The sequence below is a fragment of the Phocoena phocoena genome, chromosome 18, assembly GCF_963924675.1.
Source record: "Phocoena phocoena chromosome 18, mPhoPho1.1, whole genome shotgun sequence".
Lineage (NCBI taxonomy): Eukaryota > Metazoa > Chordata > Mammalia > Artiodactyla > Phocoenidae > Phocoena > Phocoena phocoena.
In genome coordinates, this window is record NC_089236.1 from 14,618,665 (window position 1) to 14,690,753 (window position 72,089).

Genomic DNA, 72,089 nt, shown 5'->3' on the forward strand with positions numbered 1-72,089 from the left:
CCAGTGGGTTTTAAAAAGATTTTGGTAAAGAGATTCCTCTGAACAAAAAGTAGCTCTTGGGTTGTCAACTAGCAACTGCGACACATTTGGAATATCTTGAATTGTTGTCCAGTAACAGCCAATTCAGTTTTAAGAGCATTTGTACCCTTAGCTATGTTATTACGTTTTAATGTTTTCAAAGTTTGTCTGTCTAAAAATATAGCTCCAGTTATTAATTTCTGGCTCATGGAGAGCATGGGTTTATTAGCTAACTGAACTGTATGTTACCCATACTTTCTGAGTTTCGATTTCCTCATCTCTGAAGTGGAAAGAGTAACACCCACTTTATAGAACTGCCATGAGATTTCAACGATGTAATCCAGGTAAAATAATAATTCCCCATCACACAGTAAGTGCTCTGTAAAAGGTAGCTTGAAAATAGCATCTAAAGAGTGAAGTTTAAAATTAATAACTGAGGGACTTCCCTGGTGGTCCAGCAGTTAAGACTCCACGCTTCCACTGCAGGGGGCACAGGTTCAATTCCTGGTCTGGGAACTAAGATCCTGCATGCCACATGGCATGGCCAAAATAAATAAATAAAATAAAATAAAACAAAATAATTGGGTTACAAAATTTGTGCCCACCTTCTATCCCCACAAGCCTGCGTGCTCAGGAAGGTAGTAGCCTCCTTTGACCTCCAACCTTCCCCAGCTTTCGGCTCAGTTCTGACACAGAGCAGTCTCTCAATGGATATTGGTGGAATGAAATGCACCTGAGTATCAACCTGCCATGCCCTCCATTGCATTGATTAGTAGTTGTCTATGTTTATCTTCAGAATCGATTTCTTTTTTCTAAGTACATTAAAAAAAATTTTAATCTCTGATTTTTAAAGATACTGTTTTTGTTTCACTCTTCTGTTTAAGAAACTGACATTGAAATTCTAATGCAAATTCAGTACAATGGTGTTAAGAGGTTTACACCTAAAAAGAGTCAGCAGATAAATGATGTAACTGGCTTTTCCAAGGAGAGGTAAATGGAGACAACTTGGGAGAACAGCAAGAATTTGTCATTTGCTTTGGGGCTTGTCTCAAAAACAATCAGCTACAGTCTGGAGAGCTGACCTACAACTATGGACAAATTTGACCTCACATGTGAATGCGTTGGCCACTCTGCTGCGAGAAGACCAAGGTCATCAGGGCCATTGCGTGAAAGAGGCAATTCAAAGCACACTGGGCTTGAACATAGAGCTTTTCCTCTATAAGGAATATATTTCCCAACTAGTCATCTAATAGACCTTTTCTACTCTTTAACTATATACAAAGAAATGTATGGGCAAATGCTCCAAGCTAATTTATAAATATTTCTGGTGCTACTGCAATATTCTAAACATATTTGGCTCAGATTTAAATGTTAGGGGTGTGTGTGTGTTTAGAGAACTTTATTTCCGAAGACTGTATCAACGTTAGCCTAACGAATATTTCAAGCACCCAGTATGTGCTATGAAAGGTGCAAAAGGCTAAATGCATGGCACAAAAGAGCAAGAGGAAACGTGCCGAGATGCTAGAGTGGAAGATTGCGGCCAGATTGTGTTATGCTATGCTTTTGAATTTGGAACATATTTTATCTTATAGGACAAGGTTGGAACATATGCTTACCCTGAAGGAAAAGCAGTGTCAGTACTGGCTACCTGGAGAGCTGTGACGGAAACCAGTCTATGACTGAAAGCCACTTTCCTGATAAATCATGCCACGGGAGGTGAGAGTGAGGGTGACCGCCCACATGGTAAGTGTTTGTCATTCTTTGTTTTGTAGTCAAAGGCAGCCACTGGAAGTGTCTGGCAAAGGAAATGGGTCTCATCAGGTCTCTGCTTAAGAAGACTGTCAACAGGTCAACAGTGAGGGAGATGAATTAGAGAAGGAGCAATTAACATAGTTGATCTCACTTCATAGGCAGCTCTTTTCTAGACGCAGGAGACACTAGCTATCTCCCTGGGCACCCATCTTCTCAGTTTATGGGAAGGCAGGTTACTGTGGGACAGGTTACTGCAATGGACGGAGGATTGCTGCCCCACTCTGCCCACCCATGAAAGGAGGGCAATCTTCATTCACTCGTCTGGTGGGAATTGAGCTGTACATTTGTTCACCACTCAGATTACACGACCAAGTTTCATGTTACACGAGAGACATTCTCTGAACTCCAAGCTGAGTATCATCCTGATAAATATTACAGACTCATTCAGGAACGTGAATTCCTATCTTTTCACCCAAAGTAGCCTCCTGAATATGCTGGTATCTGAGTACATTTCACCAAAATGAGAAGCATTTCTCAGAAAGAGAAATTAGCAGCCAACAGTACAATGTGTTAGAGTTCCAGCAGGAAACAGATGGCACTCTCAAACTCAGTGAGGAGTGTTAACAAAAGAGTGATTTACAAAGATCTGGAAAGATTTAGGGACGTGTACAAAGGATGTTGAAGGACCCTGGGGCTGAAGTAGCAGAAGGTGATGGTGATTGGTAAGCTCTTTGTTACCACCAGGTCTAAAGGAAAATGTGCCAGTTCCAGATCTCAGGGTGGGCAGCTCTAAGGAAAGGGTCACTGGAGAAGAGCCGTGACATTTGATGGAAAGATGTGGCCAACCTGTGTATACGGCAGGCAAACAGTTAAATGCACAGCCTCCTTCTCACCCCACTGGGGCTGAGAACCCATTGATGTGGCCTGTACAGATCAGCCTGCAGGGCACAGACTAGAACAGAGGAGGGTGGAGTGTGGGTCTGGAAGGCAAAGAGAAAATAACAAGCTCAGTGCAATTTTTGGTATGTGATGAATTCACATGAAATAATAACGATAAGAAATCAGCAAAATGTGGGCTAGGAAACCCCAAGCTCCATGTTCCTCCATAAAATCATCAAGAAACAAACAAACAAACAAACCCAAACCCACCCTTGCCTGAATGGAAACAGTCTTGGTCTTGAGTGTGGCAACTCAGCTCCCAGTTTCACTCTTTAAACCACAGGGAGGGAGCAGACCTTATTTACAAATTATTGTGTATATCTGTTCTAACGTGGCTGGGGATACCGGAGGATCTGACTCGCTGTCTCTTGCTCTCATAACGCAGAACACATGCAGGAAAAGCTGTAGGCTCTGCTCACAAAAGCTACAAGGAGATTACACACCCACGGAAACCTGGGGCAATAGATGCTCACTGGAGACATACAGTAGACCATCTGAGGACCAGAGGAGAAAGTGAGATGAGACTTTTTGGGAAATGAGGAGATTCAAAATCAGCCATTTTTACAGGGGAATCTGGAAAGCCACATGCATAACCAAGTGGGACATATGCTCAGAAGAAAAACTAAGAAGACCTAAAAGTTTCACCTAAGGCTGATTCCTAGTCTCAGAGAAAACCTAACTAAGTAGAAGGAATACCCCAGCACAGAGTCAGTCTACCAAGACTGGGAGTTGTAATTGCTCTCTCTCTTTTTTCTCTCTGTATTTTTTCTTTGTCCGTTTCAGCTCCTGGCATTCAAAGAAGTTTCTATCAAAACGTTAGTTGAGCACAAACTAAAGTAAAAGAGATTTCAGTGAGAACACATGGCAAGAAATAGACTCTGCAAAAATGGTTTGGAAAAGTCTCAAAACAAATGGACTATCATAGCCTTCAACAATCAAACAAACAACAAAAAGTAAATTCTGGGGAAGGGGGGAAATCTGATTCCCAGACTTAACACATTATAAAAATCAAATGTCAAATTTTACTTTATCTCTAAAGACAGAATTAGGTTGGAAGGGAAAGGAAGAAAAAGATATTTAATGCAAATAGTAGCTAAAGAGAATTGGGGTGGCTATACTAATATTAGAGAAAATAGACTTTAAGTAAAAAATTATTACAAGAGACAAAGAAGGATATTATATATTGATAAAATATCAATTCATCAAGAGGATATAACAATTATAAACATCAGAGCTCTAAAATATATCAAGCAAACACTGAAAGAATTGAAGGGAGAAATACACACTGTAAGATAATAGTAGGAGACTTCAATGCCCCCACTGTCAATAAAGAATAGAACAACCAGACAAAAGATCAATAAGGAAACAGTGGACTTGAACAACACTGTAGACCAACAGAATCTATCAGACATATACAGAACACTCACCCAACAGCAGCAGAAAACACATTTTTCTCAATTGAGCATGTGCATTGTCCAGGATCCGTTAGACCACAAAACAAATTTTATTAAATTTTAAAAGATTGAAATCTGAGCATCCTGGAATGAAGCTAGAAATCAATAACAGAAGGAAAACTGGAAAATCCACAAATATGTGCAAATTAAACAACATGTTCTTAAAAAAACCAATGAATCAAAGACGACATCACAAGGGAGATTAGAAAATATCTTGAGACAAAAAGATAACGAAAAACATAACATACCAAAATTAACTAATGCAGAGAAGCAGTGCTAAGAGGGAAATTTATAGCTGTAAATGCTTACATTAAAAAAAAGAGGGCTTCCCTGGTGGCGCAGTGGTTGAGAGTCCACCTGCCATTGCAGGGGACGCGGGTTCGTGTCCCGGTCTGGGAAGATCCCACGTGCCGCGGAGCGGCTGGGCCCGTGAGCCATGGCCGCTGAGCCTGCGCGTCCGGAGCCTGTGCTCCGCAACGGGAGAGGCCGCAGCAGTGAGAGGCCCGCGTACCGCAAAAAAAAAAAAAAAAAAAAAAGAGAAATCTCAAATCAATAACCTAACTTACTCTTTAAGGAACTAGAAAAAGAAAAGCAAACTAAAGCTAGCAAAAGGAAGGAAATAATAAAAATTAGAGGAGAGATAAACAAAATAGAGAATAGAAAAACAATGAGAAAAATCAACGAAACCAAAATTTGATTCTCTGAAAAGATCAACAAGGCTGACAAACCTGTAGATGGATTGATTAAGAAAAAAGAGAAGACTCATGTAATTAAAATCAGAAATCAAGCGGGACATTATGACTGATTTTTCAGAAATAAAAACTATAAGAATATTATGAACATTTGTATGCCAACAAATTGGATAACCTAAATGAAATGGACAAATTCCTAGAAATACATATCTACCAAATCTGAATCATGAATAAATAGAAAGTACGAGTAGATTTATAACTAATATGAAGAGTAATCAAAACCTCTCAAAAAGAAAAGTCATGGGCCAAATGGCTTCACTGGAGAATTCTACCAAACCTTTAAAGAAAAATTAACATTGATCCTCAACTGTTCCAAAAACTTGAAGAAGTGAGAGCATTTCCTAACTCATGCTATGAAGCCAGAATTACCCTGATAGCAAACCCAGCAAAAATGCTATAAGAAAAGAAAACTACAGATCAATATTCTTTATGAACATTGATGCAAAAATCCTCAACAAACTACTAGCGAGCTGAATTCAACAGCCTATTAAAAAGGTCATATACCATGGCCAAGTGAGAGTTATTCCTGGAATGCAAAGATAATTCAATATACAAAAATTAACCAATATAACACACCACATTAACAGGATGAAGGAAAGCCCCCTGCATGATCATCTCAACTGATGCAGAAAAAGCATTTGGCAAACTATCAGAATATCAATATACAAAATATTAATTACAACTTCTCTTTATTTGGGATGTGCCATGTGCCAAGCAGTACGATGAGGCATTTGATATAGGATGTTTCGAATCCACAAGGCAACACCCTAAGATATGTAATATTATATTAGCACATCCCTCTTACATATGAAGAAACTGAGGCTGAGGCTTCAAAACTGAAGTCATATGTCAAAATCACATATATAGTGAGGAGTAGAGTAAGTACATACGTTCTAGATTTTCAGCTTACAAAACCTAGGACATTTCTGCGGTGTATTGTGGCTTTTGCTTCTGTCGTTTGTTTGTTTTATCAAACCATTTTGTTGAGGGGCTTCAGGGAAGGAGTGGAGCCTGGGAGGCCAATGAAGATACAATGTCCTTGGCCCAGGTGGGATCTCCCCAGATTCACAGTTTGCTGAAATCTGCTTCTATATGAAGGAGAATCAAAATGAAGGTAACAAGAGCAGATTTGACAAAGTCACTACCTAACTGATGGGCTTAATAAAATGGCCTTTGATGTCTTCACCCCTGTCCCTATCCTGACCGATAATAAAGGGCTACAATTTTGATTGCATATTAGCTTTCATTGCTGGAATGGAGGTCTGGCCCATCTCACTCCCAAACTGACTTTGGACTGCCGGATGATGTCTCTTCCCTTTCCACAGTCTCCACAGGGAAAGACCGGTTCACCCGGAACCAGCAGCCCAATAATAGAACAGACCCCACGTGGCAGCAGAAAGAACAGAAACAAAAAGGCAGTTAATAAATTGAGAAAGCTGGAATCGATCTGGTTTTTTTTTTTTCCGGTACGCGGGCCTCTCACTGTCGTGGCCTCTCCCGTTGCAGAGCACAGGCTCCGGACGCACAGGCTCAGCGGCCATGGCTCACGGGCCCAGCCGCTCCGCGGCATGTGGGATCCTCCCGGACCAGGGCTCGAACCCGTGTCCCCTGCATCGGCAGGCGGACTCCCAACCACTGCGCCACCAGGGAAGCCCCGATCTGGTTTTGACTCAGAGTCATACTCTGTCTCTCTTGGAAAAAAAAATTTCTCTCTAAAAGGTTGGTGCCAGCTCACTGTACTTGAGTTATAAATAAAAGTCAGAATTAGAGTTTCCAAGTTTTTAATGAGTTTTAATAGATATATTGTTTAGCTTCCTGACAAACTGATGAAATGCAGACCAACTAAGTTGCAAAAATGCCTCTGACATTTGTTTACTTGGACTATTACAAGGAAAGAGATTGTTCAAGATTATATCCTTTTATTTGTAGTGAAACCCAAAAGTCTGCTTCTGCTGACTCCTGAATTTGTATATTTTCAACCAGAAAAATCGCTTTCCAGCTAATACCTTGCTTTAGCCCCACAGCTGGGGAGACGGTGTACCTGTCAGGTCAAGTGCTTCTGCGCTATGAATGGTGGGAGTGGTGACATCTCCAGACTAGGAAGTAAAAGAGCTTTTGAGGATCCAGCTTTTGTGGATGAGGTGAAGGGGCGTTCACCTAACCTAAAAGCCTGGGTTTTTCTAAGACTTAGAGATCGGGGATTTCTGGGGAGGAGCTGCTGATATGTGAACTCCTTTTCACTGGAGTTATCCACAGAAGTAACCCCACATTTTGTTTAGGTTCCATTGATTGCCCTCTGCTCTTTGATGGTTTTCACAGCCTCCCTTGTCTATCACTGGGCATGCGTGTAGAGTGACAATGACAGAGGAAGCACTTAATGTTAACCAAGACATGAAAGCCCTTAAATGCTCTACGTGAGGTGAATTCTGGCTGCTCTAAAAGGTTATGTGATGCTGTAATATGGTATGTCATGCCAGTTTCATCATTCCAACCCAAGTTGTCTTATGTGAACCTGGTCTATTAAAGGAAAAGCCTTCCTCCTTTAAGAAAATAGAAGTTAAAAAAATAAGAAAAAAAAAACCTCTTTCGTTTCCACTTCTCACCAGGTCAGGTGACTTCTGTTATCTTCTCTGGGTTGAAGGCTTTAACCACGGGAAATAGAGTGGCACTAAGCAAGAATTTTCCTATCACTGAGAAAATCTGCTTATTAAGTTTGCCAGAAACTGTCTACCTCTCAGCCAAAATGACAGGCTGGCGAATCCCATGCCAGTGGGTGTGGGCGGCTTATCGGGCTCTCATCTCTGAAGGCAGAGCGTACAAGTAGGTCACAGGCAAAGGAATTGGTGGCTTCCTTTCAGTCTTGCCTTTCCAGTTGGGATTTTAAAGAAAACCTCTGGAGCGGAGGCTCGGAGGCAAGTTAGCAGGTATGGGATACCTGGGGACCAAGTAGCCCTGATCATGAGCAACGATTAGGAGGACAAAACCCACGTAGGCTAATTAGAGCCTGTGGTACCATCCCTTCCTACCAAAATATTTACTAAACCCCGAAATCAAAGACTGGCAAATCCCCAAAGATCAACTCTACCCTCTGGGGTTTGTCAAAATCAATCCCATCCTTCTGGGTCTTAGGAGATGTGATCCTTGCCCTCTGCCTGTCTGCACTTCTCAGCTCTGACCGTTAGTCAACTCTGCTGTCAGCATTAACTTTTGTTCAAGTTCAAATCTGGAAATATCTTCCCTTTATTCTCTGTGCTCCTTTTCTCAACCCACTGCAACACCCCCCTGTCAAAGAAAGCCTTTGTAGAGCTCAAAGTAAAACGCTGCTTCAGAATGGTCACCACGCCAGGGTGTAGCCCGCATTCAGCAGAACAGAAGCGGAATGTGGCCTTTGGTTTGTATAGTTGTCGTGTCTAAAAATATCAGAGACGCCCCTTACTGTACTGGTGACACAGACGCATGAGGGATGAATAATCATCTCGACAGCCATTGGGGGTGGGTAGGCAATAGAGAACAATGAGTAAAAAGTGATCTCAAAATACAGAAGTGAGGAGCACAAACTTCAAAGGATGTTTTCATTGTAAACTAGGGTTTTCATTCCCTGATCAATTCCTCTGCCCCTTTATTCTTTATTTCTAAAACCTGAGTTTGCCCTCATTCACATCTTCTCTTGAACAGACTGCTATAGGGGAACACTCATACTCCACGGAGTTCTCTTTAAGGGCCCTGACTGCCAGACTAGAAGACGAACACAGTGTCAATCAGTATGCCCAGGTGTCCAAAGATGGAAGAGGTGTGAACCCACACCCGTCTGGTAAAGACACTTCCCCTACACTTTGCAGTGATAAATCCACTTTTGCATTATGGAATTCAGATTTTCAGGTGACTCTAAGCTGTCCTTTCTCCTTTGCAAATGTAGGAGACTCTTACCAGCAATTTGCTCATTTTCAATAAATGGTAAAATAAAAGCAAGAACCATTCACTTGGAGTGAAAAGCGAAGTACATAACTTGACTTCTTTTCCAGCTTATTACCCACGTTTTCCCCCTTCTCCTCTGGATTGCATGTATAAACACTGATATGAGGGCCAGTGTCTTGTATTTCAGAGCTAGAGTGTTTTGATGATAACAGCACGTGGAGCCCTGGGGTGGAATGTCTTAGTAGCAGTTAAAGGTTAAACAGCATGAGTAGACATGCTCATCAGTGTCTTTGAAGAAGGGCCACATTAAGTAATGCAAGGCCAAGGGTGAGATCTCTGACAGTCCTAAGCCTCTCTCTCCAACCTTCAAGACACAGCAGGTATTATTGCCCCAAGTTGCCTTGGAGCATGTCTGGGCATGTCTGCAACCTGGGGGTGGAACCTCAGCTGTGTCATGGAGTAAAGGATGCTCAAAGCTGGAAGGTACTTTTTAGTTCATAGAGGCCAATTTCCTTAATTCACAGTCTAAGGCCCGTGTAATTTAACTATGGCTGTCCAAGAGTATTTGCAAGTACTCTACACATTGTGAATCATTTTCATACGCGTAATGTCATTTGTTTGTCCCCTTAAATTTGAAGTACAGATAATCATCCTTTTTTTGCAGTTGGGGAAATTGAGGCTCAGAAAGAGTAAGTGGCTAGTTCCAAATCATGAAACTGTAAGTAGTGGGGCTGAGACTGAGGCTCGGTTTGGTTTTATACATTCTGTGCTCTTGTCACTAGGTTATGCCACCCTGTCTGCAGCTCGAAGAGCACACATCGTCCAGCAAACCTTTATTGTGTGCTTTCTAGGTGCCGGTATCATACACAGCTCTGTAATCTGTGTTCCTGCTGCATCTAAGCCATTAATAAGATGATGCTGGACTTCCCCGGCGGTCCAGTGGTTAAGACTTCACAATCCTACTGCAGTGGGGCACGGGTTCGATCCCTGGTCATCCGATGCTTTGCAGCATGGCCAAAAAAAAAAAAAAAAAAAGATAATCGGAATAAACTTTATCTTTTGGTCATTTTTGTTTCATTAGAGACATAAATACAAGGACCTTTGTTTTTTTTTTTTTTGGTCTTTACTTTCTCCTGTGCAGGTGAGGAGTCTCATTTGGCTTCCCTCATGAAAGTGGTACTAACATACCCAACAAAGATGATCATAAAATCTCCTGGGGAGGTACCTGGGAGAGTACCAAATCCAACTTTGTCATGTTTAGAGATGAGAAAATTAACACCAGAAACTTCAAGTAACTTTTCTAAGGCCACACAGCTAGCTAGATGCTGAGCCAGAACTGAAAACCAAAATGTCTGATTTATTTCTCCTAGAAAATAAATTTTAGTTTATTTTTCCCAGAAACTGAATCATTTTCAGCCAAGTGTAGTTTGACTGCTTCCTATCAGTACTTCGTTTTCCAGGACAGTTTTTACAAAGCGGTAAGATAAAAAGGGACACCTTTAGGTTATACATAAATATGTATATACCTGATAGAAGCATACAGGAGGATTAGCAATCAAGCCCATTAATCTGAAAAACATGAGAAAATGAGGAGCATCTCTGTTCTCACTTACATTTGTCCTTTCTAATCAAGACCATGTGAAGCTAGAAAAGAACCAGGAGCACAGCGTGACAGCCAAAGACAAAGAAAGAACAGCAGAGAAAGAAAACCGAGGGAAGAATGGAGTAGAGACGCGATGCTGTTTCCAGCATCTCAGCACAGGGTCACACTTCCAGCTCTTCATCAGCTAAGAATGTTCTGCTCACATTGGGCCAGTTCACGCTACACAGGAAAGCCTGTAGCCATCCGCTCACAGCCCACCACTTCCTGTGGGAGCCAGCAGATCAGGCTCAGCCCTGCCATTCCCTTGACTGACATGATTCCAAGCCCGAAGAAGGACCTCGCTGCTCACCCTAACCTTTGGTGGAAAAGGGTCCACTGTCACCTGCCGACAGTGATCAGGAAACGATTGTCCATTTCTCAGGTGTCTTTTTCCCACCTGTGTGTGTGTAGGAAAGCTCAACCTTCTTTGGGCTCACAGCACTCCAAGAACTCACCATTCATGCAAGTTAATTATTTACAGTTGTAATCGTAAGTGTCCTTTTTCTATGACAATGCAAGCAGCATTAGGTACAGGAAAAAGCCTTCTAACGGACTCGTTCCACCCCTCGGTTACCACAATATCTCTTCTGCAGGGTTCCAGAGCCTGGCACCTGCCCACAGAGAGATGAGAGACACTTTGTTTCTTTACAGTCTCTCCTCCTAGGAGAGGAAAAGTTCCTTGCTGAGTCTGCCTGCTGAGATTCCCTCTTTGGATTTTCATTCTTAGCTCAACTTCTCATGAGGCCAAATGGCAAAGACAGATCAATAATATGGGCTCACTTAATTGGTTCGCAAACAGTGGTCAAAAATGTTTGCCCAGGGCCTCCCTGGTGGCGCAGTGGTTGAGAGTCCGCCTGCCGATGCAGGGGACACGGGTTCGTGCCCCGGTCCGGGAAGATCCCACATGCCGCGGAGTGGCTGGGCCCGTGAGCCATGGCCGCTGAGCCTGCGCGTCCGGAGCCTGTGCCCCGCAGCGGGAGAGGCCACAGCAGTGAGAGGTCCGCGTATCGCAAAAAAAAAAAAAAAAAAAAATGTTTGCCCACGATCATCTTCAAACTTCTTCCCAGTAGTCCTCTGCCCTACTCTCCCCTGTCCTGCGCCCCTCCCTCCTTAACCACCTGTATGCCACCGTCCCCAAGCAATTCTGTCACTCCAGCCTCCCACTTGGTGTTCCAGCAGGCGTGACATGGGAACCAGGAAGACGGTGTAGCTGGCTGACCTTGCTCAAACCCCCTGTCCCCAGAGCACTGCTTTTCTGTCTTGCTCCTCCTTGAGGGTTTTCCCTGTGGGCTTCCGCCCCTCACCCCAGCCCGAATCTACTCATGTGAAAAACACTGCTCTAGCTGGAAGGTTCTTTAGGCCAAATGAGCCCTCAGAGTCTCTGGTCTCCTTGCACCTAAGGGCACTCACCCTGGAGCCGATTCTAGGCTGGCACTATGAATATGGGAAACAGAATGGTAACTTCTCGCTCAGTAATTGAGCCCATTGCGATGAAATGACGTGCCCACCATCACACAGTTAGTGGAAAATACAGTAACAAAAAGACTCACATCTAAGTTTCAACTCCGTTTTCTTTCCAGCATCCCAGTGTTGGTTGAGGCAAGCATCAGGGACCACTGGCGCAGGGTCAGCTGGGGAAATTTCCTGCTCAGAGGACTTGGTCCTTCGCTTTTTGATTATATTTCTTACTGAGTAGAAGGAAATATTTATTTTCATTAGGAAAGCTAAAGGAGTAGAAGACCCAGAAGTCCTGGGTGGGATTGTATAATTTATAGAGAACCCCGTGGAGGGCAGGACACGGGAAAAGAGAATGACTGATGTGCCCAAAGGTTCAAGAAATGAAAGAAACCCAAAGATCTTCATAAATGTCAGATTCTCAGATATTCTAAAGACACTCTTGCTAAGTGTTTTCCACATTTTTAAACCCACGTTCTCACACAATGCTTTTTCAATGAAGCCTCTATGAATCTCTAAAATCCAAGAAGATTTTGAGTAATTTCACATGTTATATTTGGGATCATGAAAATATACACCCTTATAGATTTTTAGGTGTCCCCAGGGCAACTAGGTACTTCTCCTCCCCACATCCACTGATAATCCCTGTAGCCCAATCCTGCAGATGAAGAAAATGCCAAGAGATGACCTGCCTAAGATCCTCTAGCTGGTTAGCTGCCTGCCCAAGATAAGAACATATGTTTCCTGTCTTCTAGTCGAGAGCTTTATCCTCTATAATGTCCTGTGTCCCAAGAGTTCAAGTGTATCAGAAATGTGAGCTGTACTTAGAGTATTCAATTCTTCAAATTTTTTAAAGCGCTCAAAATATTTCCTTGGGGAAGAGTTATTCTAGGCATCTTCTGGGAAACAAGCACATGGTATATCCATTATCCAAATGGCTCTTTAGTCAGAGAAAGAAACGTTGTTAGCTGCAGAGAATAGAGCCCCAGCCAAAGTCTCAATCTGCCTCTGAACAAAGGGGTGGGAGAGTGAATGAGAAGAAGAATTACAGAAAAGAAGACACCGGTGTCCACTTGAATTTGGCGTAGTGAAAATTGATGAACACATAGCCCAAAGCAGTATAAGCCCTCATTCCTAGACTTAAAATTGTAAGAAGAAAACTAATCAGCCAAGTGAAATGAGAATTATTAAATGCTTGGAAGTGCCTCAGGAACCTTTAGAAATTTAAGCAATACTCTATAATTAATACATATGGGATTTTTGTTTTAAAGAAAGGAAAAGTACAGCTGTACTGTGGACTCACAAAGGAAGATAGAGGATTTCATCTTGAAAGACAGAAAATGATCTCTCTCTGAGAATATGAAAGAAGGTGGATTCACACTGGAACATGCCTGAGAACTGCAAGGGACAGGAAACGACAGCAGCAGTCCCTGGAAGGAATGCGTGGGCAGAAGGATTATAGGAACTTTCAAGGCTTTTATAAAAGGATCGGAGAGAAAAGAAACATAGGAGACCCATTAGTAAATCAGAAGAAAGATGGATTTAATGATGCCCATGACATTATTGAGATCATGAACTGCATCATTAAATTCATCTTTTAAAAAGAAGAAAGAAAATATATCCCCAGGAGTCTTTTTGTGTGGAGAGGAGGGGCAGGGAGGGTAGAAATCTGAATCTTTTAAAAAATAGCCACTTGTAAACAAGCAAATTTTAAAACCAGACGAATTCAAATGCAAGCAAAGCTAATCAATGGCGTGAGAAGTTGAGAGAGGGATAACCTTGGAGAGGCGGGGTGGGAGGCTTCTGGGATACTGGTGATGTTCTATGTCTACACCTGTGTGAGATTCCGGGGGTGGGAAATTTTTTTATGGAAATTAATTGGGCTGGATTCTGTGACCCATGTACTTTTATGTATGTGTCATACAGTAATAAAAAGTAAAAATAGAAATGAAATAAAATGAGAGTTTTGAAAAAGGTAATTATTAAAATGACAGTGAAGTGACACCAGAATCCAAGGTGGGGTGGTAAGGTGACGGAATTATCAAGCAACACATAGATAGTTTCAAAAATCATTAGAGGGCTGAAATGTAATGGAATAGCAATCAATCAGGGTACAACCACATTTTACTTTGCAATCAATGTATTCCTGTACAATTATATGAGTATGCATTTATGCATGTAATTTTGTGGTGGACATTTCTCATTAATAGGAATCTTATACCCCATTTGAAATTAAATCATCACTGTCTAATTTTTCTTATTTAAGAGAAAATCCAAATTTCCATATATACAATTTGTTTAAATTGAAGTGTATCCAAATTGGCAGAAAGGAATGAAATCATATAGCCATATGTGACTTTTAAGAAAAAGACTAGTCAATTCAACCAGAAATAATTTGATTGCTAATTACGTGGCCAATTCAATACTAGTTATCACTGAGGATAAAAAAGAAGTAAAAGATTTTGTTTCTGTTAAGGACTAGTAATCTAGTTGGGGAGAGAAGACTAATAAATGTGAGTGGCACAGAAATGCTACATTGTTCATTCAATGCTGTCTCTAAGTGGTAATATGCATGTAATAGTATGAACACATGGTATCTTAGGGTATGATTTTGACTTTCTCTTTTCATAAAAAACGGTGAAATGAGAACTACTATATTGATTGAAATTTGTATAGACTATAAACTGAAAACTCATTTCATAGGAATTATCTGATGGAGATCAAATTAGATGTCATTTTATTAAACAGGTTCATTAAAACTTTCTAAGAAATTCTTTACAACAATAAAATATGCAGTTGTTTTACTAATCCATAACATTCTGTGAAAGCTCTAGAACATTTAAAAGGGGGGAAGGGGAGGAAATAAGGAGATGTCTCAAGTTGAATGCCAGTACCACTGGAAATCAATTACCAACATGGTATGTGGGAAGACATTGGTCAAGTCCAAGTGCTAAAAGCAATGCTGAGGTCAGAGTGCACAACAAACTACATTAGAATTGGGAACATGACTTAGTAGGAAACGGCAAAACAAATAAGCAGAGTCTAGGTCTCTGTCTACACAGTAGTAAAAACTCCCATGTTGAAAAGGAAAAAATAGTCTAGTAGAATGAGCTCATCTGAATGTCCACATTTCAGCCTTGTTTCCAGCCACATCTGTGAATGAATCAGAAGCTTCCCTCAGTCGAGTTGACTTCTGGCTGAGTACAATAGGCTGAATAATTGTTCCCCCAAAATATCTCTGTCCTAATCACAGGAGCCTGTGACTGTTACCTTATATGGCAAAAGGGACTTTGCAGATGTAATTAACATAAGGGTTTTTTTTTAACATCTTTATTGGAGTATAATTGCTTTACAATGGTGTGTTAGTTTCTGCTTTATAACAAAGTGAATCAGTTATACATATATTCCCATATCTCTTCCCTCTTGTGTCTCCCTCCCACCCTCCCTATCCCACCCCTCTAGGTGGTCACAAAGCACCGAGCTGATCTCCCTGTGCTATGTGGCTGCTTCCCACTAGCTATCTATTTTACGTTTGGTAGTGTATATATGTCCATGCCACTCTCTCGCTTTGTCACAGCTTACCCTTCGCCCTCCCCGTGTCCTCAAGTCCATTCTCTGTTTCTCCAAGATGCCTGTCATGTCAGGCACTGGATTGGAGCATAGCTTTTGCAGACTAACAGGTAGTTCACTGAGAAGCAGGGTCTCCTCTCAGGGTATTTCTTATGCCACTTTCTTGAGTTTTTTTCACTTTTTTTTTTTTTTTTTGTGGCTTTAGAAGTTCTAAGCTTGAATTTTAAATCCACGATGAAGCCCTTGGTATTATCAGCTCTGAATTATTGCAGGAAGCCAGTCCCTGAGCTAGTTTCCTGAAATTTATATCTATCAAGGCTATGGCCCACCTCCAGAATGCATGGGGACTGGGACCCAAACTCCAGGAAAAAAGAAACTAGCCACATGGCTAAAGAAGAGTGTTATAGCACACCTAAAACTAATATAATATTGTATGTCAACTGTATTTCAGTTAAAAAAAAAAGAAAGATTGTTACACTTGGAAAATCATAGATGATTAAGACATCAGCTCTAAAGTGTAAGTTTTAATGTGTTTCTATAGGGATTGTTTGACTCAAATTTCCTTTTAGTAAGTAATTTGTTCCCCATCTCCACAGCAGCAAAAAAAAGGGGAAAAGGATACTTTTAAAGAAAGGGCTTATCCATTAACACATTTTTCTCCCTTACTGGATCATCAGCTCCTTGAGGATAGAGTCCAGGAATTATTACTCTTTGGTTCCACAACAACTAGTTGAGTGCCTGCTCAACAGTAGCCGATGAGACTTTTGTTTTGTTTTGTTTTCCATAAAGGAGGGGAAGAAGGAAGAAGGAAGAAAGGAGAAAAAGAAACTCTTTTAAAAAATATTTTTCTTGAAATCATGAATTGGGGAACCAGAGTAGATTTCATCAGTCAGGAGCTACAAATTTTAAAAATTCATTTACAAAAATATTGGTTTACTTTTTCATTAGTATCAGCCTACCAAGTAAGCTTACCACTGAGCCTAGATTGGAGAACAAAAATTAGGTACAATGGTTTGGGTATTGAAAAGCGATAGAAAATGCTAACGTCAGTGAATGAAATTTCCAATGGAATTTGCAATGAATATTTTGGGTATTTTCACGCTAAATAACTAGCTCCACGTTTTTTTGGTGACTTTTGTTGTAAAACTAAAAGCTAACTGTGTGCAGAACCTTAGGGAAGATTTCATACATTGTACAAGCATGAAAATATTGGCATAAGAAAGACACTTGTCAACTCTTCTAGAAACTTAAGTATAATGATAAAAACTTAATACATTCAAAGAAAAAGGTTAGTGCTTAAATAGGAAGGGCTCAATATATATTTGTTGTTTGATCAAATCTTTAGTAATGATGGCCCTAAGAAGAGAAGCACTTTAATGTGGAGACAGGAAGTACTTGAGTTACTTGTGGGATTGATGCAAAAGCAAACGCTTACCAAATGTTGTAAGCTTTATTCAACTCTTCTAGACTTATCATTTCTTTTTTTAAAAAAATTAATTAATCAATTTTTAGCTGCCTTGGGTCTTAGTTGCTGCATGCGGGCTTTCTCTATTTGCGGCGAGTGGGGGCTACTCTTCGTTGTGGTGCGTGGGCTTCTCGTTGCGGTGGCTTCTCTTGTTGCAGAGCACGGGCTCTAGGCACACGGGCTTCAGTAGTTGTGGCACATGGGCTCAGTAGTTGTGGCTTGTGGGCTCTAGAGAGCAAGCTCAGTAGTTGTGGCACACAGGCTTAGTTGCCCCATGGCATGTGGGATCTTCCCAGACCAGGGTTCGAACCCTGGCATGGGTTTTTAAACACTGCACCACCAGGGAAGCCCCTAGTCTTATCATTTCTTAAGTGTGTTAGAATTTGCAGTATCCAGGCATGGCTGACAACCCATATTGACAAAGATGGTCTACATGGTTTGTGTATGATTTGTACAAGGCATGGCATTGGACTAGCCTTGTGCTGGACCCCACCAGGAAGGGGACCCTCCATGCTTCCACAGTGAAGGCATCTTCCCAGCACAGAAACAGTGGGAAGTCAGGAAACATGGATTTGAGTCCAACTATGACCTTGTGAAAGTGACTTATTATCCTCAGACATCAGTTTCCTCTTTTGGAACATGAGGGGGTTAAATTAGAGCACTGCCGAAGTCCCTTCCTTTTCTGAAATCCTATAACTTTACACTTGGCCTAGAGAACAGCGCTATCCATTCAAAAGGAATTTTGTCCTCTGTCAGGTTCTTCTGCCCTAAATATTTCAGGTCTTGACTTGTACACAATAGGGAGCAAGAGGCACCTCCTTTGGATCCTGCGGTTAAAAATATTTAGTTCTTTGGTGCTGGAAACATTTTCTTCAACTAAATATTGTAACCTTGACATAGCTGGATTTGTACTTAACTGTAAACACACACTATTGGCAAGACCTCGTGAAATAATTGACTTCCGGTGACCTTGGGGCTGGCAACGGAGCAGCTCAGGTTTCTCATTATCATTCCGTGCCAGATAAGTTAGTTTTCCTCCCGTTCAGCTGAGTTTCGGCCTTTGTTTGTGGGGAGGTGGGTAGTGAGAGCTTTAAAACGCTCAGCATCATGTGTTGTGATGTGAATTTCAGCAGCCTATTTTGGGGAGCTATTTTTAATCTCTCAATACATGATTAATGTGACCACTTTCTCCTGATCACTCTTTGATTTAATTAACAACTGGTGTGGTTACTCTTTCTGTGATACCAGACTATTAAGATTTTGAATCATGAATGCAGCCATGTTGGTTAAAAAGCCAACAAAACTGTTTTTGATGGGACAAGAGTGTCTCTGTGGGCTAGTGAGTTTTGTGAAGTCTGTTTGCAAGACCACATAAGGGATTGATTGTGAAATAAGTTTAAGTGGTGCTGCCATTCAATTAGAAAGGACCATAACAAAAGTGAATTGTATTGCTCCATAAAAACCTCACGTTGTAGAAGCTTAATGAGCATTTCTATTGTGTAGAAAAAGACTTGGAAAGATTACTGTTCAGCCTAGGTTATTCTCTTCCTCTGTGTTATTCCTTTTCATATCAATTATATAACTGAGGAAGAAAGATGCTGGCTGCATCTCTAATATTTGACTGCTCCCATAAAGGCTATTTTGTTCCTCCTAAATTAGAATCTGGTTAAATGGTGAGCAGTAGCCCTGGGGATAGGATCTTGATTTACCAAAACCGATAAAAATGTGTTTCGAGGTATCTGGGAACCACGTGGCAAAATAAGACCTTTTGATCAATCTTCAGGAAGTAGATATTAACCGGAACTTATCATCTTTTCTTACTCCTGCCCAATTTATTATTCTCATCACAAATTAAAAACAATACATCAACCAAAAATGTTTAATTCCCTTATTAGTTACCCAAACTAACCAAAAGTTTGAATTCCCAGTGAATCAAAGTTGCAGGACCTTGAAAGAGAAAATGGCTGAGAATAAATGAATGGAAAGAGCTTAGTACAAGGGCTGATACATTTTAGATGCTCAGTAAAAATGATGACTATTATTAACAGCATAACATCTTTGACTTTGCCATTTGTCTTTTCATTAATTTATTTCAGAGCAATCATACACCAGTCTTGTTTTCTGTCTTCTTCTTGCTGCTGAGGGATCTGGTACCTAAATTCACAGTAGCAAAATTCCTCTAGAATTAATTAACACATCCCATAGAGTAAGTTATTATGGGATTTAAACTGCATCTCTAAAAATTGTATTATTACATTTATAGATTAAAAATCAGTTTTGAAAGGGGGTTCAAAATGGAGTCATTTATGGAGTCAAGAGTATATACTTTTACTCCAAAAGACATCGGCTTGTGGATAATGTTACTTATCTTATAAAAGAAACCGTGTACTAGTAAAGAATCAGGAAGCTTCAGGAAGCTACTTGGAAGTTGATAATTTGAGCTTTGAGGGAATTTTAATCCAGACTCTATAATAAACTTGATTTGATAGCTTAGGAAACTTAGTCATCTACCTTAATTTCTTCATCTATAAAATGAGAATTATAACAGAGGATTCATATTTTATAAAATTATGGTAGAAGTGTACATTCCTAGAAGAATTACCCCGAAATAAGGTACATTCCCTTCTTAGCATAATGGTGTAAAGTCACTTCTGACCAGGAAGATGGGTGAGGTGGATTGTCCCGATGCATGTATTTCTGTGATTTTGTGATTCTATGACGGCCCCAGATGGGGTAATGCCACTAGTTCTGAGTAGCTGAAGTGGAGGTGGCATAAAGAGAAGGAATCATGGTTATGGGAGAAAAATAATCTGAGCCTCCACTTTACCTTCCCAGCTGATAAAATTTGCTTCTATTCAAAGTTGAAAGAGTACGTATTTCAAAAACATTTACTGGCTGATTATAGAGCTGTAACAGTGATGATGCCTAATCAAATTGGATAAATGTTGCCGGGTACATAGAAGGCCCTCAGTCAATGTTTGTAAAATTAAACCTGAATATAAATGATTGCAAGGCATTTTGGAAATTAAAAATTCCTTGAAATAGTAGATATCAAAAATATGAGCTAACTATTATTCAGAAAAAAATAAAGATCAAAGATGAAATGATTAGATTCCTAATCAATGATTCATCTCATAGGGATTTTCTGAGAAATGTTTGATGAATATAAAGACTTTGGATTTTTAAATGATCTTCTGAATGCATTTTTAGCTTGTTTTATGAGTTTGCACATTTCAGCTCTTTATCATCATGTATTTATCGGATGACTACCAGATGTCAGATACTATTCTAAGCCCTGGGGAAGCAGGACTGAACAAACAGGAGAAAAATCATACCTTCATGAGACTTCCTTTAGAGCAGGGGAAACAAACAAATATGAAAAAGACATAGCATCTCAAATGTAATGTTATATGGAGACAAGCAAAACAGGGAAGGAGCGGGGAGAAGAACGCTTGGAGGAATGTGTTTTCGTTATAAACACATTGGTCAGGAAAGCCTTGCTGAGAAGATGCTTCTGGGCAAAGATGTGATTCTGGAGGCAGGTAGTGAGCCCTGAGGGATCCTGGGGGACCGGCATCCCAGGTAGAGCAAGGAGCACCACCTGTGGAGGCGCCATGCCCTGGCTGTTTGAGGATAACAGGAGGTCACCGTGGCTAGAGTGGAGTGAGCGAGGGTGACAGTCAAGGCACTTAGATATCGGGGGTGGGGGCGTGCGTGGTGACGTGGAATCAGATCACACAGAGCCTTTCGGTCAATATTAGAATTTATGCTTTGAGTCTGAGATGGTTGACCATTCACGTCATAGACATAACATAAAATTTATCATTTTCACCTTTTTTAAGTATACAGTACAGTGGCATTAGGTACATTCACATGGCTGGGCAACTATCACCATCATCCATCTCCAGAACTTTTTCATCTTGTCCCACTGAAACTCTATACCTGTTCAACAATAATTCCCTTTTCCCTCCTACTCCCAGCTTCTGGCAAGCACAATTCTACTTTCCTTGTCTAAGAATTTGCCTGTTCCACATACCTCACTCATATAAGTGGAATCATACTACATCTGTCCTTTTGTGAGCGGCTTATTTCATCCACAGATGGACACTCAGATTGCTTCAACCTTCTGGTTATTGTGAATAACACTGTTATGAACATTGACGTGCAAGGATCTCTTTGGATCCTTACTTTCAGTTCTTTTGGGTCTATACTCAGAAGTGGAATCATTGAAGGCTTTTGACTAGAGGGGTGGCAGGTTTCTCTGTATTACTCTGGCTCTTATGAGAAGAATAGGCTATGAAGAGATCAGGGTGAATAGAGGTGACCTGTTAAGAAGATATTTTTTATTGGATCTTGAATATCTTTTGAAGGAAGAGCCCACAAGATTTTCTGGCAGATAGGCTTCTGGGAGTGAGAAATAGAGAGGGGGCTGCCTGGGGGCTTCCCTGGTGGCACAGTGGTTAAGAATCCGCCTGCCAGTGCAGGGAACACGGGTTCAAGCCCTGGTCGGGAAGATCCCACATGTTGCAGAGCAACTAAGCCCGCGCACCACAACTCTAGAACCTGTGCTCTAGAGCCCGTGAGCCACAACTGCTGAAGCCCGTGTGCCTAGAGCCCGCGCTCCGCAACAAGAGAAGTCACCGCAATGAGAAGCCCATGCACCGCAACGAAGAGTAGCCCCCACTCGCCCGCCGCAACTAGAGAAAGCCCGCGCACACCAGCGAAGGCCCAATGCAGCCAAAAATAAATAAAGTAAAATAAATTAATTTTTAAAAAAAGAAATAGAGAGGAATCAAGGACGACTCCAGGAATTTTTCCTGTTATAATACTAAAACTGTTCATCATTTGTCATTTTGAAATAAAAAATTGATGAAAGTTTCTAAATGGACATATTTCTGCACATTTCAAAGGCCTACTACATATTTGCAGGGAAGATTCAGGTAGGTACAAAGAAGTCTATGCATTGATGTGGCTCTCCAAAGGCATATACTTGGTGATAGATATATCATCATATATCATATACCACCAAATATATATATATGTGTGTATATATATATATATATATATATATATATATATATATATATATATAGTAGGGCCTGTTGAGGCTTTCTGAGACCTTACAGGAAGCAAGAGATAAATGCTATGTGCAAATATGACAAAGCCTCAGAAGTCATGACCCAACATTGTTTGAATGCCTAGGAATCTGACACAAGTTTGGATTATTTTTGAGCAAATATATTAGAGCTAAAATCTAAATGTTTATTTTCAATAAAAACTTTCATATTTACTGTTAACAATATTATTATAACAATATATAATAATATTATAAAAATAATAATAGGCTATCTGTGAGTTTTAGAATTGTTAGCAAGGCTGGGGAGGCAGACTTAAGGACTGGCACAGGGCACTTCCAGGAGTTTATGTGGCTGGAATTACCAGTCCTAGTAAAGGAAAAGTTGAGCTTTGCTGAAAGCCACTGCAGCCATGACCATGGGCACTGTTGCCTCCACCACCATGACTGTGTCCCACGTGAGATGAACTAACTCTACCTGGTCACCGTCTTAGTATCACATGCAGGATTCAGTCTCCAATTGGCACAGCCAATGAGCTGATCCTGGGTCACATTGCCTGTGCCCTTGGAGCAGGCAGAGGAAAGATCTAGCTGATCCAACACACAAAGGGGATTTCCACCCCACAGGAATGGGGATTGGATGTGGGACAGCAAACCCCTCTCCTGATAAGAAATGTTACCATAGATTTCTCACAGCTACCTCAAACACAAGACACTTAAAGCAGGACACTGTCTGTTACCCAGGCAACTTGTGCCTGAAAACATCTACCTCATGTATTCAGGCTAAGGAATCTTGCTTCACAAGGCTTTATTTTAATAGTTGTTTGGTTTTATTCAGTAATCGCATTGGTCAGATTGTTAAATTTTGATCACTTCTGTCTTTTCTTTTCCAGTCCTGGCACACAGGTTTTGTTAGGAAGTGATTAATGAAGGAATGGTTTAGGGACTCAAGGCAACACAAAGCGAGTCTCAAGGTAGAGTTTTATTGATCCAGGGCAAAATAATCTTGACTTGAATTCTTCCTCTTTTATGTGATTTTCATGACGGTTTCTCCCTTGTAATTTTCAGTGAGCTTCAGTTACCAAGCAATGCTTTTTCAACCCCTGAAACACGCATGGCAGAGAGCAGAACCTGGTGATTCAGGGCTTACCTTCTATTAGAAAAGGAATGATTATGCATAAATCTCACGATTAATATCTAAACCAAAATTGGTGTCTTTAGATCTGACTTGACTGACAGATATTATTGTTTTGCTTAATGCCTTTTGGTTTGTATGTTGGGTAATAGAAAACAGAAAGTGTATTTGGTAAGCCCTTGGGAAGAAATTAGAGAAAAAACATGGACTTAGAATAAGGAGTCCATGGAAAGGGTTGAAGAGTAGAGAGCACTGGGAACAGTACCTTTTAACATTGTCTGAGTTTGTGCTGATTTGGATATCTTTTATATAAAGCTGAGACTGGTCCCCTTCTTTTTCAGTTGTTCCACAGTGCTATAAATTGTTTAAAGAGGCCATTCCAGCAGAGATCAGCATATAAGAATTGATTACTCCTCTCTCTTTCTTTTTCTCTCAACATTATTGAGGGCCTTGTCTCTTTTGATTCTTGTCAGGCATGGTATTTTAGAGTGCATGCGGTATATCATTGAGCATTGTAACCTCAAGGAAAATATTTTTGGTTTGGATATGTAGCATGGTATTATTCCTTAAGGCAGAGCTTTAAAGAATTTTCATACAAGGGTCTACAACAATTGTATTTTTTATAATATTTTCCCTTGCATTGTCATTTTAAGTATTTGTCATTTTATAGTACATGTGTAAAGTTAAGATAGATTTTAAACATCTAAGCCTTGTATAAAATAATGATTCATTTACCTGGGTTGTATTGACTAAATATTGACAATAAATCTATTTTATACTGACTGAAATTTGTTAATCTAGCTCTGTAACATCTTGGAGCATAATTAAAATGAATTCTCTCCCCATTTAAAAAAAAAAAAGAAAAGGAGAGCATACAGAGGCAAAGCTTTCCCTGGTCTTTTTTTTTTAATTTATTTTTGACTGTGTTGAGTCTTTGTTGCTGCGCGCGGGCTTTCTCTAGTTGCCGAGATCGGGAGTTATTCTTCGTTGTGGTGCGTGGGCTTCTCATTGTGGTGGCTTCTCTTGTTGCAGAGCATGGGCTCTAGGCGTGCAGGCTTCAGTAGTTGTGGCTTACGGGCTTCAGTAGTTGTGGCTCATGGGCTCTAGAGCGTAGGCTCAGTAGTTGTGGTGCACGGGTTTATTTGCTCCGTGGCATGTGCAATCTTCCCGGACCAGGGCTCGAACCCGTGTCCTCTGCATTGGCAGGTGGATTCTTAACCACTGCGCCACGAGGGAAGCCCTCCTTAGTCTTTTACTCTTTCACTATGAAGCAGATCACAACACCCTCAACACTTAGAATAATCACCATCTTTGGAAAGTATATTTAATTCAAATATTTAAACATTTTCATGTGTTGTTGAGGAAACCATCCCAATAAATTAAGCCTGATTTGTACCTGTGGAAGTCTACAGACGAAGAGGAGGTGAAGGTGTGTCCTTGTTCGAAAAGACATATTTTCCTTTGCTTTTGTTGGTGAAACTCAGCATGTCCCCTGCATTCACGAAACTATAAAGGAGATAATGTGATGTTATTTGAACATCTATAAATAATCCACAGAGGATAATAGACGCCTTTGCTACCTTTAAGCCCATGTGTTACATGAATTTTCAGTGTCTGGCAGTTATCACAGATGCACTTTATGGTTTTTAAACTTAGGATCTGATTATATACTTGCTGGGCTCTTCACTGAAGTACCTATTTGAAAAAGGAAACCACCCACCATATTTAAAATTAGAATCTACCCCTACCACCTAAGCATTCCTAATCCCTGACCCAGCTCTGCCTTTCTTTTTATTTCCTATAGCAACTTGTAGCCTTCTAAAATACGGTATGATCTGGGCTTCCCTGGTGGTGCAGTGGTTGAGAGTTCGCCTGCCGATGCAGGGGACGCGGGTTCGTGCCCCGTTCCAGGAGGATCTCGCATGCCGTGGAGCGGCTGGGCCCGTGAGCCATGGCCGCTGAGTCTGCGTGTCTGGAGCCTGTGCTCCGCGGCGGGAGTAGGCCACAATAGTGAGAGGCCCGCGTACCACACACACAAAAAAATAACAATTAAAAAATAAAATACTATATGATCTAATTTTATGTGTTATTTATTGTCTATTTTCTATCTCCTTCTGTTAAAGAGTATGCTCTGTGAGGACAGGAGACTTTATCTGTTTGATTCATTTATGTCCTAAGAGCTCCAAACATTACTTTGCACATTCTAGGCATGTAATTAACATCTGTTGAATGAATGAACAAACAGCATCCAGGTGGCATTGAGTCCAGCTGTCATGCCTGAGACCTATGTCTCTGATGTGTCTCCTATTGTGCTCAATTTCTGGTCTGTGGTCCCTTCCCCCACAAAAATCTGCTTTTCCAAGGGATCTAAAACCAGCTCATAGCAAGCCTTCAAAGACTCCTCACAGGTTAATGCCCTCCTCTTTCCTGCAGTAATTGCATTTTAACAAGGATCACAGTATCAAGGTACAGTAATACAATTTTTCTGAGACTTTATTTTTTTCAGAGCAGTTTTAGGTTCACAGCAAACTTGAGAGGAAGCTGCAGAGATTTCCCATAGGTCTCCTCTGCCCACACATGCATAGCCTCCCTCATTATCAACATCCTTCTTCAGAGGGGTACATTTGTTACAACTGATGAACCTACATGGACACATCATAATCACCCAAAGTCCAGAGTTTACATTAGTGTTCACTCTTGGTGGTGTATGTTCTATGGGTCTGGACAAATGTATAATAACATGCATCCGTCATTGTGGTGTCATATAGAATAGTTTCACTGTCATAAAAATCATCTGTGCTCTACCTGTTCACTCCCCACCTTCCACAACCCCTGGCAATTACTAATCTTTTACCTGCATCCACAGTTTTACCTTTCCCAGAACGTCGTGTCCGTTGGAATCATACAGTATGTAGCCTTTTCAGATTGGCTTCTTTTATTTAGCAGTATGCATTTATCATTCTTGCGTGTCTTTTCATGGCTTGATAGCTCATTTCTTTTTAGCGCTGAATAATATTCCACTGCCTGGATGTACCACAGTTTATTTATTCATTCACCTACTGAAAAGCACGTTGATTGCTTCTAAATTTTGGCGACTATGAATAAAGCTGCTATAAACATCTACATGCAGGTTTTGTGTGGACATAAGTTTTCAACTTCTTCGGGTAAATACCAAGGAGCACAAGTGCTGGATCATATGGTAAGAGTATATTTAGTTTTATGGGAAACTGCCAACCTTGCTCCCAAAGTGGCTGCACCACTTTGCATTCCCACTAGCAATGTACAAGAGTCCCTGTTGCTCACATCTTCACCAGCATTTAGTGTTTTAGGAATACAATTTTAATTGCAAAATTTCCACCACTTTTTTTTTTTGTGTGTGTGGTACGCGGGCCTCTCACTGCTGTGGCCTCTCCTGCTGCGGAGCACAGGTTCCGGACGCGCAGGCTAAGCGGCCATGGCTCACGGGCCCAGCCGCTCTGCGGCATGTGGGATCTTCCCAGACCGGGGCATGAACCCGTGTCCCCTGCATCGGCAGGTGGACTCTCAACCACTGCGCCACCAGGGAATCCCTCCACCACTTTGTGTGTGTGTGTGTGTGCATGGCTTATATAGTCTAGCAGGGGTAACTTTGGTTTGAAGAGAATTAGACTCAATCTCTTGGATCATTACATGAGATTCCTAATGTATGCATTTGTTGTGAAGGGATATTTGTCCAAAGAGAGTTGTGGCCTCTTTTTCAAGATTTTACTGAAAACTATGTGTTCCGTAGAAAACAAAATAAGCATAAATCATAGTCTAATCACGTGATGCTTGGTATTTTCCTCAATTGCTCTAGAAGACCTGAACTCACCATCTTAATGTGAATTGCTTTTATTTTACTTTCTTTCTTTTTAAAATCTATAAATCATCACCATCATCATTGTCATGGTCATCCTCACCATCACCAACATCATCATCACCGTCTCATCAGCATCACCGATCATCACCATCACTATCACCCTCCTCATCATCCCAAGAAGTCTGATATTACATTATTTAAAATTTCTTAACCAAATACAGTAAAACCTTGCTTATCTGAAGGTCATAACCAGAAACCACAACTCTGGAATTGAGTCAATAAATGGTCTCTAGCTGTTTTGAATCACCTAATTAAAAGTATCTTTTCAAGATCTCCCTTCCTTTCTTCTTGCCAGCTTTTACTATCCTGCTGGCTCTTGGCCTGAAGTGGAGGTCCTCTGGGGCAACCTGGTTTCTTGCAGCCATTTGGCCTTGGCTGCTGAAGGGGAATTAGGAAGAATGTGGTTGGGCCAGAGCCGGGGAGGAAAGCAGGGCCTGAGGGAAACACGATATGACTACGCTATTGTTTTCTAGGCTAATCTCATTGTAAATTAAAGAAAAGAAAGTTTAGTCATTTGAGATGCCTATTCTAACTTTACACTTGATTTATTGTTTGAGTGGTCATTAGAAGTTAAATTAAAAAATTTTTTTCTGCTGATTTTAGAGGCATTTCTCCTTTGGCTTTTATCCCTGTATTTGGCCTGTTTTCCGTTTCTTCCTCTTCTTTTTTTCTTTTGTTTTTGGCCACGCCACATGGCATGTGGGATCTTAGTTCCCCAACCGGGGATCAAACCCTCCCCCACTGCAGTGGAAGCATGGAGCCTTAACCACTGGACTGCCCTGGAAGTCCCCTTCTTTCTTTTAAATCTCTAGAAGCTTTTAGATTATTTTCTTCATCATTAGTGGGCTGAAATTTCTAATTAGTGAGTCCTTATGTAGGTCTCTTTTTGAAACAAAGTTTTTTTGGCTATACGTTTGAAGAGCCCTCTCAAAACGAGGGTCCTGAATCCTTCAGTCTGAGAAACTTTTCTTGCATAATTTCTTCTTGGCTAATTTTTTTTTTTTTTTTTTTTTTTTGCGGTACGCAGGCCTCTCACCGTTGTGGCCTCTCCCATTGCGGAGCACAGGCTCCGGATGCGCAGGCTCAGCAGCCATGGCTCACGGGCCCAGCCGCTCCGCGGCATGTGGGATCTTCCCGGACCGGGGCATGAACCCGTGTCCCCAGCATCGGCAGGCGGACTCTCAACCACTGCGCCACCAGGGAAGCCCTGTTTGTAGACTTTTTGATGATGGCCATTCTGACTAGTGTGAGGTGAAACCTCATTGTAGTTTCGATTTGCATTTCTCTAATGATTAGTGATGTTGAGCATTCTTTCATGTGTTTGTTGGCAATCTGTATATCTTCTTTGGAGAAATGTCTATTTAGATCTTCTGCCCATTTTTGGATTGGGTTGTTTGTTTTTTTGATATTGAGCTGCATGAGCTGCTTGTATATTTTGAAGATTAATCCTTTGTCTGTTGCTTCATTTGCAAATATTTTCTCCCATTTTGAGGGCTGTCCTTTTGTCTTGTTTATGGTTTCCTTTGCTGTGCAAAAGCTTTGAAGTTTCATTAGGTCCCATTTGTTTATTTTTGTTTTTATTTCCATTTCTCTAGGAGGTGGGTCAAAAAGGATCTTGCTGTGATTTATGTCATAGAGTGTTCTGCCTATGTTTTCCTCTAAGAGTTTGATAGTGTCTGGCCTTACATTTAGGTCTTTAATCCATTTTGAGTTTATTTTCGTGTATGGTGTTAGGAAGTGTTCTAATTTCATTCTTTTACATGTAGCTGTCCAGTTTTCCCAGCACCACTTATTGAAGAGGCTGTTTTTTCTCCATTGTACATTCTTGGGCAGGCAGATTCTTAACCACTGCACCACCAGGGAAGTCCCTGCCTCTAATTTGTATTTGTGTAATACAAATTTATTTAGCTTTATTTAGTTCAAGTGATCAGCTCCTTGATCATTTGGAAGCTGATTTTGCTTTAAGTTACATAGTATCTCAATTTTGGATGAAAAAAGACAAATTTTGGAGGTTGGCTGGAAACTTACTTCGGTTGGTAAGTTAAGAGCGTCATTCGTCACCACTGGCTCCTTCTCCAGTGCTCTCTAGCTCAGTAGCTGATATCACTAGTGTCTCAGGGTACTAGTTTCCTGGGCTGCCTTAACAAATATTACAAACTGAGTGATTTCAACAGTAGAAATTTATTGTCTCACAGTTCTAGAGATTAAAAGTTTGAGATCGAGGTGTCAGTAGTATTGGTGCCTTATGAGGGCTGTGAGGGAGGATCTGTCCCATGCCTCTCCCCTAGCTTCTGGTGCTTTGCTGTCAATTTTTGGCCTTCCTTGGTGTACAGAACATCACCTTGATCTCTGCCTTATCTTCACATGGTGTTCTTCTCATGTGCGTGTCTGTCTCCAAATTTCCCCTTTTTATAAGGACACCAGTCATATTGGATTAGAGCCCGTGCTAATGAACTTGTTTTAACTAGAGAATCTCTGTAAAGACCCTATCTCCAAATAAAGTCACATTCTGAGGAACTAGGGGTTAGGACTTCAACATATGAATTTGGTGGGGTCACAATTCAACCCACAATACTCAGGAACCTAGATGTCATTTCTGGAACCTCATTCCCTTCCCCCTCTGCATCCAGTCCATGGCTGACTCCAACTGTTCAGCCAGTTCTACCTTAACCACTTTGGGTCTAGCTATTTCTTTCTATCCTTAAGCCAACACTATCATTCTTTCTCTTGGACTATGGTAGTAATTTCCTCACTAGTCTTCTGCTTCCACTCTACTCTCTCCTAAACTATTTTCCAAACACTAGCCAGAGAGCTTCCAAAAGTACATATTTGATTATATCTCTCCTCCTCTTACAGCATTTTATGGCTTCCCACTGCCTAGAGATAAACGTAGAACTCCTTCATGTGGCTTACATGCAATTTGGCTCTAGCCCTGTCTCTCCTATTTTATTCTCCCAGTGCTCTGAGCTGGGGCCAAACAGGAACTTCTTTCAGTTCCTTGATCGCACCATGCTCTTGCCTCTACGATTTGGACATGCTGTTCCCAGTCTGGAACACTCCTCAACCCCAACTTCCCAGACACTGAGTCATGCTTTAAGCCTCAACTTTAACGTCAACTAGTTTCAGGAAGTCTAGCTCTCTGTAACAGGCTGGATTGTGGCCCTCAAAAAGATATGTCCATGTCTTCATCCCTGGAACCTGTCATTATGACCTTGTCTCAAAGGAAGGTCTTTGTAAATGTAATTAAAATTCATGGCTGTATCCCCAATGTGTAGCCCAGTGCCTGTGGCACATCATAGGTGCTAATAGTCAATATTAACAATGTTAATAAAAATAACTTTTCTTGAATAAATAAATGAATGACTTAGCCCATGCTGCAATCTAGGCACTATTCAAATAGTACAGATTGGGAAAAATATCAGAGGTCTGGCACCTGTGAACCCTCCATAGATCTGACCTTCCTAGTATCTTAAGAGACTTTCAGTCTCCCTAGCAGACAAAATGCTCACATCTGGCCAGATACTTTATAAGCCCCCAAATAACACCACTCCCCAAAATGAAAATAAATACAATTTAACTTGATTTTTACAAATATTTTAAGGGATTCTCTTATCAAGACATTTGTCAAAATGTAATTTTTATGGAACGCCACGTTAGTTATTTAAAGCTGTTCTTAAAGGAGTGACCTGGTTCTTAACCTAGAAAATTCCATAGTTTAAATGAGAGAAAAGGAGAACCCCAGTTTTCTTCTTATATGCAAAAAATTCGAAATATATGAGAAGATATATATTATTAAAGACTAAAAGAAAACTAACAATGACAGGAAGGCATAATAATAAGCAAATTCACAAGTTCCATGTTTGTTTACATTCCATTCTTAGAGCTCAACGTCATAACCAGTGGTACTTCCTTGAATGTCCCACTGCTTTTCCTTTCAGAAATGGCTCCTTCCCAAATTCCTGGTGAGCAATAAGTCCCATGACCCCACCTCTTCTGCCTTGGGAGGGGCTGATGAGAGTATCCCTTATTCCTGGATATCACGATTTTTTTTCAACGGTGGGCATGAATTTCAAGTCAGATCAGTCAGACTGATTTTCAGGAATTGCTGTGGATTTCATGAGAAAGAGGTGATTTTATTGTTTTCTTTTTCTTCTGAGATTGCTCGTTGTAAAGGCAATGCAATCTAAGCTTCTCATGGCCATCATACCCAGCATGTGGCGACAGCCTGCCTGAAAAGGAAGCCAACAAAGAGGAAAGCAAAGGCAAAAAAAAGGAAGAGAGAGACAGAATCTTGCTGAAGTTGTTTCAGCGTTGAGACCCAGGAGTGCTTGGGACTCAGTTTACCCTTAGGTTATTCCTATTGTGATACAAGATAAGAAGGGGTCTGGGTGATGTGATAGGGAGAGGAGGGATGGAGGGGAATGTGACAGATGTTCTTAAAAAAAAACCGATGCTCCCACTTCCATGGGGTAGAGTTGTCACTGGGCAGTGACTGTCCATTAGGGACTACATTTCTCAGCTCCCTGGCAGCTGGATAAGGACATGTGACGTTGTTTTTGCAAATGGAATGAGGGTGGGAATGAAGTTTGCCCCTTTATTTGTTTATTTTCTGTGAATAGACTTAAACATTTTCAAAATTCCATGTGAATCCTCCTGTTAATATTGTAAAACTAAGCAACTTTTTCCAGCTGTATTGAGATGTAATTGACATAGAACATTGTGTAAGTTCAATGTAGCATGTCCCCTTAGACCCAAGGAGGTTCAGACCTGGGTGTGCTTCCTCTACCCTCTCTTGCCCTCTTTTGTGGTCTCAGGGGCATTTTTACTTCAGATCAATAGAAAAGGGAATACATTCCTGAAAATTAGTCTATAAAAAGATGCACAGGAATTTAAGACTGAACTAGTAAGAAAGAGGCATTTAAAGAATATCTCAGTGCTGAAATGTTCTGTGCCCTTTTTGAGCTAAAAGAAATAATCCAATCTGATTAATGGTGATGACAGTTAAATGACCTACCAAACCATGTCCCTATTACGTGAATACCAAGCATCAAAACTTTACTCTCCTGGTCTGGAAGCTCTCTCCCTCACTGGAAAAGCATTTGGTTTTGGTCACTTCTCAAGCCCTCAGTTTCCTCATACAGATCATTGTTTCCTTCCCTCCCTACTGCCCAGATTCCATCATCTCGTTGCCTCATTGGAGCTCTTGCAGCCACCAGCCTACCACTCACTGGGGGACGTTTCAGCCCCGACTTTGTGTTGGAGCCAGAGTGAAATTGTCAGGGCTTTGTAGTTGACAGGCTTTCCTGTCTATTAAAACTTAGTCCCATTATTTTGCTAACAAAGCCTCCTCTGTTTGGCCTATGCTGTTCTACTATTTTTAGCCTTTCTTCCGGGTGTGTGCACGTTTGAAATTTAAGCTGAAATGGGACGTGGATTCTTTAACTGTATCTAGGAGGCTCAGTGGATATTTGAACTTTCAAGTAAGAATTAACCAGTTAGCCACAAAAAGAGAGGAAATGTTTCGATTGTTTTAAGATAACAGTAATCCTATTGTTTTGATTTGGAAACTTTAGGTTTGAAGAAACCTTCCAGAGACTTTGAAGATGTGTCCGGACTCCGCCACAGGCTAACTTGCACTATAAATGCCAGACTCCTGGGATAGTTGTTTAGCCTTATGAAGCAGCAGACTATAGGTCCCCTGGAGCCAGAAGAGCTTTTCTCTTTTATTTTATCCATGTGATCACCTATTGCAGAAGCATCCCTGGCAGTCATGAATGTTGCATGCTTGAGAAATGTGCTTTCTTCTTCACTGAGTCAGTCATCGGTAATTGGGTTATTATTAAAAGACAGGTAGGGCTTCCCTGGTGGCGCAGTGGTTGAGAGTCCGCCTGCCGATGCAGGGGACATGGGTTCGTGTCCCGGTCCGGGAAGATCCCACATGCAGCAGAGCGGCTGGGCCCGTGAGTCATGGCCGCTGAGCCTGCGCGTCTGGAGTCTGGCTCCGCAACGGGAGAGGTCACAACAGTGAGAGGCCCACGTACCAAAAAAAAAAAATAATAATAAAATAAAATAAAAGACAGGTAGTCAGCTGCAGCACCACTGCTTGACGCCGATATTCTTTCCCTGGGATCTTTGGATAAGTGACTGTCCGTTTTGATTGTCTTGTCCCTGTAGACATACCTTGAACTACTTTGGATTAGCAGTGGGATGAGTGAGGAGTGGTGGATGGTGCTGGTTTGGAAAACAACAGATTGAAAAGCCAGAAGTCAGGAATTCTTTGGTGGTCCAGTGGTTAGGACTCAGTGCTCTCACTGTTGGGGCCCTGGGTTCAATCCCTGGTCAGGGGACGAAGATCCCTCAAGCCGCAGGGCACTGGGGGAAGCAGGGGGGAAGAAAAGAAATGGCAGAAGTGTCGTGAAGAAAGACATGAGAATGAGAGAGAGAGGAAGGGAAAGTGAAGGGGAGGAGTGGGGAGGGGAGATCAGTCCAAAGGTCAACCAGCTGGGATGATTTCATAATATTGTAGGAATAGAAATGTTGGCTGAAGGAGTTGGAGGCCTGCCTGTATGAAAACTATGGCCAAGCACGTTTGGATCATCCATGCATTTATTATTATAGACAATAAACATGTAATTGAGTTGCCCACTATGTGCCAAACTTCAGATCGGGAGCCACGTCTTCTGAAAGAAGGCCATTATTTTACCTCGGTATTTTGTGAGTGTTTCATGATAATTTTCATGAGTGCTGACACTAATGTGCTGCATGTTTTGCAGATGAGGAAATGTGAACCACTGAGAGGTTAAGTGATTTGCCTAAGGTCACAAAACAAATGACCGGCTGCGTAGTGATTAGAAGATAGAGACTTTTAAATTTCAAATGGATTGCCTCTGGCTAGATAGCAACTAAGGTTTAATGGATCTAACATGATTTTTTAAAAAACAATTTTCTTCTAAGAGACATAAGACTGGGTTTATCAGCAAATACAAAGCTCACAATGCTTGCCCTTTTCCGGGACCATTCCCTTGTGGTGTGAAGCCAAAAACATTGAATGCTAATTACTCATTTGATCATTTTAAAAAACTTATTATCAGATGAGGTCCTTGGTGGAGAAAAGGCTTTTTGATTTTTTAATATGCTTTTACAAATCGGGGCAAGAGCAGTGATACTGTAGCATCTGGGCTTTCTTCACAAACATCAGCCATTTGTGACTGTCATCTTGTCTCCTAGACTAAAATTACTCATAAAATTGGACTCCAGAGCGTAACATACCAGAGAATGGAGCTACAGGAATCCCAGCTAATATGAGAAAGAGGAGAATCACAAATCAAGGAAGGATAATCTTAAGATTATTAATAATTATTAATATTAATTATAATTATTAATAATATAATAATATATTATGTATTATATATAATAATATTTATAATATAATATATATAATATACATGACACATATATAATATAATATATAAGTATTATATTAATAATATAATTATTAATTATACTATTATAATTATTAATTATAATAATATTAATAATTATTAATAATTCAAATAATTTGAACTCTTGAAGTGTAGGAAGTGCTTCGGTCCAATTATACTTCACCCAGAGATAAGCCAATAGATGTATAAAGAAGTGAGAAGGGATTGAGTGAAAGGGTGAAGGTTTGCAAATTGTCTGAGATCCATCAAGTCCAGCCTGATGCTGGTCGTTGGATAAAGAATTTGAATCCTCTCAGCCTTGCTGAGAATTGTCCTGCCTGTTTTAAACTTCAAGGATAATGGCTGTCTTGTCCTGCTTGATGACTAGTGATGGAAGCCGGTCTTTCTTGGTGGCTGTTCGGTGGCACTTCCCTTGATTTATACACCCTGTAAGATGGACAGAACCTGACATCCTGTTTGTTGTCACAAACAGCTATAAATTGTAAATCAGGTGACAGCCATACTCGTCTATTTAAAGGATATCCTCCTTTTTCTTTCCAAACAACTTTTTCTGCCTATTGTCCTGGCTTTACAATCTTTGGAAGCAACTGTTTGAAGCATGAGGGTTTTCCTCAGTAAATGCATGGCAGACCTCATGGCAAATGCCACATTACTCCTTAACCAGAAGGTACTGAATTGCAGACGGTAGGTGGCGGTGAGAAATTGTTTCAAGTCAGACAGAAGTTTGACAATTACCTGCTCATGAACTCAAAGTTGCCTATTTCTTATTTTGGAAATAGAGAATTCACATTCAATAGTCAAGGGGCTATGAATGGCTTCCAGGGTCCGGAAACCTAACTTCCTCTCTGCTTTTTTCTGAGACAGAGGTCCACTGCTTTTAATAAATTATTTTTTAAAGTCTAGGACCCCACTGTATTATTGCATACCTGCTTAATTGTGCATTTTGGATTTTCTTTAGCCAAGTCTGATATATGATTCGACAAGGGGACCAGAATGGGAGCGCCAGCCCAGTCTTTATGTCTGCTTGAATCTAACCATTTTTAGATAAATATAACCAATGTAAAAATTTCCCATGCTGATGGAAAGAAGAGGTGTAAACAATACACAGAAAGGTGGCTGAAAAGGTGAAATTGGCTCTGGTATCCCATGGGAAGTTCACATTCAATGAGACGTACAACCATAAACTTACATTGTGTCTTACTTTGTTCAGCACAATTCCATCTTGTCATGAACATATCTTTGAAAGTCTGTCGTGTCAGGCAGTTGAGGGGGTGGACCTTAAGTCCTTTTGAAGACTCTACATAACAGAGAGTATTCTTTCCCATGACTGACTGAGAATTACTAATTCTTTTCCTTGGGGCAGGAGTCTCTGTCATGTCTGCTGGGATGGGAATCAGCAGGTTCTACTGGGGGAAAATAATTTTCGATGCATCAGAAGGGATTGGAAAGAGAACATTGGATGAGGTGAGCTTTCTGCCTGAGAAGGTGCTAGAAAAGGTACACGTCTGAACACAACCACGTCTTTTGTCAATAAGAGGTGACCTATTAAATGTCTGCTTTTTCACAAGAGCCAATAGTCTGGAATTCAAGGAAGAAGCAGATGGGAAAAGTACCCTTGTAGTTCAAGATGAAATAATTCAGACCTTTGAAAGTGATCATTTATTTTTGTACTTTTCCTTGAACAATTCCACACTCTTTAAATAATAATTCATTCCTATATTTTCCTTCTCATTTTCATTCTGTTTCCAGCAACTCCCTTCCTACTATATAATCCCATAATACTCATTCTTCTCATCTCAGTAAATGTGTGATCTGGGCGAAGGTGGTGAGATGGAGCTCAAAACTAGAAAAGAGAGGGGAGGCTGGTGCTTTCTAATGGGTGTCAATCAAGCCATGTCAGTCTGTGGCCAGATAGTAGAGGAAGGCATGTGGGCTTTGAAAAGAAGACATCTCTCTGTTTCTGCAAGTTCGTTTTGGCCTTTCTAATGTGTCTTCTCAGTATGGACTCTTGAAAAACTAACCTTGATTGTCTTGAAATTAAGAGAAAAGGGATTGGCCCACACTCTGTCAAGAATGGTTATAGGCTTTACTGTGAGATGAGGGGTAGCAGTGGAACAGCCGGCTCTGAATGGGAGGGGAGTAAGGAGAACCAGTGGGACGGGAGGGGTTGGGGCAGTGATGGAAAAGGAAGCAGGAAGCCTGGATGGACTCAGGCAGGCACAGGTGGGTGTGCTATCTCTTTTCTAGAGTCTTTGAATGCACCCTTTCTCCTTCCCCAACTCATTACAAATAGTGCACATCGTGAATTACTGGAGGCTTCCCTCTTAAGAGGACCAGATATCCCAGTTGTACTCGGCAGCCTCCTCCTACATTTCAATGTTCACTCTCCCTCATTTCCATTGCTCCCCCAGCCCCAGCATAATTTGGGGGTTTGGCTAGAGATATAGGTTGTCCCTTTTTCTATTTTGTCCTTATCCAGTCCTCTTTCATTCCTTAAAACCTTCTAATGTATTTCTCCCTAATACTTATCCATGATTCCATTTACATAGGTTTTAAACGTTTTTGTTAAACATTCAAAATTGTTCTTTTACATAATTTGAATAATCAAATAGTTTTTCAAGATTTGTTTTTAAAACAACCCCAGCAATTGCACCCTCTACACTTTCCTCCTTTCCCCGTTTCCGAGACGTTACCATTTTCAAGTATTCATCTCCATATTTCCAAATAGCATACTTCTTGGTTTTTCGGCTTCAGGCATTTCTGGACCTCCCGTTACAGGTGAGGACTCACTCTCTTTTACCTTGCTTCACATGCATCTCCTATGCATGTCTTACCCAATCAGCAATTACATAATGATTACAATGTAAATGCTGCTTATAGCTGAGTCATATGAGAAATGTAGGTTTTCTTGTGTAACTTTATATTCTCCTTGGAATTTTCTTCCAGTTTTATTGAGATATAATTGACATCCAACACTGTAAGCCTAAGAAGTACAGCATGACTTGACATATATATTGTGAAATAATTACCATAATAAGAAGAGTTAGCATCCATCATCTCATAGAGGTTTTTTAAAAATGTGTTTTCCTTTTGATGAAAAGTCTTAGGATCTCTTAGGATTGGATGAAGGTGGTCAAAAGGTACAAACTTCCAGTTATAGGATAAATTACTATTGGGGATGTAACATACAACATGATAACTATACCTAACAGTGCTGTTCAGTATATCTGAAAGTTAAGCGAGTAGATCCAAGAGTTCTCCTTGGAATTAATAATTGCCTTGGTTCTGGTTTCCTTGGCTTTCTATGTCCTTATTACTAAACATCCCCAAACTCTCCTCCAGTTTCTCCATTGTCTGTTCTAGAACTCCTCATTTCTTAATGTTGGTCATCCTAGACTGATCCTCCAATTTTCTTCTCTTTTCTTTTCTACTTTTTCAAAGATTTCTCAACTTTGCAATCCAATATCCCTATCAAGTTTTTCATTCCTTCTAGTATATTTTTAACTTACAGCTCTTTTTTTTCAGAATGTTCCTCTTAAAGAATAATATTATTGTATTGTGCTTTATGGAGCTAATATCTGCTCTGATTTCCGCAAGAATATCGATAGTTTTTTTTAACTCCCTGTATAGGTTCTGTTTCCCCAACTTGTTTTTTTCCTGTTTGTGACTGTTGGTCTCTGTCATTGGTGATTGAGACTTTCTCAGATACGTGGAGATCCTCCGCCGATCTGCTAAAATTTAAGAAAGAGGCCCTCAAAAGCTGAAAGGCAGCCCTGTATGTGGTCCCACCTTTAGGACACACAAGAGGATGATCTGGGAACCCCTGCTGTCAGATCAGGGGTCTGATCAGGATGGTCAGATTTCAAGTGAAGAAGGTTTTGTCCTCTGTAGGGTATGAGCCTGGCTGCCAGTGTCCTAGAAACTGAGTGGTTATAGAGGATTTATGGTCCCAATATTCAATAGCCAAGTGGACATTGACTTGACCACCTATTTTCAATAGGTAGCCCCATCTTCCACTGTGCCTGTTTTCCCTCATTCCAGAGACCCCCTTATTCTTCCTGTCCTGAGAACAAACCTCCAGCCTTCCACCAAGGTGGGGAGATGCTGAGCTAAATGAGAACTGTTCAGGGAATCCGACAGTCTGAGTGTTTCTTATACAGATTTTCAAATAATCACCCTGTCTTCATCTCTGCTGTCATTCCCAAGTCCACAGTTACCTAGTGCTTCCAATTTCCAATCTTTGGGGAGGGTTCTACAGTGCAAGTCATGTTCAGCTGTTACCACTGGCCAGTTTAGTGTTCATTTTAATTCCTGCTATTTCACTTTATCATTCATCCCTTTGCTTGCTAGCTTTCACAATTTTATTGCTATTTCTTTCTCTCTTGCTCTTTGACCTTGTAGATGAAGGCCTTGATTTTTTTTTTCTTTTACTTTCCTTTTAGTGAGGTTTCAGGAGAGTGAGTTCAACCTACCATATTTAACCACAAGTCCTCTTGTGATCTCTAAAAGTAGTTTTCTCAGGAGCAAGAGCACAAGAGCAGGGTTGTCATGTACAGTTGCATAGGTTGTACAGTGCACAACTCCGAGGGGAACTATTCCCATCGTATGTTGTACATTTCTGTATTTATTTCGACAAATGTCTGGAAAATGACAGTAAAATGTCTTGTTCTATAAAAATAAGTATAACATAGCAATTGTTTAATAGATAGAAGTAAAGTTTCTTCAGGAAGAGATTACTTCTTCTAAATTCAAGCAAGGGAGCCATGTGTGCTAATAGCTGTTCTGAACAAGGGATTTGAACTGAGACTTCTGAATTCAATGATGTTTCTGAGTCTTCTAGTTTAAGTTGGACCAGACTGACTTCCAAAAATGGGCTGAGAAGAGTCTGAGAGTGCCAAGCAAATAGGGAGTTTCAACAGGTGGCCTCTCCGTAGTCTGATCAGGATTTTTTAAATGTCTACTGTGAGGGAAATAACCGAAATTTTCTTGCCAACATGGTGAAATAAGATCTTCCTAATTGGTAATAGTTGTAGACAAAATTGTATTTAAAAATAAAATCGGCAGCAGATTTCTGGTTGAAAGTCAGTTGGCTAACAGATCCTGACAGGACCTCTCTTAACTTCCTATTCAAATAACCATAAAGACAGCAAAAAAAATGAGCATTTGTATAAAACCCAAACTCACAGCCAACCTATTGCCAGAATCTTGGAAGAAGGTCCACCAATAATGAGGTCTATGGGGTGAAACTAGACATCAAAATTGGTGCCCTAGGTGTGCGTTTCCAGCTGAAATGGAACTCAATCAACTGCTTTAGATGAGGTAGGAGATCTGAGGGGCCCGGTTCAGAGATCCAAGGTCCACATAAAGCCCCAAACAGGGGGCCGGGCCACAATGCAGTTGCATGGATACTTCTTTTAGATTCACAGGACTGATGTCTCCGTATACACCTGACCCCATCAGTAATTTCCCTTCCTCATTTACTTGGAGATTTTAACCCCTTGGAAAATATGTAGCAGGAAGTATGTCTGGAGGGAGATGAGAAGAGAAAAAGGCAGGAGAAGGCGTAGCAGTGGCATGTTGCAGCCTGGGAAAATCCCAACAAATAGTTAGAGGTGGGAGCAGATACCAGAAGGGCATGCCGGGATTCATTTATCAGGGTAAGGAACCACATTGGGTGTAAGAGACTGCCTCAGTCTACAACAATTGTACTAGTGGGATGTGGGCCAGTCACTGGGAATTAGGCAAGAAATTGTGCACCTCAACTTGCACTCCAATGGTAAATCATTTCTAATTGTAAATGAACAACACATGAAGTCAAGGGCAAGTCACAGTTCTTGTCTTCTGGAGAACACCAACCTCTAAGATAAGCAAATAGGAAAAACTACAATAGTGCAAGGAGTATGTGAGAAAAATACTGTAGAGCAATAAAGTGGAGACTTGAGAAAGTCTCCTGAAATATCACAAAATGATTTCCTGGATGTTTGGTAAACTTGGTATCATGATTTCAAGTTTTACACACATTGTTACCATACCAGTAAGAAAGAAAGAAGCAATATTTTTTAAAAATTGAAAAGACACAGCTGTTGCCACACCGAAAGATGCACATCTCTGTGCATCAGAGGTAGAGCAGAAATTAGAAAGCCGTCACAGACTGCTTAAGCTCTCACACTAGAATCGATCAAGGTAACTGGGGGAGGGCTGATTTCTTTAGAATATTGGAAACATAGGATGCCCCATGTGTGTCAGCAGCCCAAAGCCAGCCCACTGCTGAAACCGGCGTTTGCGGCGGGGTACCCCAACTCTGAAAGGAAGTGGAAAAACTTACAATTGCTGCCAAGAGCTTTGGCTTGCATAAATGTACTTACATGGGCTACACAGAGGGAGCAAAGATAACTGGGTAACCAGGACCTGGGCCAGCTCCTGCTACAGGCTCTGGGGCTGGATCTGTGATGCACCCCCAATCTCATGATGGAAGGAACCCAAGCTCCAGTCCAAAACCTGATTCTGGTTATGTTGCTAGATGTGTGTGTGTGTGTGAAAGAAAGAGAGAGAGAGAGAGAGAGAGAGAAATGAGATAAAATAGCTAAGAAATAGGAACAATAAAACAACTAGAGAATAAACTCCTAAAGAAATGCAAATAATAGAGCAACAAGAAAATGACTTATTATAAAGTTCTTGTAAACTATGTCTAAGAAAGTATAGCTCGTAATGTATCAAATCCTTCTAAACCTAGCTCTACGTCTTATTAACTGTGCGACCTGAGCAAGCCACTGCTGAGTCTTGGTTTACTCATCCAAAAACATGGGGACTAAAATAGTACCTATTTCATTGAATTATTGGGACTATTAAATTAGTTACAACAATGCCTAGCATAGATCAAACTAAAATGCAATGATGAAATTAAAATCTTCATTAGAAATGGTAAAAACTCAGAATTGGTAACAGAAAATCTGATGAATAACCTAGAAGATAAACTTGAGAAGTTCTGTCAAAGTTTCTAAGAAAATGAAAAGAGATTAAAAAATAATGATAGAAAATAAAATAAGCATAGAGGACACAGAAAAATCCTGACATTTAATATAAGCATTCTGACATTTAAATAAGGACATTAATTTTTGAATTATTGTTGATAACCTTGAATTAACAATATATAAATCTGTATGAAAAGACAGTTTGCCTTCTTTTCAAGGATCCATGAAATGCATCTCTTGATTATATACTAAGACACATTGTGCTATGCAAAACTGTAGGTTTTCAAGAGATCCTTGGGTTACCTTGGTCAAAACCAAGGGTCCCTAATTGTAAGTAGGTTTCTGGGCCTCTCAATTCTCCATTCAACTAAAAATGTTCTGCTTTTTATCTTTTTGCAAATAGTAGTTTGTATTAAGGTTTAATTTTTTTAGTGTTGCATTGGTTAAAAAATAACGGATTGAAAACTGCTGCTCTGAAAGTTAATAAATTCCTAAGAGTTGAACTAGGATATATAAACCCAATTCTCAGACTATCAGAAAAGTGATACTAGAATTAGTAATGAAAGTTAAAAACAAAGCAAAACACCCCCCCTGGCTGTTTGGACATTAAAATTATTGTTCTAACACATTATTCACTTAAAGAGGTAATCAAACTACAATTACAATTAAACTACAATTAAATTACAATTTCATATACATGGAAATGTAAATGTTACATATCGAAACCTATAAGATGTGATGAAAAAATAGTCAGGGTATAATTACAACCTAATATTTCCGTTATTAAATGAGAATTTTTAAAAAACATACACTTCACTCTCCTATTAGGAAATTAAAAAAAATTAACTCGATGAAAAAGGGAATTTTAGAGATAAAAGTAAAAAATAAGTGAAAGCAAGAAATAAATATTATAATCAATACATCCAAGAGTTGAAACTTTGTGAGTTAAAAAACAAACAGAACCACTAAATTAGACAAATCTCTGGCATTTATAATTTTTAAAAGGAGAAAAAACAAATTAACAAAATTCACTTAATAAAGAGTAGTAATGAGGTAATAATGAGTAGTAATATATAGTAATGAGGAAGTGGTTATAATCCCAGACCCAAAGAATATATCAGGTTTATAAGAGGATTTATATACTCTGGGCAGGGACTATAAATCAATCCCATATATTAGGAAAGAATTTGATATATGAGTCAAAATTCTTTACAGTGTGCCAACTTTTTGACGCAGAAATTTGTTTCTAGTCGTAAGTTTGATAAAATTATTATAGAGATGAACCAGAACTTATTTAAAAGGGAGTTTATTTTTGCATTATCCAAAAGAGCAAAACATTAGAAATTTATAAATGTTCAACCACAAGGGACTATTAAATAAGATATAGTACATTTATTCAGTTCAATGCCATGTAACCATTAAAAAGCTTTAGAATATTTGACATGTTTATTTCACTTGGGAAAGTAAAAAAGGCAAGCTTCAAAACTTCAGTCCAGGCTCTTTTTTTTTTTTTTTTTTGCGGTACCCGGGCCTCTCACTGTTGTGGCCTCTCCCGTTGTGGAGCACAGGCTCCAGATGCGCAGGCTCAGCGGCCATGGCTCACGGGCCCAGCCGCTCTGCGCCATGTGGGATTTTCCCGGACTGGGGCACGAACCCACGTCCCCTGCATCGGCAGGCGGACTCTCAACCACTGCGCCACCAGGGAATCCCCCAGTTCAGGCTCTTTGGGTGGATTAAATGATTTCATTAATTTATGTCATGCCATAAATGGAGAAGACATTTAACATGTATTAGTTTCCTCTCCTACTCAGGATTATTGTGAGAGCTAGTTGTACATAAGGTGGCTGCTCCAGGCCTGGCACGTGGTTATTACCCATCATGTAGACTCTGCCGCTCTACCTCTCGCCTGTGTTGATGAGAGCTAAGGTTTAACTCTTGCACACATTGGCATTTTTGTCCCAGGATGCCTCAAGCTAAAATGTGGTTTCTGTTGTGGTGAGGAAACACAACCTGATAGCGTGTGTGTGTTGACCTCTTACCTACTGCTCTCTCTAAACACGTGTTTAGCACTGAAAGTCTTGCTGATAAATCAGAAAAGAGCCACTGCATGAAAACTAGAGATCATGGGACTTCCCTGGTGGTGCAGTGGTTAAGAATCCGCCTGCTAATGCAGAGACAAGGGTTCGAACCCTGGTCCAGGAAGATCCCACGTGCTGCGGAGCAACTAAGCCCGTGCGCCACAACTACTGAGCCCACATGCCACAACTGCTGAAGCCCGCGCGCCTAGAGCCCGTACTCCCCAACAAAGAGAAGTCACTGCAATGAGAAGCCTGCGCACGACAAAGAAGAGTAGCCCCCGCTCGCCACAACTAGAGAAAGCCCACGCATAGCAACGAAGACCCAATGCAGCCAAAAATAAATAAATAGCTTAATTAGTTAAAAAACAAAAAACCTAGAGATCCAGCCACTATTTCTTAGCTAGTCTGGCCGTGAGCCAAGCTCTCTGTGCATATGTCTTCTCTAGCTCGACAGCATGTGTTCAGAGAGACCCTGGGACATCCTACTAGTTGCCACATCTATTAGAAGACAAAACGCCCCTTACGACTGTTTTCCTTAAACTTAGTGTATTTTACCAAGAGCTTTCATAAAATTCTCTAGGTAGGAAGTCTGCAACCATTACAGTTAATTTTAATTTAATTTTAATTTTTATAACGTGTTGAGTTAGAACTGGATTCGGTCTTCCTTGAAGGGATAGTTTCCCTGAAATATTCAAAATATGACCTTGCTCCTGACCCCTTCTTTTGCCTTTGCACGGTCAAGGTGATGGATCCTGTTACGTGTGTCTGATGGAGGTTCTGAGGGGAAGCTGCAGCAAGTCTTTGCCGGGTACCTCAGCATTAATGACTGTTACGTATTCCTGCACCAGCCCTGCATAAAATACCATCTTTGCAAAGTGTGATGGCATAATCTGCCTAGGGCTCTCTCCCCCGACAATTGGGATATTTAGAACTCTCATTGCAGGAACATGTGGGTTCATGCCCTTCAGGTGCATGACTCCCTATGTGGCTTATTGGGTAGGATTTCTTTATCCTCCTGTCCTTCAGTATTTCTGATAATCCCAAGCACTATTTTGCATCTATTTCAAGCTTTCAATTATCCTTCTATTTTGTGTCTTTTATGTATATATTTATTCCTAATTCATCTACTGTTATCTCATCCCAATATTGGGCAAGACACATTTGTTGCTATCTAAGGGCCTCTGGAGTCATTGGTTGTTTGGGTAGCACACATACAAGCTTATTTCCTTTCTTGGAATTGGGAAATCATGTGGTATCAACGCATTAAGTTAGAATTGTTTCAGGGATCTGGTTTATGAATGTATAATAATAAGTTCAGGTTCTAGGGCCCATGGGCAAATGTGACCTCTCTGTAGAACGAGGACTTTTGTGGTGTGAGAAGCAGAGTTCCAACGATGCTCAAAAGTTTTCCTGGTTACCTAAATAATCTTACAAAACAACATTTTAATGACTTAAGTGTAAATAGATTAGACACATATGGATTCAATTTCCCTTCAAATACACAAGACTTGGTAAAATCCAGGGGAAAGAGCTTAGGGCAAAATGTGTTTCGGTTTATAAAAACCCAAACATTGGAAAATAACAACTGGAACGTTTGTCTATAGCCCCAAATACCATGGGGTCAGCTTATTCCTTACTGTCATTTTACAGCTTGTTCCAGGAAAGCAGAACATGTCTCATCTATTCTTGTCTTATGTGATAAAGTACTCTTAAAATAAGGGGACATCTTCGAGAAAAATCTTTGAAGACAAACTCATCAAGCCTCCCAAATGTAGGGTATCATTTGCTCTGTCCAATGCGACTCTGATATCTTTCCTCTCCTTTTGGTTCCATCTTTGGGTCTTTGCATTTGCTTACTTCGGATTATTTGGTGAGTACTTGGCAGCTCATTGGGGAAAACTCGTAATGGCAATAATGAGTAATATATATATATATATTATATATATATTATATAATATATATAAATATTATATATAACAATATATGTAATATATATATTATATATATATTTTTTCAAAGACTCAACACTTTCTGAAAATAAAAAGTACTTTGAAACACAGTATAAAATTGTTTGAAACTCCTCTAGATCCACTGGGCCTGTAAGCTCACCCCATTTCCCTGCAGTGCCTCTCGAGTTTTCGTTCAAAGAAGCGGAGTGCAATGGATCACCCCATCTTTTTGGTAAGGTGATGTGTAAGAAGGGCCAGCGATTGTGCAGCCCGTGAGGACAGTGGGGGTTGAGGACTTGCCCACCAAACAGAGAGGTAGCTCATTACACACAGCACAGTGTGTGTGCATGTGTGACTGTGTGTTTCGTGGTGGTGGTGACTTGTCCCTAATTCCTAAAAAAAACAAGACAAGAGCTCTGAGTGGGAAAATGTGATCGGTAAATCAAGTCAAATTGTTGTTGATGGACCCTACCTTCAGCCCGTTGTAACCATTTATATTGGACATTGTGCATTCTGACTGTTAGAAATATTTACATCACTTGCGTGAGTTTTTTTTTCTCTTTTCATTAACGCAAGGGTGTTCCCGTGCTGCAAGTGGGGATACAAACTAAAAATAAAAAGGTGTACCTTGATAACAATAGAAATTCTTCAAAACGGATGCTCACGCACTGACATTTTGATGGAGTCAGCATTGCCACAGATAAATAAAATCAGTTGATAATCAAAACTGTTAGTCGATAATATCACACCCTCCCTTACTGAATCATTTCATCAGAAGTGCTCACCCGGAAGGTCATAAGGGTGGTGATAATGATAAACGTCTACTAAGTGCCATGTGTTTTATCTCAAGTATTCCTGATCTTCACCAAAACTCTTCCACTTAGACGTTCTTAACCCCATTGTCTGGATGAGAAAACTGAGGATCAGAGTCTATAAATGACTTGACAAAGGTCACACACTTGTAAGTAATGGAGATGCTATTTGAATCCAGATCTGGGTGATCACAAATCCATTCTGTTCCTTTTCCTAGTCCTCCACAAGCCCTTTGGTTATACGATGATAAGGAGGGGCAGGAAAACTATGACAGTGGTAATAACAGCAAAATAACAGCTAACCGTTACTGAGATATTATGGTAGGAGAAGCAACATTTTAAGTTCCTTGTGCAATGGTCCTCAGAACAACCACATTTATTGAGTGCTTATTGGGTGGCAGACTGTGTTTTCACCTTTAATGCATTTCATGTTTAATGTAATCAAAACTACTTTGATTCTCATGGTGTCAGAAATATTATCAGTATGGATTAGATAAGGAAACTAACTAGGTTAACTTTTCCAAGGTCTTCCAGCTGGTAAGTGGCAGAACCCGGATCCAAGCGCGTGGAGTATGCTGTACAGCATCAGCGTCTGTGATAGACTGTCTTTCTCAGACAAGTCGCTGGAGAAGGAAGAAGCCAGGGCCCAGAGATTTGGGGAAGTTGAAGGTTTCAGGAAGAGACAATACTGGCAAAGACTAGAGCCTTCCTCTGAGTTGAGTGACGTAAAAGGATCAGGGATGGAGAGGTGAACAGACTTGCATTGGATAATTTAGATATTCTTCCAGAATGGAGGACACACCTCTGATCTGAGTAAGAAGGTGAGGTTAGAATTGAGGGCTTGCAAATCGTGAAAAACTAAGTAAAATGTCCTCACAGAATAGGCCAGAAAGGAATCCTCAAGAAATTAATGGAGTTGCAGTGGACCCAGCTTTTGTTAGGACAGATGAATGAGGGGGAGGGATGAGGGGTGACCATCATTGACACAAGGTCAGGACCGAGAGCTGTTTTTCCAGTCTCAGAAAAGAATTTGCGTTGCTCCACTGGCCCCAACCTCCCCCTATCACATACACGAGGCTTTGAAGCAGCTTCCAGGGACAGAAGGACTAGAGTCTGTGACCTGGGGTAGGGTGAGGCTGCCTGGCCTCCTGCAGGGAGGAACTTGTGGATCCATCCCATCAGCTTCCGGCTGGTCCCAACCAAGACTGTCATCTGCAGAGCAGAATTACGCATGTCACCTACACCAAGGGACCAGAGAAAGCCCTTCTGACAGAAAACCTCCCAAAGATTATTCCAACATTGCCATTTCTTTCAATTTCTTTCTTTTTTCATTAGTGTGAAATAAAACATAACTTTATTTTATGATGAATTTCTATTGAAGTATAGTTGACTTAACAATGTTGTGTCAGTTTCGGGTGTACAACACAGTGATTCGATCATTTCTAATAGAAATCTCAATCTGTAGAGGGGCTGGGAGCTCTAATTTTTTGGAATGGTTCTAATTAAATATCAGATTGAATCTGTGTCCCAATTCTAGGAGAAGCAAACAGATACTCCATTTAACTTACCTTAGGTTGCCCGGTTTGGCATAAATCCAACGCATCCATCCTAACTTTAGGGGCACAGGACGTTAGCTTGTGCGTGTGTGTGTTCACAAATAATTCCAAGTTTCATTTGCTCACCTGCTCTCAGCAGCTGTAGATTATGAAGGGAAGTTTCTACAATCCCATCTGCATCGGTGCCTGTTTCAGGCAGGGAGATGCCCACTGTAAGTCACAGGTGTCCTGAACAGCCTGCTTCAATGATAGGACGTGTATTGAATGTGTAACCGGAGATTTAGAAAGAGAGAGTCAGAGTCAGTTTAACCCAGTGGCTCCAACTCCATCTCCTCACGGTTCCCCAGGCTACTCCCTTCTCTGTGTGCAGCTTCCCTTGGGGCAGCAGCAATAGATACCGTGGTTTCGGACCACACGTCCACACACCACAACGTCCAGAGGAGGGGAAAACAGCTGCCTCTTCCAACGGCTCAGTCTTCAAAGAGAGGAAATTTCTTACCTAGAAGCTCTCATCACACTCCTTCTAGTATCTAACTGACGCACATTCCTTTGGCGCAGGGCACACTATGCATTGATTGACTTAAGTCTTGGCATCTCCGTCAACCAATGGCAAGAGGGATGCAGCTGTCCTGAGACCAACCAGGTCTGCTCCTGTTCGTGGATAGGGCAGCTTTCCTGAGGCCCAAGTGTGCTGAGAGGAGTGGTGGATAACAGCCCAGAGGTGGGGTTCCCTTTGGCAGAAGAAAAGGGTAAAAGGGGTTTGGGGCAGGTTATGCCCTGAAGGGCATGGTGGGGGGGGCGGGGTAGGGGAAATAAAGAGGAGTGTGAAGCTTCGCAGCTCCTACAGAGCTGAACTCTGCCAGTGGTACCAAGGGGTGATGAGCCCTATACCGCAGTCCCTCTCAAGGGGCCTCCATGGAGACAGCTGCCTGGCTCTAGCAGCAGGTCCATGGGGCTGGGTCCTGCTCCAGCAATGGCTGCAAAGAGTTGCTTGGAGATGTGATCCTTGCCGTGCTCCTAGGATGGTACTTTAGTGGGATTCTTTCAGTAAGTTCCAGAAGTGTTGTTTTTGCACGGTCCTGTGCATCCCGACAGCAGTCACTAGAGGGCTCACGGGGACACCTTTCCCAGCTGCCCTCTAGAGGCGGAGGCCAGAAAGCTGATGCTAAGCTGTCCTGTGGTTCAGAGCCCTGGGAGCTCATTGGAAGGCAGGCGGTCACAGGAGAGCTTGGAGGAGCAGGCCCGGGGATGAACAAGCTGGTTGAGCTCTCAAAGACAGCGTATTAGTGACGCATGAGAATGACATGTGCAAGAGTTATACTGACGTCTGTGGGGTCCAATACGGAGCCAAGAGCCATGTGTGGTTACTGAGTGCTTGAAATGTGGCCCCTTCAAATGGAGAGGTCCTCAAAGTGCAAAATACACACCGGATCTCAAAGGCTTAGGACGAAAGAAAAAAATGTAAAATGTCTCAATTTTGTATATCGATTACATGTTGAAATTATAATATTTGAATATATTGGGTTAAACAAAATATATTATTAAAATTAATATCACTTGATTTACTTTTGTTATTTAAACGTAATTTACTTATTTTATTATTATTTTCTAAACAACGTGAATGGACTTAGGACCTTGTGTAAATAGTCATTTTCCCAAATAATTGTTTTTGCGCGTTTTTTTAATTGAAGTGTAGTCGGCCTGCAGTATTATATTAGTTTTAGGTACACAGTATAGTGATTTGACATCTATAAAAGACCTTTAACATTGCCTATGTTTGTGGCTTGCGTTATATTTCTGTTTGATGGCGCTGTGCTGAGCCATTTGCTAAGGAGAGAGTAGCTTGGTGGAGGTCGAGGGCAAGCTTGAGCCAGTTCACAGAGACCCTCCCACAGGTGCGTGGCCTGGGGTCAGAGGCGCTCCCTAAGATTTTGGAACGGTCCAGCCTCTATCAGGTGCCACCTTCATCCTCTAGGCACTCCTGAAAAACAGCTCCATTGCCTGGGCGTTCATGCGACTACCACAGTTTCTGCTTTCCCAGCTCCACGGCTCACTTTCCTTATACATAAAACCACATGCCTGATGAACCTGCCCCAAATCGCACCATTAAAAAATCCTGTGTGTCAGATGAAACTCAGCACCCAGCTTATTAACTGCATCCCACGGTTGCCCCAGAGCTTCTGTGTGAATCAGAACAGATGACTGATGTCAAACCTGGATACAGAGGAAAAAAAAACAAGACACCTTACCCATGCATTTATCTTTTTTTTGTTGTTTTTTGCGGTATTTGACCATTTAGCATCTAGAGACTGGGAAAATGAGCTTTCATGAAACGCTGCTGCTTGTATGATCTGTCTCTTCAGAGGCAGACGCCTCTGACCTCTCTGTGAACATGACCTGTCGCTGCTCGGCGTGCGTCACCTCTTTTTTCGGAGAACACAATGGAAATCTTCCAGCCCCTTCCTCTCTCAGAAGGCGGAAGTTCATTACTTTTCAATACTCTTTACGTAACTTGTAGACAGATGAATAATATAAGCTGTTAAAACAGAGGCTTCCCAAAAGGTTTGGCCAAGGCTAACGCAAAGAATCAAATCAGATAGAAATGGAAGCAATCATGTGAAGCAAAAGCTAAAATGGTGACTCCTAATTATAAATCCTGGGGCATCAATGTGGGCCTTCCTGAGACTCTCAAAGTGACAGGAGCTAATGGTATCAATACCTAAGGTTCTGTTCCCAGAATAAGTCCCGGGCCTTCTTGTGCCATCTGATCCTTCCTGTTCACCATCTCTGCCCCTGACCTCCAGGGCAGTGTCCACTTTTGACTTCAAAGGCACCCCTAAGGCCGTACCACAGGACACTTCATCCCTCTACCTTTCCCCTCCAACCTTCCCAAAGTGAAGAAACCAAGATTCCTCCACCTGCCAACCGAAGCTGGGGACTCCTTTTATTCCATAACTGGCAATATTGATTAAAATGTAAATATTTATTTCACATTAAGAAAGGCAGGATTAGCATTGAACAATGGATTGTGTTTCATTCTAGAAATCATACGACAAAACTGTATGCATCTTTTAGCCGTAGTGTCAGGAGTTAACTTAAAAATACCCACACCTCAGGAACTCCCTGGCGGTCCAGTGGTTAGGACTCTGTGCTCTCACTGCCGAGAGCCTGAGGACCTGAGTTCGAACTCTGGTCGGGGAACTAAGACCCCACATTGCAGCGCGGCCAAAAAAAAAAAAGAAAAATACCCATACCTCAAACAGGCACAGTCCCTACCTGCTGCAACTCTAAAGGGGACACCCCTCATTGGAACATACAAGTTCCAGTGGATCTGACAAACGTCAACCCCACCACTGATGCAAACGTTACCCGATTCACGACAATTGCATTCCTTTTTGCCTGAATTCTATTTCATTCCTTTCAAAACAAAAGCAAAGCTCATTTTGCCTTTTGTTTAGGATTTTTTAGATAATTTTTCAGACCTACTGAAGTGATAGCACACTTCCTTCTTCACTCACCTTTCAAATCCAGTACAACCCACAAAACACGTACTGCAAGCGTTTTAACAAACACAAAGTACTAAGGAGGCTTAGTACAAAGAGAATAAGATGCAGGAAAGGTTAGCATGTAAAACATGCTTCTTGATCTTGTTTAGAGCCTAAGTATTCCTTTCATCAATTAATAATTCTACCCCGCCTAAGACCCTGTGGTAGAAACTGTGAGAGATACAAGGGTCAAGAAAACAGGACTGCTGTCTTCAGGGTGCAGTTAGAAGAAGGAAGAACTAAACAAGTACACAGATAACTATAGGGTCCCCATAATATGTGAGTGCCTTGGTCACACACAAGGCAGTAGTCCTTCAAAACCCCACTCCACTGTTTCAATGTTTAGTATTGAACCCCTATCTGTTGCTAATGAAGACTCTTCTAAAAATGCCCCCCAAAATCGCTGTATACACTACTGATAGTATGTATAAAAGAGGCAACTAAGGAGAACATACTGTATGGCACAGGGAACTCTATTAATTCACTGTGGTGACCTAAATGGGAAGGAAATCCAAAAAAGAGAGGATATACGCATAGGTATAGCTGATTCATTTTGCTGTACAGTAGAAACTAACACAACATTGTAAAGCAACTCTACTCCAGTAAAAATTAATTTGAAAAAATTGCTGTTTTTATGTGCGACAAAGTTCAAGCACAATGCAGGTCCTGCTGTGAGCTATCTCTGTTTCATTCTGTGGCCAATATTTTGCATCTGCAGGGCGGGACGGGTCTAGAAGCCACAGGTGGTGCAGAGGCGCAGCTGCAAAGAACAGGTGGGTGGCAGAGGAGGGGCAGGAAGGAGAGGTCAGGAGAGGGCTGGGACCAGCTGGAGTGCTGGGTACAGAGGGGAGTGATGCAAAAGCTTTGGGCTTTGTCAGAGGCATAGATGGGGCCATTGAGACGAGACATGGAGGGCGGTGTTCCCTGAGCTGTGGTTTGGGGCTAGCTATATAACACGAGCACTTTGAAGCTTCTGGGCAGAGCGTTCTAGCTGCCTTCCTATCAGCCCAATGTTCAAGGGAAAGTATACAATTCCTTTCCTTTCCTTTTTATCTCCACACTTTATATTTCCACGGGGCCAGGAACTTTCAACAAGTCAAGACATCTTTTTTCTTCTAAAGACTCTGTTACTCTAATCTACGGTTCTATCTCCTAAGAGTCATTTGATATCTTTGTATTAGGTTTTATTTTTACATTTCAGCAAAGAATTCCTTGGTTTTCGAACAATTTTATTTGTTCTCATGCTCCAAGTAGTTTATTTCAGAATCCTGGGATCTTTGAAGTAAAAAGCCCAAGGAACTGATAGATAGTTAACAGGAACGGCAGCTTTGCTTCTTGGGTAGAGTGCATATTATCAAGAATATTATTATTGATAACAATACAGCCCTCTTTAAAAGAAATGAGGAGACGAAAAGCTCTCTTATCATGAGAATTCTTGTGCTGCAGTATTAAGGTAGTGTCAGGTTTTTAAAAGGGGGAGCTAGGATATTTTAAATATAGACTTTCCCTGCCCCCTCAGAAGATAAAAAGTAGTGCTTTTGGCCATGGTGGTAATTTCATACAAAGAATAAAAATGGAAAAACCACTAATACATCTGAAAATACAATTTACCAAATTTTACTGACTGGTAAGTTAGAGACTGCATGAGGGTTTCCCTGGTGGCACGGTGGTTAAGAATCCGCCTGCCAATGTAGGGGACATGGGTTCGAGCCCTTGGCCAGGAAGATCCCACATGCCACGGAGGAACTAAGCCCGTACACAACTACTGAGCCTGCTCTCTATAGCCCGCGAGCCACAACAACTGAGCCTCTGTGCCACAACTACTGAAGCCCACGCGCCTAAGAGAAGCCACCGCAGTGAGAAACCGGGGCACAGCAACGAAGAGTAGGCCTTGCTCGCCGCAACTAGAGAAAGCCTGCACGCAGCAACGAAGACCCAACACAGCCAGAAATAAAATAAATAAAATTTAAAAATAGACTGCATTGAGTTACTATGAAAAATAGTTAATGGAATATGGGAATTTAAATGCTGCTTTCCCATTGGCTGGTGACTGGTCTTTAACTGTGAGAGATAACAAGCCCAGTAAACAGGAAGTCATCTCCATGGCAACGGGCCATTCAGCTTAACTTTTTAACCCATGAAGAGGTAATTACTTTATTTTTTATTTCCATTTTTACAATTTTCACAGTTTATAATAGCAGTGAGGACCTCTGGGTCAGGCATTTCCCGGCTGTTAATAACAGGCTGCTTTCAGGCCACCAGTGCTTGAACATTGTGCCAATTTTTTTTTTTTTTAAATGAAAAGAGAGCTGTGATTTTCTTTTTCTCCTTCCTGAAGTCCGCAGCATAAATAAACGACAGGATTTGATGTTCGCACACATGGTGTTTTGATTTCCTGCGGATGATAGCGTGAGGGCAGACACTGATCTTCACTGGTGGGTGGCCAAGAGGGTGGGGCTTGGGATGGAAACGCCACGGGGGATCCCTCTGGATGGCAGGTTAGAAGATGACCCCGGGAAACTGAGAAAGAAGATGACACCCGCGGCCACACAAGGCAGAACTCAGAACACGAAGATGCACGGCCTCAGAGACCAGGGAAGGGTCTGGTGGAGGCTATCATCAGTCAGTGCTTCTTTCTGAACTCACCACAGAGGCCAGAATCCTGGGCAGCTTCCCTGGCCTTTGCTCGCCCAGGAAAATTGGTCTTCCAGAGTAGAAACCTTAGTGATCTATGCATTTGAAAATCATAAGGCAACTTACAGTCATGAGTTGTCTTGGGAACAAAAGGAGAAGATTGGGCAAAGCCATTATTTTAGGTACCAGAGCATCACCTTAGGTAGCTAGAACACCCACCAGCCACTCTCTGCAGGAGAGGCAGGACCCAGACACAGAGGCGCATCCCTCCCCAGCAGACTGTGGAAAATTATTTTTTTACAATATATATCACTTTTTATTTTATTTTATTATTTTTTATTTATTTATTTTTGTCCGTGCCGAGTGGCTTGCAGGATCTTAGTTCCCTGACCAGGGATTGAACCAGCGCCCTTGGTAGTGAAAGCTTGGAGTCCCAACCACTGGACCACTGGGGAAGCCCCATTTTTTGTTTTTGTTTTGTTCTGTTTTGTTTTTTACAAACCTATCAATAATTACCTTATTTTTAAAAAATTTACATATGTAAATTTACAGTTGATTTACAATATTATATAAGTTTCAGGTATACAATATAGTGATTCACGGGGTTGGTTGGTTGTTTGTTTTTGCCGCACCACACGGGATCTTAGTTCTTGGACCAAGGATGGAACCTGTGCCCCCTGCAGTGGAAGGGCAGAGTCTTAACCATCGGACCACCGGGGAAGTCCCTGGGCAATTTTTAATCCAGCTTTAAAGTCTCTTCTCCCCCAGCTTCTGGTCTCTGAAGGGGAGCGGGAAAGGACACAAGAACTCTGTAGCAATCCTCTTCAGCTGTCCTGACTATAGCCCAACCCGATTAACCATCAATGTGGAGGCATCAGTGTGAAAAAGAGCAGACAGGAAGGAGGAAAATCTCTGAAGCCACAGCCACTGCCGCCAGAGCCCGGGGAGAGGCGAAGGGAAAAGAGGAGTCATGGGGTGTAGGTGGGGATGGGCTGGGGGGAGGGGCCAGAGGGGAACCAAATCCGGCCACCGGCCAAATGCCTCCCAATGCAGAACTCAAACCCGAGTAGGCTCTCAAAACAAAGAGAGAGGTGCCACCCACCCACAGGAAGAGAGGGAAGACTGATGCCAGAGAAGAGGGAAGAGTTCTGCCTGAAAAAGGAGACGCACACGGCTCAGGCCCGGGTCCCCAGAATCCCTGAGATGCCCGGAGAGTTTGCAGTTCTTTGATAAATGCTGGTATTCTGATGACCGCACAATTTGAGATAAGATTATTTTCAAGTTTTATTTAAAAAAAAAAAAACAGAAATTCATTTTGCATTTCTTCTTAAGCTGTGTTATTAGCGCACAGAACCCATCACTGTAGGAGAAAGGATAAATGCGCCTGATAGAATGTCTCCGGAGCTGGGCGACAATGAAGGGACAGGGAGAATTTGATAGGATTCCTCCTGGACTCCTCTTGTAGGGATTTTGTGATCATCACCCTCTTCAGCCACATTGACACAACTGTCTTTGGATGAGGGACCATTAAAATTAGTTCTTTCCTTTCCAGTCTCTCATCACAGATTTTGTTACCCTGAAATCTGAGCTTTTGTGATCTGCTCCCCTCCCCAGTCCATCTGGATTTTCTAACACTATCCTTAAGATGACATGGCTCCCGGGGGGCCAGAACTATTTTTCTCAGATCAGGGATTCTCAGATTTAGAATTCTGTTATCTTTCTTCTATTCCTTCAAAGTCAGGGTCACCTTGTGAAAAGTTGTTACACAATGTACTAAACGTGGACGTGTCCATCTGCCCTCTAAATTTTCTTATCCAAACTATACAATGAGAACATCATTGGATTTTATCATGCCTTAATATTTTTAGCATATCCTCCAGAGGAGTTTTATGCTCTCATGTATTATCACCCACGTCCTGCCTAAATTACCCTAAATATTAGTAAAAAGAATCCTTAATAAGCTGGATAGAATAGAGGGTAAACAGCAGTGCCTATCACGTGTCTTCTGTCAGCCAAGCCCTCTGCGGCTAAAACAGGAACGTTTGACTCTCCCGTGTCTGCGGATTCCACAGTTGGTTGAATCCGCAGATAAGGAGGACCGTCTGTACTAGGCAATTTTATACCACGGACTTGAGCATCTGTGTATTTTGATATCTGTGGGGTTCCTGGAAGCAGTCCCTTGTGGATACAGAGGGACAGCAGTATCTCCTGCCGCCCACACGAGGCTGGGTGTAGCAAAGCAAGCAAGGTGCTCTGCTCTCCAGCTGGCTTGCCGAATAGTCTCTCCAATTAAGCCCTTCTTTTAATCAGGTTGAGAGAAGAATCCAGACATCTCATTCAGAGACCGTTTTCTACACTTTTGTGTATCCTTCTCAACACCATGAACACAGGCTCAATAAATGTTGAGAAATGCACAGTTTGGTTCATGGTCTTCCCATTGCATTGAGGGCTGTGACTCTCAAAAGGCTCACACCCAAACCCAAGCCTTGGAGTTGGTTTTGGTTAGGTACCACTCAGGACGATGAGATTGTTTTGAAAAATGGAAGCTTTTTTGACCAACCTTAATACTAATTTCAAGCAGATTCCTTGCAATGACTTGCAGCTGTGACTGTCATCCTGCCATGAGGAAAGTGTCAGCAAGACCAAGAATAGTAGCAGTCTGTCATCTCCCTGTTTTTGACGTTCTCATCTAAAATGTTAATTAACTAGTTGCTCTGCACAGAATGAAAATAAAAGTCAAGAAAAGTAGCAAAGGCAAAAAGTGCAACCGTGCTAGTATTAAAATGCGGAGTTTGTTTCCCTGGGTTGTACGTGAGCCCCATTCTCCTCATTTAGGCTGTAAACATGTTGTAACTAGCAAACAACTAAACACTGATGCCCACCAAATGAGAGGAAAACTCAGTAGGTACCTGATTTTTGTTTCTGTTTAAAATGATTAACAAAGATAGTTACTTAAGTAGATTCTCTTTTGATTAATCCCTTAGTAACTGAAACTGCTTTTCTTTCACACATTTGTTTGAGTTTCCTATGTCTTGCATTTCACAGTGGAGAGGCCAATTCAGCAATAACTTCATGAATCAGTGCCTCAAGTGAATCCACAAGACCTTAATTTTTTAAACTAACTTTAATGAAAAGGTGATCAGAAGATTTTAACTGTTAATTAGCATGGTTAGACAAATATACATACTTTTGTGATAATGCTAGAATTTGAAATCGGAAGACTATTATTTCTAAGACCAGTTTAGTAAAAATTCATGTTTCCTTAAGGGCTTATATGGTGATTACCTTTTATGTTTTAGGTTAATTCTTTTCCAGAATAATAAGGCTCCCAGAGAGTATTTGAAAATGTTATTTATTTGTAAACAAACAATGGTGTCATTCATAGAATCAGAGCCTTCTCTGTCTGGGAAGGAGTCACTGTCGGAAATAGCAAAGCCTGGATGGGACTGAAGTTTGGCATTTAACCTTTGCCGGAAGCATGATATTTCAATTATCTTAAGAATGTGTCAGATAAGGGAAGTGAGTCAACAAGATAAACGGAGACAGAGAGAAAGGAAATTATACTGGACCAGAGAAGTCAATGAACCAATAATATTTGTTGATCAACTACTCTGTATAGGTGCTACGGAGATTTAAAAAATAAAGGTTAAAAAATGGATTACTTATTCTCAAAATGTAGTGGGATATATGGGAATAATACAGGGAAGTAACAGCAAAAAGTTCAAGAGAATCTTAGATTACGTCTTACATATATGCCTTATAGAAATCTAAAGAGACAGTGGTCCATGAAGGCCTGAAGAGACAAGAGAGGAGTTCGCAGAGGAATGGAATCTGAAGTGGGCATATTGCAAGATTCAGACAGGAAGAGAAGAAATGGTGGGTTTTGTTTGTTGTTTTGCAAGGGAACAACGTCCTGAAAAGAAGAGCAGTGAGGACCATGTGTCTTTGGAGCGTTGAAGTGTCTGGTCTGATTTGATGACTGGGTTGTTACTGAGAAGTCAGAAGAAAAGCTAGAAGAAAGGGTGGAGCCATAGGGCAGAAGCCCTGGCAGTCACGTTTGACACAGTCCGTTCTATATACAGAATAAGGGAATAGCATTTAGGGAAGATCCGTCTGGAGATGGGCCCCAGGATGGATGAATAGATGCTCTCAGCCTTTCGGGGCAGGATGGGAAGGGGTTGGAGCAGCTGCCATCAGAGAAACCAGGAGCAAACTGTTGCAGGAATCCACTTACGCCATGATAGGGGCCTGGACCACAGTAGAGGGGAGCTGGCGGAACAACTTGTTAATTCCATTCAGGTCAGAGGGTGAGTGCATAAATGTTCTTGGCAAATTTAGCCTAGAAAGGGCACTCATAAACAGTCTTGTAAGTGTCCTCTTCTTATTTCCACCTCAAAACCACCGTTGAGTACTGACTACCCGATTCTCTGCTGGATTGAAACCCACTTTGGAAGAAATTTCTCCTCTGTAGCCTCAGCACCATCCCTTGCAGGGTGATGATGGCTGTGGCCCGAGGCCTCTGTCCGTCCCCCAGGTCTTTACCGGAGTCTAAATCTCTCTCACTTCCGGAATCTGTATGGCCTTGAAGACCCAGCATGAGGGCAGAAGCAGCTACTTTTATTAATATAAATATAGGCTGTTTTGAAGAGGTCATCTTTCTCTTCTTTTTTCTAGTACTTTGATTACAGATTTATTGGATGTCACTATTGTCTAAAATGTACGGTACTTGTTCATTTTGCACTCCTACTAGTAAAACACTTCAGCATCCTCCCCGGTATTGGTATATTTATTTATAATGATGCATTTTCTTAGGTTAAAAGTCATATTTTAGGGAGAATAAAACATATAAATGTGCTTTATAATTTTTTAAATCTTGGTTTACCACCCTGTGATACAATCATATCTTCAGGATATAAATTGGGTTTATTTACATACTTGGTTTAGACCTGTCATAGCTGGCAGAGATACCCCAAACTATGAGTGGTTCCGGGTGGAGGATGTGCTCCAAGCTGCTGCTACTAAATGGTGCTTTTTATCCATCTTCTCCAATAATTATGTAAAAGTTTTAGTTGAAATGTGGCTAGTAATTTTCCGTCTTCCCTGATGTCAATCAGATGTTCCTCCAACTAATCAGAACTTGTTACATTTTAACACGTTTAACAAACGGGCTTAAAAACCACTGAAACACTTTTTGGGGGAAGTTTTTTTAAACATGGTAGAAAAAATTTGCAAGTTTCCTAAATGTATCAATTAGGAATTTTTAAGGCAAAACACATTGCTCCTGGCACTAAGATAATAAAACAATGGAAACATTTCCAGTGCTTCCAGAGTGTTCTCTCTATAGCCAGTTTCTTTCCAAAAGCAGGTGGTTTTTTATTCATTGTTGTACTGTCACCTGTACACTGAAGGAAAAGTTTGCATTTGCATCTAATAAAAGTTTGTGTTAGAAGGAGAAGCTCTACTTACTGATAACTTACCCTTTCATTGTTAGAATTGCATTGAATGTTATCTATATTTAATTTTTAGAAACATTTTTGAACCACTTGTATAGTTGGGGGAATAATTAATTTAGTTAGAATTAAATGGTACAATCCAGTTAATTATGGCACACATCAACTGCAACACATCACAGTAGACTCAGGGAGGTAACTGATTCCATCCCTCACCTGCCATTGGTGATCTGGGACCACCAGACATATGGACTGAGTGAGGAAGCCAGTATTAATCCTTACATCACATATTAGTACATTTCATTTCATTTATCCTTTTCTATATGATAATATATAAAAATAGAAGTTCAAATGTTTTCCCATACCTCCCCAGGGGATCATCTTTTTTTATATAGACTTTGTTTTTTAAGAGCAGTTTTAGGTTCATCGGACCATTTTTGAAATCCATCCTTGACAATCACTATCTTAAATGAATGGTGGTAGGGTGGTACCAAAACTATAATAATGACTTCTTGTAGCTGTATCATCGGAACCTCCCTGAACCTCACAAGAAAGATTATTAACAGCGACATTTAAAATTTTGCAGTCATCTTGAACTTACCTGCCTATTGTAAGACATCCAATGTCTCCTAAAGTCTCAATAAATAATTGCTGGGTCTTCCTGGTGGCATCTTACCCATATTTATAAATCATCTTTTCAAGCTCTCCTCCATGCCTTCCACGTTGGTGTCTGCTGCCCAGGCAGCCACCCAAGGTGTGTGTTTTGCCACTGTCCCCAGGGCTACTGTCCTTGGTGAAGATGGATTCTTTGCCCAGAGCCCTGCATCCTGGGACTCGCTTGAGATGCCAACATTTCAAAATGTTGTTTTGGAGGAAAACAAGTAACTGAAGACAATAATTTGGTTGAAATGATAACATGATCTAAATGAAATATCCCCAATTGATATTTTGTTCCTTGACAATTATTTCCACTTATACAATTTTTAATTTCAAAATTATTTCAGCCAAATGTTCCTGCCTGTACAAATTGTAATACTGTGGAGTTGGAGACCATCTTTGAATTGCTGCCACATTTTCACGATTATGAACTCCACAGAGTACAATGATTTCACCGGCAGAAAATATATTGGAAGGAAGAAAACCAGGGGAAAAAAGGAAAGAAATGTATCCAGCTACTAATAAATTCTTTCAAAAGGCAAAAATAATTGATGTTTGTGTAAATAGTTATAAAACTGGCTGATGATGAAACCAAATTATCAACACAGATTAAATACAGTATTTGAGAAACATTCTTTTCTTTAAAAGAAATCATCCAAATACTCATCCTAAGACAAGCTGTTGATTTTCATCACTGCCATGTTTTTGTCTTAAGATCTTTTGATGTCGATCATTTTTAAAGTCTTTATGGAATTTGTTACAATATTGCTTCTGTTTTATGTTTTGGGTTTTTGGCCCCCAGGCGTGTGGGAGCTTAGTTCCCCTACCAGGGATTGAACCCGCACTCCCTGCATTGGAAGCCGAGGTCTTAACCACTCGACTACCACGGAAGTCCCTGCCATTTTGTTTCGAATTAAATTGCTGATAATCAAATTACTTTTAGCCAAATTACCTAAGGGAAATATCTTTCTCCCCAGTTCTGAGTCACTTTCTGTCACTCAAGTTTTGAAGGTGCACTCTTCAGGTCCTGGTTATTTTCAGAGCGTTTCATGGAAACGGGTTCTTACTTCAGCCAGCAGCCTCGCCCACCAAGAGGCGTCAACCAATCACTGCAGCCTATTGGATGCTGTCGCCTGTTCCTTCCGGGAGCTCTTCCCAACCACCCTCTCTCCTCCCTCAAGACGACTCAGAAGACCTGGCAGTTTGATCGAGCTGCATACTGGGTCAGCATTGAAAACCTCTAGGTTGAATAGCATTTTATAATGTTTAAAAAACCCACATGATGTAAAATGCATATTACAAAACAGCATTTTATAATTTAAAAACACCACATTCACATCCATTATTAGTTGTTTAAGTCTGCCAACACATCTGTAAGGAAGTCAGAGAAGAATTGGTTTGATCATTTTACAGATGACAAAAACAAGTTTTAGGCCTGGAAGGAAGCTTCAGTATGATTTTAAAAGTCCAATTTCCTCATTTTCCATGGTGCATAAGGTAGTCTGGACAATTTTACACTTTTTTTTTTTTAAACAGGGACATTGCCCCTCCTTACTCTTACCCAACCTATTCTTCCAGGGAAGCACAGTATGTACATAGATATCAAGAAATATTTTATAAATGTGAATTTATTGATATGAATTGAAACTAGTTCAGTGAAAAAAAATGAGGGTAGCCTACTGAATGCAAAAAGTTGAAATTTGAAGTTAGAGATGACAATAGCCCTCTTACCCTCAGCATCAAGTCATTTCTCATCTTTGTTTCGGTTTCGCAATGTTTGGAATACAACGTTCCACCCCGTGTGGTAAACTGACTTCTAAGATGGTCCCCAATGATCCTTGCTTCCTAGTGTCCATGTCTTTGTGTAATTTCCTCCTTTGAATATAGGCTGGACTTCTGACTTGCTTCTAAAGACTAGAATACGGCATAGGCAATAAGATGTCACTTCTGAGATAAGGTTATAAAAAGACTGTGGCTTCTGTCTTGCTAGCATTCATGTTCCTTGGCTCTCCTCCCTTGCTTGTTCTGGTGAAGTCAGCTGCCATGTTGTGACTTGCCCACTGGAGAGACCCACGTGGCAAGGAACTGAGAGAGGCCTCCATTCAATAGCCTGCAAAGAACCGAATCCTGCCAACAACGAGGGGAGTGAACTTAGAAAGGAATTCTTCCCCAATGGGGCCTTTAGATGACTACAGCCAACACCTTGATTGCAGCCTGGGAGAAACTCAGAGAACCAGTTAAGCTGTGCCCAGATTCTTGACCTACAGAAACTGTGAGATAACCAATGTTAGTTTAAGCCATTAAATCGTGAGACAACTTGTTATGCAGCAATAACTAATACACCAGGCAAACAGCTGCAAAAGGTAATGGACTTTTAACATCTCCCCTTGCAATCTCTGGATTCTCTTGAATTAGGCAGAGAAGGCAGACAGGGGAAGCTTTAGTCCATTTTCCACATAAATTTAATAAACTCAACAGCAGAAAGCAATGTCTCCAGTGTTGTAGCCTGTGTAATAAACACACTTGAGTGTACTTTTTGGTTTGTTACAGTGTAAACAGTAAACACAGTTTTTCTTTTTTAACATCTTTATTGGAGTAGAATTGCTTTGCAATGGTGTGTTAGTTTCTGCTGTATAACAAAGTGAATCAGCTATACGTATACATATATCCCCCTATCCCCTCTCTCTTGCATCTCCCTCCCACCTTCCCTATCCCACCCCTCTAGGTGGTCACAAAGCACCGATCTGATCTCCCTGTGCTATGCGGCTGCTTCCCACTAGCTATCTATTTTACATTTGGTAGTGTATATATGTCCATGCCGCTCTCTCCCTTCGTCCCAGCTTACCCTTCCCCCTCCCCGTGTCCTCAAGTCCATTCTCTATGTCTGCATCTTTATTCCTGTCCTGCCCCTAAGTTCTTCAGAACCACTTTTTTTAGATTCCACATATATGTGTTAGTATACAGTATTTTTCTCTTTCTTACTTCACTCTGTATGACAGACTCTAGGTCCATCCACATCACTACAAGTAACTTAATTTCATTTCTTTTTATGGCTGAGTAATATTCCATTTAAACACAGACTTTTGAAAAGTGAATTTTATATGAAATGTTTGTGGAAATCATGGAAGATGACACATGTAGTGGAAAGACACCAGGTCTTAAAAGTAGACTGACTTGTGGAGGCTTGGTTTCCTCATCATAAAATTGGAATAATAATCCCTAGCTCATAGATCCTAAATGACATTGGCACTCAGTTCAGTGCCGGATCAAACAATGCTCTTAACTTCCCTTGTGGCACTGAGACAGGTGAGGTGACTTGATGTACCCAAAGAGGATGGGATCTAGGATTCAAATTTGAAATACCCCAAATTACCAAGCTATTGAATGACAGATTTTGAACTCTGAATCCAGGTCTCTGGCTTCTTCCATTTCACACAGGGAGCGTCAAGCCACCACCTCTGTGTCTTAACTCCCAAGAAGAATTCTCCTTGGGACTCCTGTTTAAGCTGATAACTCTAGTGGAGTTTGTAACACACTAAGAACAAAGGCTTACAAATATAGATGGAAGAAGAATGGCATTTCGTTTAGCTAATCCACATTTAAAATACCACATTTAAAATATCTTTCTAAACACAGTCTTTCCTCCACCCTCTATCTTTGATTTTGACATTGATAGAGAAGCTTTCAAGAGAGCAGCATCGCTCAATTAGATGAAGCTACTAATTTGAAGGAACAATACGTGATGAATGGCACTTACATGTGGTGATTGTAACAGCAAATGTCTTCTACCATTTCTCTCCCTGAAACATTTTATCTCGTCTTTTCCTCCATTTATGTATTGTTAAGGACTATTGAAAGAGAGAGAGAGAGTGAAAAGAAGAAAGAGAGTAGAAGTACTGCTTTGGAAGAATAAAGGTTGTAGAAAAAGATGAGCTTGATGACAGGTGTATATGGCAGCAGTAAAAGCACCCAGACCACGTACGAGGGGATTGGGTCCTTTCCCAAGTGCTCAGGTCTGGGCGTCCTGATCCACAGGATGAACAAACCAGAAAAAAAGCCATCCTTCAAGCCTCCTGGAGTGCTTTGAATTAGCACAGGACCCTGCTATGCTCCTTTGGCTTCTCATCCTATCAAGACTGGTACAGAGAACTTCAGGGCACCCATCCAATCTTTTGTCCTTCATTCGGCAGGTAGCTACCATCCTCTTGGACACTAAAAGGAAAATCTTTGAGCTTACTAATAACTTATAGCATATTCTTATACAAAAAAAGCATCTGGGTAAATACGTTCCAAATAAAAGCCATTTATGAATACATAAGTGAATGATAAAAAGGAAAATAGAAAACTATATATAATCTCTTGCTCACTTTTTCTCCCTTCATTTTACTCGGAATATCCATGTCACTGGTGTGTGATACTTTTTGACAGCCCTTCAAATCAAAGGGATTTGACTGAGAGCTCAAAAAATAGTATTTGCCCAAGCTTTATGAATCTTTTTACTCTTTAGAATTGGCATCATGTAGTGGAAAAACCACTGCCAAGGAGAGGGGAAGACCTAGTTTCTAGTTTTGGTTCTATAACCAGCTGGGTCATAAGCAGCAGTGTGCTTTCTGCAAGGCTCTCTCCTTCCTGCTCTGTCCAGGGCAAACACTGAAACTTCTCCCATCTTCACGGTCATTGTCTTGTCTGAGTCATGTTCCCCTCTTACCTGCACCACCTGAAATAGCCTTTATGCTAGTCTGCCAGCTTCACCTTCACCCCCTCCAGTCCATTGTTTCCCACACAGCTGTCAGAATGTATTTACAGAAGTGAATCAGGGCATGTCGCTCTTTACTTAAACGTCCCGTGGTTTCCCACTGCCCATCTTTCATGTCTCATCTCGGCCAGTCCCCTGTCTGTCCACTACATGCCTTACAGTCTGGTCTTTTGTCAGTCCTTAAGCCAAGCTTTTTCTTCAGAGCATTTTCCTTTCTTCTTACCTCTGCCTAGGATATACTTCCCCCAGTTCTTCTCCCAAATCACTCCAAAGTTGGTGTGTAATAAATATTAATTGAAGTAAATGAACCCAATTCCTAATTTGCTCCTTGTCATACTTCAACTTAAATACCAGGTTCTAAGAGAATCTTCTCCCCATCATTTGAACTAAAGGAACAATTCTTTCTCATTATTTTCCCACATCTGTCTTTATTTTCTTTTCAGCACTCACCGCAAAGGTGACTATTTTTTCTTTTATCTTTGTTTGCTTATTGTGAACCTTTTCCATCAGAATTTAAATTTCCTGAGGGTACGGGCCACTTGTGTCTTTTCAGCATCGTATTCTCTGTGCTCAGCATGGAACAATGCCCAGCCCAGAGTTGGTTTGTAATAAACATTCATTGAATCAAATGACTAAATGAATGCACCCAAATTCTACCGTATTTATTCCTTACCTAAAGTCCTTCCAAGGCTGTCCATAGCCTATCAGAGAAATACTAGATTCTGCATGATCTAGAGATGTCATTTTTTTAAAAATTGAAGTATAGTTGATTTACAATGTTGTGTTAGTTTCAGGTGTACAGCAAAGTGATTCAGCCATATACATATATATATACACACACACACATATATATATATATATATATATATCTGTATTATTTTTCAGATTCTTTTCCCTTATAGGTTGTCACAAAATATTGACTACAGTTCCCTGTGCTGTGCAGTAGGTCCTTTTTGGTTATCTATTGATATTTTATAGATAATAGTGTGTATATGTTAATCCCAAACTCCTAATTTGTCCCTCCCCTGCTTTCCCCTTTGGTAACCATAAGTTTGTTTTCTATGTCTGTGGGTCTGTTTCTCGTTTGTAAATAAGTTCATTTGTATCTTTTTTTTTTTTTAGATTCCACATATAAGCGACATCATACGATATTTGTCTTTCCCTGTCTGACTTACTTCACTTAGTATGATAATCTCTAGGTCCATCCACATTGCTGCAAATGGCGTTCTTTCTTTTTTATGGCCGAGTAATATTCCATTGTATATATATTTACGACACCTAGAGATGTCATCTTGTTGTGGTTCCTCCTCTCTTATCTAGAGTTTTTAAATTACTTGCATTTACAATTAAGCCATATTCTTTTTAGCTTCCATTTTTTGGGACACAAAGTGTTTGCCTGGAATGTCAGCCATTACCTCTCCTGCACATGATCTTCCTGGCTGATTCCTGTTTGTCATTCAAAACTCAGTTCAAGCATTCCCTTCCTCCGGGAAGCCCTCTTGGATTACTTTCTCCTTCTGTCTCTCCTACTCTGTACCTGTTGGTAACCCATGCTTCCTTTTATCATAGCACATGTCACACTCGAGCGGGATGTCTTCCTGACTAGGGGGGTTGTTTCTCAAGGGCCAAGATTGTTTCTTCTTACTCTTGTCTGTTTGTTGCCCAGTACATAGTAGATATTCAATAAAAGTTTGTGAACAAATATTAGTGAATGGCTGACTCACTCCTCCTCCATGGTATAAGAGTGTAAGAAGTGCCGTTACTAAGGGCACATCCTACAGAATGCACTCATGAACGGGTAGTAAGTCAAGTGCATTTAGTGCTAAAATAAACCACCTTGACACCATGGCTTAAATTCATATTTCAAGCTGCCAAAGCTTTTGACTTTGCAAACCATTGGCACTTGAGGTCATCCTCTCCAAAAAGGTCGCATATACCCTGGGCAGTCATCAGACTGTCCTGATTTTGTCCTTGCAATAAAAATGTAAACTCCAACTTGCTTTTGGCCATGGAATTGAGCACTTAGATGGAATAAGTGCACCACATGGTCAAGCTGAAGTCTGAGCATCACGTGAAGTCTTGGGACTTTAAAAGTTGTCAGGTAAATGAAGAAGAGATGAAGGGTCCTGTGTGCCTGGTTTGTCAGAGAGGCTAGGGGCCTACTTGCCTCGGAATCGTTGGGGCCTCAGGGGTCACTGGGGGACAGAGTGTCCCTCTTGAGTGGGAATGGTAGAGCTAGGGTCTGCCTCAAACCCAGCCAGAGTAAACTCGCCTGCAGTCTCTCTCTGCTTTTGTGTAGTTCTTGACGTTCCCTTTCTTTCTTCCACCTTGTAAAGTGAGGGAAGAATCAAGGTGATTTGCAGTAAAGCCGATTTTATCCTAGAAAAATATTCAAAATAATAAACATAACACCTTATATCTGTTTACTTGTCTAACGTTTTATAATTGTAGGATGTTGTCATTCGTGGAAAACAATTGTAAGCCTGATGGAAAATTTGAAACAGTGTATTTGGAAGTGAAAAATGTCTTGTAAAGCAATGTTTCTCAAAATCTACCCAAAACCCACCCAGGATTTTTTGTTGAAAATATAAGTTGCCAGACCCCTGAAAGACATACAGAGGCAGAACCCCTCTGGGTACAGCCCGGGAATTTGCATTTTTCAGTGAGCTCTCTGGTGAGTCTTACACATACGCAAGCTTGAGAAACCCCATTGAAAGCATGTGACATTTTCATTAAAGGATAGCAAGGCCACGGAGGTAATATCAGGACAAGTGTCCCTGGGAACATGTAACTAGAGGATTTGGGCAGAACTGAAAAGATAGGTTATTTTAGAGGAAAAGAATGAAAGAAACCCAAGATCCTGCATTGAAAGGGCTAAAATTTATATGGTAGAACTGAGGCCCTGACTACAAAGGACGGCCTATTTTTCCCAGTGTGGGGATAGGGTGTGTGGGCACAATTACCATCATCAAAGTGTTGTTCCTTGTCACTAAATAAAAAGTAGCTCTGGGACCACAGTCGCCTATTATTAGAAATGCAATAGTCATATCTTATTTTAAAACCTGTTTTTAATCTATTGCCACCTGTAAAACTAGACTAAACAGATCAAATGTTAAGGCTATCTAAAAATACTCTGAGCGGAAACATAATTAGGGTTCTAATTGGGATTATCATTGAGTAGGCTATGCAGACCAGCTTGAAGAGATAAGCCCCTATCAGAGGCATTAAGTTCTAAGTCTTTATTAGATTTATGGGACCAAGCCATGTGTTTTTTGGACAGTATAGAAATTATGTTGAATTGGTTTCAAAATCCAAGTAATGATTGCAATTTATTTTCATTTAAAGAATATTCTAAGTGCCTTGGTTTCAAAAGACTAAACAATGTGTTGCTTTGAGGCTTCTGGCTCATGAGAAAACTTAGCTATAGGTCTGATGCTTTCTGAATTTTCAGATACCACTTCAGGAGAAAACTCGGAGCAGTTTTGATTCCCCCTCTCAAGGTTCTCATGTTTGCGCCATATGCTGTAGGACCATGTGAAATCTCTCGATTTGATCCAATATCATAGAAGCTACTGTCTGTGCAGAAGACAAAAAGTAAGTATGTTCGGCCATAGTCAATACTTTATTTTTTTTGTTCTAACTAGGAAACCTAGAAGTGTCATTATTTTATATATGATCTTTGGTGTTTGTATATTAAATGATCATAACAAAGTGGTCATTGGAAAAAAAACCTCACGTACTCAAAATTAACAATTCAAAATGACTGAAATAATAGGGTTTCACTGTAGAAACTAATCTTAAAATGAGAAGAAAAATGTTTAAGCCTCCCTATCTGGTTCCCTTAATATAATATTTCATTCTGGAAATGAATTCTTTAGCAGATGAAAAAAACTAGCTTAAGGAAAATTATCTATCCTGCCTCCTTAAATCACCTGCCCTGACTCACGGTTTCCTTGAGCTTGGGAAAGGTTATTAGAAGTTTTAGCTGAAAAAGATGGAAGGATCTAAGGGAGGCTCAACGCCAGTTGTCTGCAAGCCCAGCTGGGGAACTTGTTGGCCAAGACGGCATCTGTGCTTTTGTGCCAGTGATGTGTTCTCTCTGGAATTGGTGAGTCTACCAGGTTCCTTATCTCAAAAATGTGTCTCAGAGATCTTATGCCTTCCTCACCCACAAACCAGCTCTTTTCTCATAAACTCATAAATGTCACTACAGTTCTTCAAACAGAACCTTGAGAGGCATCTTGATTCTTCTTCCCCATCATCCCTGCATCCAATCCCACCAAGTATTAGATTTGTCACTTTTTTCCTTCTAGATACACCTCACATTTTTCTCTTCTCTGTCTTCAGTGAGATTTTTGTCCAAGTCACTATCACATCTTGTCTGATTAGTGCAATAGCCTAAGTAGGTACCCTTACATCTACTCTTTACATTCCCCGATACATTTCACACATAGCCACCAGAGTGATTATAAACATAAGTTATATCTCATCACTCCCCTTCTCAAAAGCCTTTAATGACTTCCCATTGCACTCAGAATGAAACCTGAAGTCCTTAACCGTGCCTACAAAATTCAGTATTAGCTGGACACTGCTTATCTGTCCAACATGATTGCCTGCCATGCTTTCCCTTGCCTAGTACCCTCTAGAGATCTTCTTCCAAGAGATCAGGGCCTTTCCTCCCTCACTGTTCCCTAGCCCAGAGTGGTCCACCCTCCCCCCAGCACAACCTAACTACTTGGCCAATCCTACACATCCATCATCCCTCAGCTCCAACATCATTTCCTCAGGGAGGATTTCTCTGATCCCCCACCCATCTAACTTAGATTCCCTCTCTACTTATCTGATTGATTTTATCTTCCTCTATGGATTAGAAGCTCCACAAGGGTAGGGACCATGTATAATTTGCTCACCACTGTCTCCCCAACCTTGCATAGTTCAGGAAAAAGTTTTAGAATAAATGAATAATTGAGAGAACAATTTCCTTTAGTATCCTAACACAAAATTAAAACTGCCAATAGAAATACAAACAAGTGGATTTCCAGTTATTCTATGCCAGGTTCCACTTTTCCATAGAAGAACTGCAACAGAGCAGGCATTATACCAGAGCCCTGAAGTTCCTTCCCCTCCAAAGCTCATATTCATGAACTCGAAAAAGATCAGTAAAACTTCTTTTCCATAGAAAATGTTTGTATTTTGTTTTGAAGCAATGCAGGAACAGATGTTTTCTCCTGGTGAATGGCATTTGCATTAACCAAGTTGTTTTCATTTCCTTTGAAGTATTCCATCAGACCCTTCAAAAAGAACGAGGCTCCTTGAGAGAACCAGTCTCCTTGACGTTGGTCTGGGCAATGATTTTTTTGGATATGACACCAAAAGCACAAGCAATAAGAGCAAAAATCAACAAGCGGCGCTATATCAAACTAAAAAGCTCTGCACCGCAAAAAAAACAATCAACAAAACGAGAAAGCAACCTGCAGAATGGGAGAAAATATTTGCAAGCCATATATCTGATAAAGCATTAATGTCCAAAGTATATAAAGAACTCCTGCAACTCAACGAAAAACCAAACTACTCAATTAAAAAATGGGCAGAGAAACTAAATAGACATTTCTTCAGAGAAGACTTCCAATGGCCAACAGGCACATGAAAAGATACTTGACGTCACTAATCTTCAGGGAAATGCAAATCAAAACCACAATGAGATATCACCTCACACTGATGTTAGAATAGCTATCATCAGGAAGACAAGAGATAATAAATGTTGGCAAGTGTGTGGAGAAAAGGGAACCCTGGTGCACTGTTGGGGGGACTGTACACTGTTGGTACAGCCACTATAGAAAACAACATGGAGGTTCCTCAAAAAATTAAAAATAGAACTACCATATGATCCAGCAATTCCACTTCTGGGTATATATCCAAAGGAAATGAAAACAGGGTATTGAAAAGATATATGCTTTCCCATTTTTACTGTAGCATTATTCACAATAACCAAGGTATAGAAACCACCTAAGTGTCTGTCAATATTTACACAATGGAATATTATTCGGTCACGAGAAATAAGGAAAACCCACCATTTGTGACAACGTGGATGGACCTGGAGGGCATTATGCCAATGAGATAAGTCAGACTGAGAAAAACAAATACGGTATATCACTTATATGTGGAATGAAAAAAGCCAAACTCATAGAAACAGAGAGTAGAATGGTGGTTGCCAAGGGCTGGGGGGTGGGGGGTAGGAGTAGGGAATAGGGATGTTGGTCAAAGGATACGAACTTGCAGTTAGAAGAGAAATGAGTTCTGGAGATCTAATGCACAACACTGCTATTATAGACAACAATACTGTAGTCTATACTTTAAAGTTGCTGAGAAACTAGATCTTAAATATTCTCACCACAAAATGAAATGATCATTATGTGATGCGATGAAGGTGTTAGCTAACTTAGTGTTGGTAATCATACTGCAATATACACATGTATCAAATCAACATGTGGACCCTTAAACTTTCCTAAAGTTATATGTCATTTAGGGCTCAAAAAAAAAAAAGACAAAAAGAACAAGGAAACTGAAGGACAGATGTTGAAGAGCTGCTGTTACTCAGCCATGAATTATACACCAACCCCCTGGGTAGTCAGGTTCCCTTTGCTTGGTTAATCTTGGTTTTTCCACTTCTCAGTTTTCCTTGTACATTTCTATCTTTAAAATGGGCACAAGATTTAATAGGGAATTAGTTTTCTGAGCCTTTGAGAATATAGAACTTACAGGGGTAGCAGAGGGTATCAACATGAAATATAAGGAGCATTAAATTAGCAGACTGAGCTGCATCTCCGAGGATAGATTTGAACTCCTGAACTCATAGACTGTGTCTGAGAACAATGATACCCAGCCTGATTGTTGGGCTTAGATGAAATAAAAAGAATGTTGTGTTTGCCAACTAATCATTTGCATTAAGTATCCTGACATTTGCACTATTCCAACGCAAATCTTCAATAATCTTTCCTCCCTCCCTTCATTCCTTCCTTCCTTCTCCTTTCTCTCTCTCTTTCTTTCTTTCTTTCTTCCTTCCTTCCTTCCTCTCTTCCTTCTTTCCTCCCTCCCTCCCTCTCTTCTTTCTTTCCTTTCAAAAATTACTCTGCTCTTTGACTTTCTCTAAATATCAACCAATATTTGTTC